The sequence below is a fragment of the Mugil cephalus genome, chromosome 10 (genome assembly GCF_022458985.1).
Source record: "Mugil cephalus isolate CIBA_MC_2020 chromosome 10, CIBA_Mcephalus_1.1, whole genome shotgun sequence".
NCBI classification, from domain to species: Eukaryota; Metazoa; Chordata; class Actinopteri; order Mugiliformes; family Mugilidae; genus Mugil; species Mugil cephalus.
In genome coordinates, this window is record NC_061779.1 from 15,176,256 (window position 1) to 15,246,363 (window position 70,108).

General features: G+C 43.7%; 5 protein-coding genes across 7 annotated transcripts in view; 1 reads left to right on the plus strand and 4 right to left on the minus strand.

Annotated features, from left to right (window-relative positions):
• The window catches only part of LOC125015139 (beta-1,3-galactosyl-O-glycosyl-glycoprotein beta-1,6-N-acetylglucosaminyltransferase 3-like), a 1,802-nt gene extending 21 nt beyond the window's left edge, over positions 1–1,781 (minus strand). The window contains exon 1 of the mRNA XM_047596808.1: positions 1–1,781. This exon is cut by the window's left edge and continues 21 nt beyond it. Coding sequence (XP_047452764.1) covers positions 435–1,721 — 1,287 coding nt within the window. The 5' untranslated portion in view covers positions 1,722–1,781 and the 3' untranslated portion in view covers positions 1–434.
• A 1,764-nt stretch (positions 1,782–3,545) lies between these two features.
• Positions 3,546–5,950, minus strand: LOC125015143 (beta-1,3-galactosyl-O-glycosyl-glycoprotein beta-1,6-N-acetylglucosaminyltransferase 3-like). The gene has a single exon (XM_047596814.1). The coding sequence runs from the start codon at positions 5,948–5,950 to the stop codon at positions 4,661–4,663; it is 1,290 nt and encodes a 429-aa protein (XP_047452770.1). The 3' UTR covers positions 3,546–4,660.
• Positions 5,951–9,082: 3,132 nt separating this feature from the next.
• LOC125015003 (proprotein convertase subtilisin/kexin type 5) lies at positions 9,083–22,627 on the minus strand. Of its 2 annotated transcripts, none has more exons than XM_047596608.1 (16): positions 22,404–22,627; positions 20,824–21,027; positions 20,677–20,745; positions 20,473–20,512; positions 16,449–16,594; positions 15,293–15,487; positions 13,386–13,472; positions 13,106–13,304; positions 12,782–13,005; positions 12,412–12,654; positions 11,564–11,809; positions 10,954–11,149; positions 10,575–10,780; positions 10,279–10,379; positions 9,874–10,045; positions 9,083–9,803 (listed from the first exon to the last, which is right to left on the minus strand). In XM_047596608.1, the coding sequence occupies exons 1-16, from the start codon at positions 22,582–22,584 to the stop codon at positions 9,424–9,426; spliced, it is 2,889 nt and encodes a 962-aa protein (XP_047452564.1). In that variant the 5' UTR covers positions 22,585–22,627; the 3' UTR covers positions 9,083–9,423. The 2 variants fall into 2 exon arrangements, with proteins under 2 accessions (XP_047452564.1, XP_047452563.1); XM_047596607.1 differs by having other exon boundaries at positions 20,473–20,515.
• Positions 22,628–23,972: 1,345 nt separating this feature from the next.
• Positions 23,973–59,339, plus strand: otud7a (OTU deubiquitinase 7A). 2 transcript variants are annotated; one of them, XM_047596993.1, is made up of 13 exons: positions 23,973–24,141; positions 38,196–38,318; positions 40,968–41,121; positions 43,354–43,539; positions 43,652–43,870; positions 45,956–46,057; positions 46,500–46,627; positions 47,303–47,415; positions 48,731–48,858; positions 48,951–49,100; positions 54,088–54,202; positions 54,820–54,904; positions 55,244–59,339. In XM_047596993.1, exons 3-13 carry the CDS (start codon positions 41,037–41,039, stop codon positions 56,801–56,803), a joined length of 2,871 nt encoding a protein of 956 aa, XP_047452949.1. In that variant the 5' UTR covers positions 23,973–24,141; positions 38,196–38,318; positions 40,968–41,036; the 3' UTR covers positions 56,804–59,339. The 2 variants fall into 2 exon arrangements, with proteins under 2 accessions (XP_047452949.1, XP_047452950.1); XM_047596994.1 differs by lacking the exon at positions 23,973–24,141 and adding an exon at positions 25,607–25,694.
• A 4,547-nt stretch (positions 59,340–63,886) lies between these two features.
• klf13 (Kruppel-like factor 13) overlaps positions 63,887–70,108 on the minus strand; it is an 18,994-nt gene continuing 12,772 nt past the window's right edge. Inside the window, exon 2 of the mRNA XM_047595478.1 lies at positions 63,887–70,108. This exon is cut by the window's right edge and continues 316 nt beyond it. The gene's annotated coding sequence lies outside the window, so the exon portion shown is untranslated.

A 70,108-nucleotide genomic window follows, 5' to 3' on the forward strand; every position in this document is an offset into this window, starting at 1 on the left:
GACAAAGAAACAATCCAACAGCTTCAAAAAACAAACAAAAAAACAAACGAAACAAAAAAAAAAAAAAACTGAACATTACATTGCTTTATTTCTACTTAGAATCCTCTAGGTGGCAACATAAATACAGATTTCATTGAAATCATGAAAGCATGGACCTCTATAAATTACATGATATAATAATATAAAAGTGAAGTTTATAAGGAATTAGAGTCTATTGCAATATTTTTTTGATACTATTAAGAGCATCTGAAGATTTATGAAATGTTACTGCAGTGCAGGATGTATCAAAAACAGCATACAGAAAACAGAAAAAAATTAGACATTTCAGAGAAAGATTCTTCACATTTTGATAAATTAAAATGCTTCTCTAAATCTTCCCAAGTTTGCTGTGTTAACTGATGAATTGGACACTGGTATTTCAATTTTTATATGCTTCACAAAATAATTGAATGTTGATCTGTTACTGGGTCATGGCCTAAAGCTTTGAAACGCAGAACTGACTCTAGACACCTTATGGCAATGTCATCAATCTTAGGATCAAACTTATTTGCAAAGAGGTGGTGTTGTCTCAGGAGCCAGCGGAGGTCCCCAGCCCCATACACACATACAGCTCTCCTATATTCACCCGTGCAGGGGTAGTACGGAGCTCCTTTTTCCACATCTCCTGCTAAATAGATCCACTTCACCAAACGAGCAAGGGCTTGTATGTCAGACATGTCGTACTTGATGTTAGCAGGCGCTGATCCAGGAACAGTGGGCATCCTCTGCAGAGTGGCCCACAGGTGCTCATCAGGGCTGTATGTGTCCTTTTCCCACTCCAGAAATGTCTGCACCTCTCTGTCCTCTATTATGTGTTTCACAAAGGCTCTTGTCACCACAAAGTAGGCATTTCCTTGGAACATGGGGCTGCTGATGGGTGGAGGGCTCTTCCTCACGTCTGTCCAGATCACACTGTCAGTGACATTGTAATGATACTGCCAGCGTTGTTTCTTGTAGTCATTGGTGACTTCAGACTCCATGCTGTTTCGCCCATTGAGAGCCTTCAGTGCCTTTACCATCTCTCCATTTGTTTTAATGGGGAAGTCTGTGCCACAGGTGTTAAGTAGGTACTTCCAGTCCACCTCAGAGTTCAGCAGATCTTTCATGCAGTTCAGGTCCGCCTGTACTCGAGACCATGAGGCATAAACCACTCTTTCTAATTTGCTGGCTACAAACACATTGGGAAAGCATGAAACAATGGCTTTCACTGCCTCTCGAAAATCTGCGGAGGATTTAAGGTCCATATGTACGCAGTAGATGTTCTGAGGAGCGTAAACAGCTCGTAGAAGTCGCTCAAACATCTCAATGTTCTCATGGATCACCATTGAGTATGCGATGGGAAAAGTTTCCTCCTCTTCACTCAGAGGGACTGTAATGAAACCTCTCTTTTTGATGTATGCTGGACAGTTCTTTGTTGCATTAAGGTAGAAGTCCTCTGAAAAAATATTCTGCTTTTTCCTGAATGCCAGAAGTCTTTCTAATTCAGTCTTCTTTTTCTGTACATCTCCATTGATGATAGCTGAGCAGCCGGGCAGGTCAACAGAGAACTGCTGTGGTATGTTGAGATCCGACATTGGCAACGTACCAGTTTCCCAAAGAACAAAGGAAAGCAACATACCCATTAGGATGAGAGAGAGTGTCTTCAACAGCATGCTGCCCCTCTTGAGCCTTAGAAAAGACATTTCCTTGTCTACTGAAGACAACGTGGTTAAGTGAGGAGAGGCTACAGTGCTTCAGTTCTTAAAGAAACACAAACTGATTCGTCCCCTGGAGGTGTGCCATACTAAGGTGTGGGAAGAAAAAATCTGAAGATACTCCACGTAGTTTGTGAAGAGGATCTAGCCCATTTTACATCCTGGTAACACCAGTGGTTTGTTTGCCAATTTAATCTAGTCTGAAATTAAACATAAAATAGACCTAGTATACCAGTTATATAGGTGTACTATACAATTAACCAGAATGCGTTTTTATTTTACATTATGCTTCTCTTTAAAACAATCATTTGATATAAAAGACCAATCCACTTTTTCTAACAAATAACTCTTAAGTATCAGGTTAAAAGTGAGTACTCATGCGTATATATCATAGTTTATCTAAGAATGTGCATTACACACATACATGCACTTTATAGAAAAATATATAAAATATACAGCTGAACACAAAAAGAATCATACCAAAGCAAAATACAACCATACTCTCTTCTAAGAGACCTTTCAGTCTTGGTACAGTGTACAAATCAGAGTTATTGCAACCTCTGGTCTGGAGGAATCTAAGACCGTTTTCGGCCACATCCTGGTTTGCATCTGTTGCTTCTCACGGAAGAAGCACTGATGACGATAAAACGATCCACATCCATCTCATCTCCGCTGTCATATTTGAGCACCACACATGCAGTTTCTTCCTGACCTGGGCCATGACCAAAGCAAAGAAAGCAAGAAAGATTAAGATCCGCACGGATCCAGGCAGAGATCTCAGATAGGGTTCCTTGAATCTGGTGGAGCCACTCTCCCAGTTTGTCCCTCTTATAAATTATTCCAGGAACTTGATTACGCATTCTCTGCATGCCTTGCGGGCAACACAGTGGTGTGTGCATGTTTTCGCTGTGTCTGTGCGTGGTTTCTCTCCGGGTACTCCAGCTTCTTCCCACTGTCCGAAGACAGGCTTGTTAATTGGTCATTCTAAATTGGTCATAAGTGTTGATGGCCCTGTGTTAGCCCTGTGATAGACTGGCGAACTGTCTGGGATGTACCAATGACAACTGGGACAGGACCCAGAGAATTGAGAATATTGATAGTTTTTTGTTTGTTTCACAACTGAAAAACATTTTCTCCAGATAAAGCTAATTCATATACCACTACTCAACTATGTGTTTGAACATATAGATTTGGATCAGAATAGCCTCTCAGTCTATGAAGAAATACTGTACATGTACCTCTTCGGAAAATGGATAGTAGACTTTGTTCTTTAGTGTGAAGTCACACGTCATGTAGCTGTAATGCGACAAGTCTGGAAACGCGGATACAACACTGGAAGGTGAAACCGAATGTCTAATATTGACACAGTGGGACGATATCACCTATGGACAATAGGCTCCTATTGAGCTGCACAAACAACACTAAATGTTTGAGATATTTGTCATTACATATATTCCCGCAATTAGATCTTTCATCTGCACCCGCGCACATCTGACAACTGGCGCGCCATTGTTTGCAGATATCACCGAGCTGACAAGAAGCACTGTGGGCAGCACTCAACAAGCACCAAGAGGAAGTAGCCCGGCCCTTATTCTGCAAGCAGTTCATTTAGAAATTACATGACTACCCCACTTGTGGTAACTTAAAAGTAAAATAAAACAAAAAACAAACACCAAGCACAGACAACAAGCTGTAATATTTCTAAAAAAAAAAAAAAATGTCAATGACATAATTAAAAAAAAAGGCACATTGTAGCATAGAACAAAAGTATTGAAATTAATTTATTCAACTGCTGAAGACATGATGGAGAAGTTTGATAAGTTTTCTCTGTTGTCAATTGAACAAGAGTTGATAATATAACTAAATCCACACCAGAATCCTGTTTTGTGCTGTTTGTACCAGCTGCACACTCGCACACAACTTTAAAAAAAAAAAAAATATATATATATATCACACAGAAATATTGGCGTAGGAGCCATAACACTGATATACACCAATCAGCCATAACATTAAAACCACTGACAGGGGAAGTGAATAACATTGATCATCTTGTGGAAACTCAATGTTCTGCCGGAAAACGTTTGGACCTGGCATTCATGTGGATGTTACTTAGACATGTACCACCTACCTAGACCAGACCAGGCACCTCCCACCCCATAGCAGTGACACTCCTTGATGGTAGCAGTCATCTCCAATAGGATGCAACTGTGAGAGCAACAAAAGGTGTTGACCTGGCCTCCAAATTCCCTGAATCCCAAACCACTAATCCACAGAGGTCCCTCCCCTCAACCCATGGGACCCAAAGGCCCGAATTAACAACATTCTGTTGTCAGACACCACAAGACATCCTCAGAAGGTCCGTGCTGGCCCCGATGAAAGTAACTGCGTTGATGGCAACTCATGCAGGTGAGCTAGCCTTTATAGTACAGTTATATCTTTGGTGGCAAGTCACACCACACAATAAGTCGTTTGGATCCAGTCCCGTCTCACACTGGGTGCATTGGTTAGTGTCGGTGCAGATAAAAAAAATCTGGTTGCAATGTGGGCATAACTAAAAGAAGTCAGATCGCATCAGAACGCCATTTACAAAAGAGGGTGTGGTCACCACCACATTTATATCAATAAAGTAAATGCTGCATTCCATTGTCACTAAACCCAGATAGTACCCAGATGTAAAAAAGTGAAGATTATAAGGAATTAGAGTCTATTGCAATATTTTTCTGATACTATTAAGAGTATCTGAAGATTTATGAAATGTTACTGCAGTGCAGGATGTATCAAAAACAGCATACAGAAAACAGAAAAAAATTAGACATTTTAGAGGAAGATCCTTCACATTTTGATAAATTAAAATGCTTCTCTAAATCTTCCCAAGTTTGCTGTGTTAACTGATGAATTGGACACTGGTATTTCAATTTTTATATGCTTCACAAAACAATTGAATGTTGATCTGTTAAGACTGGGTCATGGCCTAAAGCTTTGAAATGCAGAACTGACTCTAGACACCTTATGGCAACGTCATCGATCTTAGGATCAAACTTATTTGCAAAGAGGTGGTGTTGTCTCAGGAGCCAGCGGAGGTCCCCAGCCCCATACACACATACAGCTCTCCTATATTCACCCGTGCAGGGGTAGTACGGAGCTCCTTTTTCCACATCTCCTGCTAAATAGCTCCACTTCACCACACGAGCAAGGGCTTGCATGTCAGACATGTCGTACTTGATGTTAGCAGGCGCTGATCCAGGAACAGTGGGCATCCTCTGCAGAGTGGCCCACAGGTGCTCATCAGGGCTGTATGTGTCCTTTTCCCACTCCAGAAATGTCTGCACCTCTCTGTCCTCTATTATGTGTTTCACAAAGGCTCTTGTCACCACAAAGTAGGCATTTCCTGAGAACATGGGACTGCTGATGGGTGGAGGGCTCTTCCTCACGCCTGTCTGGATCACACTGTCAGTAACATTGTGATGATACTGCCAGCGTTGTTTCTTGTAGTCATTGGTGACTTCAGACTCCATGCTGTTTCGCCCATTGAGAGCCTTCAGTGCCTTTACCATCTCTCCATTTGTTTTAATGGGGAAGTCTGTGCCACAGGTGTTAAGCAGGTACTTCCAGTCCACCTCAGAGTTCAGCAGATCTTTCATGCAGTTCAGGTCCGCCTGTACTCGAGACCATGAGGCATAAACCACTCTTTCTAATTTGCTGGCTACAAACACATTGGGAAAGCATGAAACAATGGCTTTCACTGCCTCTCGAAAATCTGCGGAGGATTTAAGGTCCATATGTACGCAGTAGACGTTCTGAGGAGTGTAAACAGCTCGTAGAAGTCGCTCAAACATCTCAATGTTCTCATGGATCACCATTGAGTATGCGATGGGAAAAGTTTCCTCCTCTTCACTCAGAGGCACTGTAATGAAACCTCTCTTTTTGATGTATGCTGGACAGTTCTTTGTTGCATTAAGGTAGAAGTCCTCTGAAAAAATATTCGGCTTTGTCCTGAATGCCAGAAGTCTTTCTAATTCAGTCTTCTTTTTCTGTACATCTCCATTGATGATAGCTGAGCAGCCGGGCAGGTCAACAGAGAACTGCTGTGGTATGTTGAGATCCGACATTGGCAACGTACCAGTTTCCCAAAGAACAAAGGAAAGCAACATACCCATTAGGATGAGAGAGAGCGTCTTCAGCAGCATGTTGCCCCTCTTGAGCCTTAGAAAAGACATTTCCTTGTCTACTGAAGACAACGTGGTCAAGTGAAGAGAGGCTACCGTGCTTCAGTTCTTAAAGAAACACAAACTGATTCGTCCCCTGGAGGTGTGCCATACTAAGGTGTGGGCAGAAAAATTCTGAAGAAACTCCCCGTAGTTTGTGAAGAGGATCTAGCCCATTTTACATCCTGGTAACACCAGTGGTTTGTTTGCCAATTCAATCTAGTCTGAAATTAAACATAAAATAAACCTAGTATACCAGTTATATAGGTGTACTATACAATTAACCAGAATGCGTTTTATTTTATATTATGCTTCTCTTTAAAACAAATCATTTGATATAAAAGACCAATCCACTTATTTAACAAATAACTCTTTAGTATCAGGTTAAAAGTGAGTACTCATGCATATATTTCATAGTTTATCTAAGAATGTGCATTATACACATACATGCACTTTATAGAAAAATATATAAAATATACAGCTGAACACAAAAAGAATCATACCAAAGCAAAATACAACCATACTCTCTTCTAAGAGACTTTTCAGTCTTGGTACAGTGTACAAATCAGAGTTACTGCAACCTCTGGTCTGGAGGAATCTAAGACCGTTTTCGGCCACATCCTGGTTTGCATCTGTTGCTTCTCACGGAAGAAGCTCTGATGACGATAAAACGATCCACATCCATCTCATCTCCGCTGTCATATTTGAGCACCACACATGCAGTTTCTTCCTGACCTGGGCCATGACCAAAGCAAAGAAAGCAAGAAATATTAAGATCCGCACGGATCCAGGCAGAGATCTCAGATAGGGTTCCTTGAATCTGGTGGAGCCACTCTCCCAGTTTGTCCCTCTTATAAATTATTCCAGGAACTTGATTACGCATTCTCTGCATGCCTTGCGGGCAACACAGTGGTGTGTGCATGTTTTCGCTGTGTCTGTGCGCAGTTTCTCTCCGGGTACTCCAGCTTCCTCCCACTGTCCAAAGACAGGCTTGTTAATTGGTCATTCTAAATTGGTCATAGGTGTTGATGGCCCTGTGTTAGCCCTGTGATAGACTGGCGAACTGTCTGGGATGTACCAATGACAACTGGGACAGGACCCAGAGAATTGAGAATATTGATAGTTTTTTGTTTGTTTCACAACTGAAAAGCATTTTCTCCAGATAAAGCTAATGCATATACCACTACTCAACTGTGTGTTTGAACACATAGATTTGGATCAGAATAGCCTCTCAGTCTATGAAGAAATACTGTACATGTACCTCTTCGGAAAATGGATAGTAGACTTTGTTCTTTAGTGTGAAGTCACACGTCATGTAGCTGTAATGCGACGAGTCTGGAAACGCGGATACAACACTGGAAGGTGAAACTGAATGTCTAATATTGACACAGTGGGACGATATCACATATGGACAATAGGCTCCTATTGAGCTGCACAAACAACACTAAATGTTTGAGATATTTGTCATTACATATATTCCCGCAATTAGATCTTTCATCTGCACCCACGCACATCTGACAACTGGCGCGCCATTGTTTGCAGATATCACCGAGCTGACAAGAAGCACTGTGGGCAGCACTCAACAAGCACCAAGAGGAAGTAGCCCGGCCCTTATTCTGCAAGCAGTTCATTTAGAAATTACATGACTACCCCACTTGTGGTAACTTAAAAGTAAAAAAAACAAAAAAACAAACACCAAGCACAGACAACAAGCTGTAATATTTCTAAAAAAAAAAAAAAAAAGTCATACTCGTGACATAATGTCAATGACATAATTAAAAGTTTGATAAGTTTTTTCCTGTTGTCAATTGAACAAGAGTTGATAATATAACTAAATCCACACCAGAATCCTGTTTTGTGCTGTTTGTACCAGCTGCACACTCACACACAACTTTAAAAAAAAAAAATATATATATATATATATATCACACAGAAATATTGGCGTAGGAGCCATAACACTGATATACACCAATCAGCCATAACATTAAAACCACTGACAGGGGAAGTGAATAACATTGATCATCTTGTGGAAACTCAATGTTCTGCCGGAAAACGTTTGGACCTGGCATTCATGTGGATGTTACTTAGACATGTACCACCTACCTAGACCAGACCAGGCACCTCCCACCCCATAGCAGTGACACTCCTTGATGGTAGCAGTCATCTCCAATAGGATGCAACTGTGAGAGCAACAAAAGGTGTTGACCTGGCCTCCAAATTCCCTGAATCCCAAACCACTAATCCACAGAGGTCCCTCCCCTCAACCCATGGGACCCAAAGGCCCGAATTAACAACATTCTGTTGTCAGACACCACAAGACACTCTCAGAAGGTCCGTGCTGGCCCTGATGAAAGTAACTGCGTTGATGGCAACTCATGCAGGTGAGCTAGTCTTTATAGTACGGTTATATCTGTGGTGGCAAGTCACACCACACAATAAGTCGTTTGGATCCAGTCCCGTCTCACACTGGGTGCATTGGTTAGTGTCGGTGCAGATAAAAAAAATCTGGTTGCAATGTGGCCGTAACTAAAAGAAGTCAGATCGCATCAGAACACCATTTACAAAAGAGGGTGTGGTCACCACCACATTTATATCAATAAAGTAAATACTGCATTCCATTGTAACTAAACCCAGCTAGTACCCAGATGTAAAAAAGTGAAGATTATAAGGAATTACAGTCTATTGCAATATTTTTCTGATACTATTAAGAGTATCTGAAGATTTATGAAATGTTACTGCAGTGCAGGATGTATCAAAAACAGCATACAGAAAACAGAAAAAAATTAGACATTTCAGAGGAAGATCCTTCACATTTTGATAAATTAAAATGCTTGTCTAAATAACCAATCTTCCCAAGTTTGCTGTGTTAACTGATAAACTGGACACTGGTATTTCAGTTTTCATGTGTCCTTTTCCTACTCCAGAAATGTCTGCACCTCTCTGTCCTCTATAACGTGTTTCACAAAGGCTCTTGTCACCACAAAGTAGGCATTTCCCGAGAACATGGGGCCGCTGATGGGTGGAGGGCTCTTCCTCACGTCTGTCCGGATCACAGTGTCAGTTTGTTTGCTAGGATTAAAATCCAGTGTGATCTGATATAGTCTGAAATTAAACAGCAAAATTAACCTAGCATACCAGTTGTACTTTACAGTCAATTAGAACACATTTTTATTTCAAATTACACATCCCTTTACAGAAAATCACATATATTTATATACAAGACCAATCCACTTCTTCACAAATCTTTAATTTCAAGTTTAAAAAAGAATTTACATACATTTACACAAATGTATGTATTTTATCACCTATCTAAAAATGTGCATTATACAGATACAGGCACTTCATAGAATAAAATATACAGCTGAACACAAAAATAAACATACCAAAGCAAAATACAACTAAATTCTCTTCTAAGAGACCTTTCAGTCTTGGTACGGCGCACACAATAGAAAACAGAATTACTGCAACCTCTGGTCTGGAGGAATCTAAGATTGACTCAGAAGAGTGTTCTCCTCCACGTCCTGGTTTGCATCTGTGTCCTGCTCATGGATGAAGCTGTAACGTCGGTAAACGGATCCCCCCCTGCTTGTGTACACCACGTCCACCTCATCTCCGCTATCTGGCTCGGGCACGCCGTGGGGCATGTTGACGCTGGCGCTGCCACTCAGCCTCTCGTAGCTCTGTTTCCAGCACAGTCTCTTCCTGGCGTGCGCCTTGAACAAGGCAAACACAGCCAGAGCCAACCCTGCCAGCATAAGGGCAATAGGCAAGGCAGCCGTGGTGTGCTTCAGTGCTTTAGAGGACATACTCATGTCATTTTCCTGACCCTCTCCTGCCTTGGGTTTGGGGGCCTCCACGCACAGTGCTAGAACAAACAAAAAGGCTGTTAGGAGACTGCTGCATCCACACGATGCATCCACACTATCACCATCTACCTGAGCGGCTGTCGCAAACACAGCAGTCAGTGTAATTTCCGCCAGCCTGGCAGCAGCGGGCACAACGGTTCTCCACGGCATGAAGAGCAGAATCACGGTGACAGGTCAGACACTGGTCAGGTCTCGGCCCAGTACAGTGCCTACATGAGCTGTGGCAAGGCTCACACGTTTCCTGCAATTGGACAGCTCCCCCAGTAATTATACTGAGCAAATATGAGACTAATGCGCTTGTAACAGAGACGTACTATTGTAAGGTGACGGCGTCATTTGGTAAATCTTGTGAAACACTTACACACCACATGCACATCACTGGCATAGCTATAATAGTATACCCTGGTTACATGAAAATGAAATTGTGACAAATAGCATACAAATAGTAGTGATAGCAAATGAATCATAGTGCACCTCTTCAGAAAAGTATCGCCCTTCCTCACAGCGTGGGTAGCAGACTTTGTCCTTCAGAGTGCTGCCCCAGTCACACGTCATGCAGCCCTGAGGCGAGGAGTCTACAAACACGCACACATTACATGCACAAGATATGCAGAAAAGTGACAAGTGAATGCCATATAAAACCCCTATTTGGAAAATGAACACTACAGATAGACAATGGGCTGCTGTTGAGCTTCACCACATGAATAGATAGCTAACAGGTTTGTCATTTTATCTATATATATTTCAGGGAACCGTTACTTCACTGGTACCTGTGCATGTTTGACAACTGGTGTGGCACTGTTTGCAGATGTCACCAAGCTGGTAGAAGCGTTGTGGGCAGCGCTCAACACACAGTTTGGTGCCCTGCAGCTCTAGAAGAGGAGGGGAACAGGCTCTGCAGGACTCGGGTCCTGGTCCTGTGCACAGCTCACAAGATCTGTCACATTTTTGACAGTGGGTTCCCTCTTTGTAATACCTGAAGAGAATTGTTAAATCTAAATACCAGTTGTCTTAGTTTCACATCTTACATTTATCTCGCTCATTATGTCAGACAAGTTTTAAGAATCATGAGTCTTGTAGTCATAATTTAACATTCACAGGGAAGATTGTCTTTGTGGTACACAAAACATATATGACAAAGCTTTGTACCCCGTGGGACAGTGGGTGACACACAGCTGAAGGTGACGCAGACGTCCTTGAGAACAAATAAGGCAATCTCTAGTTGACGCTCCAGTGCAGGTGGAACAGACGTCATCGCAGGGTAAACAGAATCCCAGCTCCTTTCCATCAGCTTCCTGCGTCGTACTGTACGTACCAGCTGGACAATCACTCACACAGGTGCTGTCTGAAAAATCCAAAATCATCATTTGAACTCTTCTAAACTCAGTTTAGTTGTTCCAATGATGACTCGCTCTCATAAGTTCGCTCTTCTTCCCTGTGCAAACCTACAGAATTAAAGTAAGTGCGTGTTTTTTCATGTTCATAGTTTTTTCAATTCTCATGTAAAATCTGCCTTAAATGCCATCATCATTCTATTTATCTATCTATATATTTTTAATCTAATTTAAGAAAATATATAGTGCTTTTAAAAAAAAGACAATTCTGGCCAATTTTCCATCCAACTAATTCAGCTTTATCAATTTGATCTAATTTGTCACTAGATAGGGAGGTACTGGTGCTTATTTGAGACTAGGGCATGTATCTCGATTCCCACTGTCCTAAATTGAAGTGAAAACAATAATATATATTAAATGCTCACTGTGAAGGTATTTGGGGACGGCGCAGGTCTCGCATGTGTCGCTGCCCGGACCCTCACAAGAGTAACAGTGCCGATGGCAACTCATGCAGGTGAACTGGTCATCGTGCAGGTAGGTCCCCGGGGGGCAGTCCGTGTCGCCTGTCACGCCGCACAACAATGTGTTCGGGTCCAACACAAGTCCTTTCTCACACTGAGTACACTGGTTGGCGGCCGGGCCGGTGCAGCTCATGCAGGTCTGGTGGCACTCTGCACACAGTCAAACAGGCTGCATCAAGGTCACATAGGTACATTTAAAAAAGAGAGTGTGATCGCCAGCACGTCTGACAGGTAAATGAATAGCACTTTAAGTACTAAGATACTGTATTCCTAACTCGCTAGGCATGTTCAAATTAATAAAATTCAAATCAAATTAATCAAATTAATAAAAGTCATGCTAATGTAGTTATATTTTTGTCTTTCAAAAGTTTCCTGTGTTTTAAGTGTGTTGTGGAAGAATCCAGTCATGTTTAGGCAGATTTTGCCTCAGAGATCTACCAATTATTCCTAAAGCTATATTTATAGTTGTCAGGGATTTCGTTAATCACAACATCACCTCTTTACAAACATAAGCATAAAGCCGGTTGGTAATTCCCAGGTACTGAGACAAACCATTCCAAATATGCCTCGGTTTTGCTATGCAAAGACGTTTTTGCTTTGCTCTGCTTTGTCTTATTTTTTGTTTTACATGCACCTGCTTAACAGTTAACGTCACCCAGGACAAGAAGAGATTTGGATTATCAGAAAACATTGTTGTCCGGCATATTTAATAACATTTAAACCCAGTCGAGTATATGAATCCAGAGGCTCACCTTGACACTCCACTGCTGCAACCTCATAGTAAGTACCAGTGGGGCAGTCCTTGGAGCATGCACCTTTATAGAGCTTGGGGCTGAATGCTGCGCAGGTCTCACAGTCATCTGCCAAGGGCCCCGAACAGCTGCCACAGGTAGGGTGACACTGACCACACCGTCCCTCCTCCATGTCCTCATAGTAGCCCGTGGGACAACTGGCCCGACACACACCATTCAGCATCAAGTAGAGGAAACTGCACTCTGGAGAGAGATAATGAAGTCGCACACTTTACGATTTCGAAGATGCGGCACGATGGCCTGTGCTTCAACTAACGCTTCATTAATGCTTTGGAGGATTTGGAACTTAGCGCCGCAAAACTCAACTCACTGAAACAGGTCCTGTCGTCCGTGCAAATGTCACAGTGGGGAGGACAGCGTCTGCAAGTACCATCATCTGCAGGGTATGTCCGCAGTGAACAGTTGAGTCTGCACGTACCGCCCTCCAAGTAATGACCGTCCGCACAGGACAGACACTGGGACTTGATCTCATCACATGTCAGACAGGAGCTATCACAGGCTTCACACGACCCCTCCGCTGTCTCAAAGAAACCTCTGAGAGAGAAGTCGGGGATAAAAGAAGATACAGTCAACAAGAACACATCACCACGGTGAAGTTTTTCATTTATCTTAGCGAGTTAAATTAGCTGCTTACTCTGGGCAATTCGACCAGCACCGCCCCTGGTGCAGGAACAGTTTATATGTGCCCTTGGAACAGTCGATGCAGTTATCGCTGGTGTCTACGCAGGCCTCACAGTTTGGCGAGCACTCCTCGCAGAGCTGAGTGGCAGAGTTTGCGTAGGAGCCGGATAGACAATGCTCTACACAAGAACTTTCCTGGTCCAGAAAATATCCTGTGACAAAACCAATGCACAAACACACTGCACAATATGATTCATCACATCCTTTAATGACCTAAATGCAAATATTTGTACCTTGAAAACAAGAAGAACAATCCAATGACTGTGGGCCAAAACAGGTCTTGCAGGACGCATCACAGGTGTGACATTCACCATACTTCCCTGAAACAGACAGCACAGCACACAGTCTGCTTTACCCATTTCCACCACTAGAGGGACGAAAAACAAGTTCTATCAAGAGGCAACAAATCATGAGGTGGCAGATGTCAGTAACTGGTGAACACTTATCATCGTATACAGTGGCACTTAAAACTGTTTGCGCTCCTAATAATTTCCTACATTTCTGCACAAATATGACTTCAGTTGATTTTCACACAAGCCCTGAGAGTTGATAAAGAGAACTAAATGAAAAAGAGAATTAAATGAAATAGATGTTATACCCAAGCATTAGTTTATTTATTAAAACAAGACAATATTACATATCTGTGAGTCCCAAACGTAAGTGTGCCTCTAGGAAGTTAATTTCAAGGCCAAAGTAGAGTCTATCTGTTTCCAACCACTGTAATTTCTTATTATTAATAGGATTATTATTTTTATAACTCTGTAAATAATGTGTATATAGCAGATTGTGTTTTTCCTGTTATATATTTAGTATGGAGGGGGTTGAGTGCCTGTACGTGTTGTACTTGTTGCTGCTGCAACGATGAAATTTCCCAGTTTGGGATCTATCTATCTATCTATCTATCTATCTATCTATCTATCTATCTATCTATCTATCTATCTATCTATCTATCTATCTATCTATCTATCTATCTATCTATCTATCTATATGAGGTGTGTCATTCAGAAATCAACTGTGAATTATATCTGCGAATCCTAAAAAAAAGTGTCAGCTCACATGTCCGTGAACTGAATCCTAAAAGAAACTGTCATTCTACAAAAGAATTGTTAATATAATATAAAATTAATCCAAGTCAAATCCTGACCTTGATCCAATATAAATGATGTGGAAGGACCTGGAGCAGTTCTGTACTAAGAAATGGACTAAATTTCCTCCAGGCCGCTGTAGACGACTGATCAGCTGTTACCGTAAATGTGTAGTTGCTGTGATTGCTGAACAAGGAAGAGAATGGTGCAAATACGTTTAAGCAGCACTGTATGTTAGATTTTTTAAGAATTAAGTTCTAAATTTGCAAAAAAAAAAAAAAAAAAAGAAAGAAAAAAGAAAGAAAGAAAAATAAGAAAATACTAAAGCTGTAGCACAGGACTGTGTCAAACCAAGCTGACAGACAGTTATTGGCCAGTGTTGGGTGTCTGTGATGGCACTATTCAAATTTCTTATAGCATTACTGCACCAATGCATGAGGGGAAAAGAAAACAGCGGTGATTAAAGCAAGCCAACGACAGGGACGCACACTCACAGAAGACACATCTTCATCTCATTTGGACATTCTCATACCAAAACAAGGATGTAAATATAGCAAAGGGAAATGAATGTAAATGTCCTGCTTGATAACCACGTAACCTTGGTAACAGTGGAGTACTGTATTCCAGCCCTGACGACAGAGACATCTAGTGGAAAGCAGTCAGGTGCTCGAAGCAGAGGAGCCTCCATTAAAAAGGCTCTTGAAGGAAAGATGACGCATAGCACGCAGCGCAGTGAATAGGAGAATGTCCTTCAGCTTAGAGGTCCTTCTGCAGGGTTCAAGCCCTGGTGTCAGTGGCAAGTGCCTTCCTAAAGTGTCCTTGAGCGAGACACTGAATGCCTTCAAATTCTTGCAACAGCGTACGTGACCTCTGCTGTCACCCCGAAGAATGAAAGGCAATTATTTCCATGCAGGAATTAAACAATTATCACGTTAACTCATTATAGTATACGACTCCACTGTGAACTGGTGTTCCAGTTGTCTTTTTCTCAGTTAACAACGTACATCAAACATAAACACCTTTCTTTTTTATTTCAAAGGATTAGTTCCACTTACCATCAAAGTACTCTCCTAATGGGCAGTTAACCTGAGGGCACTGTCCATGCAGAGGAAGATCTCCACCAAGACAAAGGTCACAGTCTGTTGAATGGGGACCGTGGCACGTCTGGCAGGAGCTGTGGCAGGGCTGGCAGCGCCACCCGCTGGAGTCACTGAAGGTTTGCTGTGGGCACTGTTTAATACACTCTCCTCCTGACTCAGCATTTAGGTGAGGGAAGGAAGCAAGATCATAAATAATCATAATTATTTTCCAATGATTTAATTTGCTTTAACAGTAATATTCACAGCTGAATGTACACAGTAGACATGCTACCTATTTTACTGTATTTTCTTCTGAATGCTTTTCTAAAAGCCAGGTTATTTTTGAAGGAAGTTTTACTGCTTGTTTTACGCTAAAATGTTCTTTTAATTTGTAAAACCCACTGTAAAGTAGCTCCAAGGGATCATACGTTCATTTAGTCCACAGCAGTGTTTAATTTGCTCATTGTGAAGGATTTAGTGGCATCTAGCTGTGAAGCAGCAGAGTGCAACCAAATGATTACCACTCACCTCACCCCTCCTTTCCCAACCGTGTGGGATGACCCAACGTGGCTGACATTACAATATAAGTGCTCTCCAGAGCCAGTATTTTGTATTTTGGTTTGTCTCTTCTGATATAGATACATAGCAGCTCCTTTAAACCCTTCTCCTCCGTCTGCACTTCCAGGATCACTCCCAATCCCAAATCCAGGCACAGAACCGTGACCTGGATCTTTTAATTTTGACAGTGTGGCAAGATGCTAAACTTTATATAATATGTTTATCTCCTGGTCTTGTTTTCAGTTTCATAGCTTCTTGTCTATATAACTTTACAGAACAAAATCACAATCACAAAGTCCTTTTTTGCATAAACCACACATTTCCATATCTTATGGACTTGCTGACACGAGCATGATTTGCAATCCAAATGAAGACCCCGAGTGCCATCCCTTGTCCCGAGCAAGAATGACTGATTACTTTCTCTCACACACACACATACACACACTGATTTAAGCGTATATTGAACACACTTTTTGGTTTGGTATGGGACAAAATGATCCTCTCTGTTTGGTACGCTAGCAGATAACAAAAAGATATACATAAATGATTGTTTGTCTTTTTTTGCTACTGGTACCGTTGATGAAGTAACCAGGCTGGCAGGCAAGGCAGTGTGTGTTGCTCCTGCAGTCTTCACATGGTGATGGGCAGAGGAGGCAGACGCCCCTGCCCCAGTCCTCATAGGTGCTCTGGGGGCAATGTCTTCGACACTGGTGTCTGAAACTGCAGGCAGAGGTTCATTCAAAAGTCAAATCTACAACAATCAAACCAGGGGCCTTCAACTAAAATATTTTGGATTCATGTTGATGTGCATTCAAAGAAATTTTAAGTCGTGGAGGGAAATTAACCCTCTGGAGTCCAGAGTATAATTGGCCGTTTTTGTCTTCTTTTGGTTTTACCTTTATATTTCACCTTAAAAGCGATTTACATTGTCTTGTTTGGTATCATTCTTTTCTGCACAACCTCACTTGTGTCATTTTACAATTATTTTTTCATTTTGACAAACTGTATTAACACATTGGACCTAAAACCACACTAAAACCATTAAATCCGGTTAGGAAAAAGTTTGATTTTTCACTGTGAAAACCACAAACATGTTAAACTAAGCATTTGAATAACTTAGAATGTAAATCGAAAGTGTAAATTTCAAAAGCTTATGTACAAATTTAGCAAAAAACAAAGGCATTTATAACTATTTCCTTTAAAATAAAGGTAATACGTCAAGCATTTTTGTACAACTATTTACAACCATTTAAAAAACTATCAGGTGTAACAATAAGTAATAATACCTAAAAGTCCCAAATCTCTGGCTCCTCTCTCCATAGATTGAATATAGCCTCACTCCCACAACGTTTCCCTCTTCCTGAACGCCCATTGACACATCATTTCCTGATTGGTCAATGAGATGAATTTTTCCACCAATAAGAAAGGGGGTGACGGATGACGGCAATATTAAGAAAAATTATTTCTAATAAGTCTAGGTTTACTTGGCCTATCAACACAATTTAAACTGGTATATAGATGTTGAAGTTAGCACTTTCTAACAAAGTTGAAACGGACATTCAGTGATGCTGTATCTTGCTGCTACATCATCTTAAATTGGTCATGTGATTTGGACGCTCCGGCGCGTCAGTCGACTCCAGAGGGTTAAAAATATATATATATATATAAAAAAAAGTCTAAAAGACCAAAGATTTCAGGATCCCCATGCAGTATCTCCGTGGACTCCCTGTTGAAGACCTATGAATTAAACCATAACTAGGCTTAGTTTAAGGGTGTGCGCAAGTGACTCATTGACTTAAACTGTCAAAGAACAGGAGGAAATCATTATTTCCCAAAGCAAACATGCAGAACAAAACGGAACATATACGCATATATACAAAAATAGCCGATGACAACTGTTGTTGATTGAATAGTCTGAAACCAGGGAAACATACAAAACACACCACATGTAAGAGGCAATCCCAACATGCACTGTGTCAGTCCACAGTCCACAGCACACCTGCAGCTGTATTGTTGACTTCAATAATACACCAGGAAGGGTGCATTCAGTCAAACAACAGAGAAGCAGGGCAAACACAGAGGGCAATACAACATACAGTGGGCCTGCCTTTCTTCAAGCTTGTTGTGGTTCAATTTTTTTTTTTTTTTTCCCCAAGGCGGAAAGTTAATTGGTGTATTATTTGTAGCCCAGAGGTAGGGTGATTTCTGTCATTAACCTATCCTATCAGTCCTCGGGGGCCTAGCTAAGCAATTAAATGTGAGGCGACTGACCTAAAAAGTCACCTAAAATAGTAGAGATTTGAGTTGCAAAGCTGTCACATGTAAAACATTAAGTCAAGAATGAAACCCTGTTCAGTTATTTTGCTCATGGTTAAGTTGTATATACACATTTGACTGTATCCTATATGCACATTGTACAGTCACACTGCAAGGCACAATGTGTGTGTGTACATACTGTACACGTTGTATTTATTTTCATATTTATATATTTTTCACACCTCGATGTGTTTTATTAACATAATGTGACTATAAATTTGACTTGAATTACGAAGACTTTCCACTAAAACATAAATAGGTTTTTTTCCCATTTTGGATTAACAGTGAAGGAAACAGGACCCCATCCAGGTTAATCTGATCAAACGTCTCTAATTGCAGGAGATAATTGAGTGGTTAAGAAAGTCATGCACGCTTCAGATGCTCCTAATGAATCCCAAACTCCACCACCAGCTGTTTAGAACTGAAGAAACATCTTGACGAAATCTCAAATACACAAAGCAAAGTGGCTAAACAGGAGAAAACCACTATCTTAAATACGAAAACCTCTGCTGCCTGTTTTTACACCTTCCTATGGAACAAAACCTGACCACTGACAGCCCAGGCTGCGCTTCCTACTGCGTTGCCGTGGGTTCTGTGCAAAGATGCGATGGCTGTTTGACGAGGAACAGCTGGAGGCGCCACACAGCATCCATCAACTCGCACACAATAGCAGGTGGTGCTGACCAGGCTCTGGGTCTTGCCAGGAAACGGTGGTCTGCTCAAGAATCTGTACGATGTTGAGGAATCCCTTTATGCAAATATTAGCCCATCCATTCCAGGAGAGCAACTTTTGTTTAGAACTTTAACGTTAACTAACTTTAAAAAAAGTTAAGAATATACTGTAGGTACTCTCCAATTAATGGTTTGAACCATACCGAGAATGAATGAGTGCATACTTTTGGTTTTGCTGCCCTTCCTTTGCTTGGAAAGAAAATGCCAGAGAGGCATTGGATTCTCTCCCCTACACACGAGTAACATAAGCCCCACCTATTCATACAAAAGCTGTCCACGCTCAACAGTTAACTTCAAGCAAAACCTCACATTGAAGGAACTGAGGTTCTTTAACTGTTCTCTGCTTATGCGTGGTAGATGTTTTAAAAGCTATAACTACAGCTACGTTGTTTTAAATCTCTAAAACCATTATTGTTAACGTAAAAGTTCAACAAGCAGGTGCCCAGGAAAGACTTTCTGAACCCGTGCGGCTGTGGGTGCAGTGAGTTAGCGTTTTTTTTTTCCCTTTTACACATCTCTGCTGTGATTCACTTGAGTAGTCAGTCAAGATGGTGCAGCCTATCTGGTCACCACATCTATGCGGTCCACTTATGCGTCTTCTATTTTCCACCCCACCTCACACATAACACAAAAACACACTCTGTCAAGTCTCTCTTGAGCCCAAACCCAGGCTCAGGTAACAATGTATGAGTCCAAATGGAAGGTAACCCGACTCACACAATACCCGGAGGCCTGAACTCAGGGGAGGAGTGCACAATTGGAGGTCTGTTCAAGCTCTATAACCTGTTACACACTGGGTCCAATTGATAAGCTAGTGTAAACAGAAATCCAGGTGAAATGTCTTGTACAGTGCAGAAGGAAATTCTGCTAAACAATTTGCGGAATGGTGTGGCACTTTACCCTCATACAGCCTAGAGATTTACCCAACTCTTTATCGAGCAAGGCAATGCCAGTGAAAACATAAACAATTACCAGGTCGTTTCGAGGTTAATTATTTGTTTGGACCATATTTAATGGCAATGATTTAAAACAGCAGAGAAGGATTTATGAATAACTTAACGCGCAATGTGAAATTACAGTATACTTTTTTTTTCAAAGACATTAAGACAGAATTAAATAGAGCTGAAACTATTTGTCAATTAAAAAACAAATCTGCTAAAAGGTTAATGATTAAGGTTAATTAATCGTGGTCCAACAACAAAGGCATAAAAAAAATCCTCTTATTCCACAGTTTCATACGTGACTGTTTGCGACTTGTCTTCACCTTCTGCGGATGTAAACGGAAAATCTTTGAATCTCACAAGTTAATTTGAACAAACTAAAAACAATGTCAACTCAAGTTCTGGGGATGCTCATTGGGCATATGCACTATTTTTGGACGTTGCGTTAAAGTAGAGAATAATGAACAGATTAAATGCTAATGAAAATAATAATACGTTTCAGCCACTGTCATAAATGTTAAGGATCTGAATGAACACCCATTTGATTTTAGAAGAGAATAGGAGGGAAGCAAGAAAAGGAAAATACGATAACAAAAAAGCAAGACTCACAGAAAGTAACCTTCAACGCAGCTGTTGCATATCTCAGGGTCTTCTGATTACAAAGGAGAGAAAGGTGATTCATTAGAATTCATAGGGAGAAGCCAACTGTATATCACTGTTATCATCGGGGTATTAATATACACTACTGAGCCTCATTACCACATGACAATAATATGGAGCTGAGGCACTGACACACAGGCCGTGTTTGTTTACCTGTGGAGCAAGTTTTGCAGCCCATTTCACAGTCAATGCACTCTCCTGTATCAGGATCCTCCACCTGCCCTGAAACACAGAGAGCCAAAATAATGTCAGACTTGCTCTAAAGTTACAGCCTACTCAAAATCTCTGCTTTACTTTTACCTATGTCGCACAGCGCCGGTTGGCACACCCCATTCTGGAGTTTGTAGTGTTCCCGACATTTGGCACATATGTCGCCATCTGTGCAGAGTTCACAATTGGCTATGCAGGGCAGGCAGGCATAGTGACCCCTGTCAGGATAGAGTCCCCGGGGGCAATGTGTCCGACATCGACCTTGGTGGAGGAAACGCTCCTGTCCGTCTTCATCTGAGGAGGAGGAGCGGGGCATGGAGGACTTGTTAACATAAAGCTTACTCTATTTTCTCCTCTGACAAAGAAGCCATTAGCCAGCCTCTGAAAGTGAAAATTCATGAGCGTGCGAAGAAGGAAAGATGAAAGGACACCCACAGGGAAACTTGTGATTTCATTACATGTGCATATTTAATAAAAGCAGGAAACAGTGGCAACAACTGGAAGCCAGAAACATCATCACGAACCGACGGCTCAAACTCAGCATATACTGGCTGCAAATAACAGATCCCAGTGTGAGGTTACTTCCTGTCTGGTGATGCCTCAACTAATGTGAGCAAGGGCAATCAGAGGCAGATGAAAGATCAGAGCTGTAGGCAGAGACACAGTCATGTGTTGGCCCTAATGATTAATACTCTGCCACCTGCCACTATGGCCCGGCTGAGCTGTGGCACCTGCGGCATCCTCGGGAGCAGCCGAGGTGTCTCATCTGCACAACGCACAACGCCAAGCAGAGGATACGAGACGGGGAGGAGATAGGCTGCAAGCTGCTGCTGCCTTTTTTTTTTTTTTTTACCATTTCTCTTCCAAGAGACTCAATCACAGTACGCAAATGTGGGCCGAAAAAATGTACAGGACATATATGAGTCAATACGAACACATGCGTGATTGCGGTGATGTCAAAATATATTCAAATGAAAGAGTTTTGGAAGGAAATAGAAAGCGAGAGGGAAAGAAACTTGCAGGTTTTGCATGTTAAGCCCAGTGAGCTGCAATACTTCTAGCCCAAGGGGATATTTTTTCTCTCCCTCTGATTAACAAAGACCCCATTCTGACATGATCAGATTACACTGTGAAAACTGGAGAGAAAAATGATCACACCTTCATTTCTTCCCTATTCCAAAGGCGGCCAGTGACAGGAAAAGAAAAAAAAAATCAACAAGTGCTGCAGCCAGTCTCTCACTGTTTAACAAGAGTAAATGGTAAACCAGAGCTGAATGCTTCTCCTCGGATACAAAAGCCTCCCCCTTTTTTAAACCAACCATTAAATAGGGCTGCTTTGAATGAGGAAAAAAAACTCCCACTTTGTCGGAGTAATGAGTCTGTGACATGGCTTTGTTACAATCTGGCGTTTGCTGGGCCAAAAAGACAACAAAAAAGAATAATCACGTGGCCTAAAGCGAGCAATTTAGTATGTTAAATGTACATGTTTTAGACCATGCACGCACACATACATATATAGTCATAAACCTTGTTTTTGTTATCCGCGTAGTCTAGATTTTAAACTTGGACTATTGGAAAATAAAGCATTTAAAACGCTCTTTCTTTCCATTCTTTTTTTTAAAAAAGTCCCCTAATGGTATATTAAAAAGTGTTAAGGCAATCCTACTCACAAACTCCACAGGTAGTGCACTGAAACAGCTCATGTCCGTCGCACTCCGAGCAGGTGGGATGACACAGGACGCACTGGCTCTTCAGCATGAACTGTCCGTTCGGACAGGGCGGCGAGGGTTTGCATCCAATTAGTCCGACACAGAGGACGAGGAGGGCGAGGGACGAGGTGGAGGGTCTCATGGCAGTGTGCGGCGGACTTCCAGTCAAAGTGAGGAAAAGCAGCAAAACAGTCAGTCGAGGAGGAGGAGGAGGAGGCAGAGGAGGCGGAGGAGAAGGAGGAGGGGGGAACTGCCTCCGACGACGCAGTGTCCGTGCGGCAGGTACGCTGGCAGATCGATCCGAGGCTCTGACTGTGACACCAGCCCAGAAAGAACTTGCTGGACCTGTTCGTTCAAGTGAAACACGGGACAATGGGACTGCGGTGAGGATTTAATAAATGGTCCTAATACAATGGGAGAACACCCGGTGTCTTTGTCACGATAGATAGATAGATAGATAGATAGATAGATAGATAGATAGATAGATAGATAGATAGATAGATAGATAGATAGATAGATTCGTATTCATTACTATATAATTAAATAGTACACTATCAATTAAGTGTCATGTTGTTACTATAGTTAAAATTATGTAATTCTTGTAATTCATTTGTTATTGGTAACAGCTTCAATGAAATCAAAATTTTCTTTCTTTACTTCGTTCTTTCTTTCTTCTCCTACATGGATGTATGCATACTTTCAGATGGTTACTTCACAATCCTTTAAAATGTATAATATAATATAATATAATATAATATAATATAATATAATATAATATAATATAATATAATATAATAGAAATAGAAACAAATAACACGACACTACACCTTAATCTAGTGTTAAAATGGAATTCATTCACTATTCGTTATTTGTCAGCTTCAACACACCAAACAGTTAGTCACTAATGTATTATAGAATCGCATTCATTAGTATAAATGTGAAACTGCACCTTTATTTACCTGCTGTTATAATGGTATGCTAGATTTGTAGTTTTTCACATACCTCACTCCTGGTAGTGTTGGTGGTATACAGGATATTATGTATCCACTGTGTCTTGTCCAAGGCTTTGAAAAAGAAATAAAACAAGCACACAGATATATCATATACAGTGTGGCTGCACATAAAGTGTATTGCAGGCCTGCTATGGCAATGGTTACTCAATAGCTTAATGATTTTTGTTTGTTTTACTAATAAGAAATCCCAATTTTTATTTCATAAATATTGCTGTTTCCATTCTGTTCTAAATCAGTGTAAACTTCCTTATAACAGTAGGGGTGGGTTGGGTGCATGTTTTTCTTTGTGATCCGTTCAATGCCGGGCTTGTTTTTAAGGAAGTGAACCTGTGGACTGCTCAGATTTTGGTCGAGAAACCAACTTGTTTTTGCGCAGCGCCCCCTCGCGGCCTCCTGCCGGATGCGCTTCCTGGGGCGCGTGCAGATAGCGAGATAGAGAGAGGGAGAGAGAGGGAGAGAGAGAGAGAGAGAGAGAGAGAGGGCCCGTGGGCTGCTGACGTCACGCGTCGGCCGAAGGGGGCGTGGCTTGTTTCTGCTGCAGCGGAGAAACTCATGACATGAGGATGAGCGAGAGAGAGAGAGAGAGAGAGAGAGGGGGGGAGAGACAGGCTGGCAGGAATAAACGGTCCGTCACAGGTCTGGTCCTGGAAACGTTATGATGGGGAGCAATGACTGAGAGCAGCACGGTAAGAGACGGACCTGGTCTCGTCTTATTTCTTCATTCGTTTATTCCTTGATTTATCTCACGAGACAGCGCGACGGTGCTGGCTCATTTGATAGGAAACACAAAAGGCTGCCACTGCAGACAGGTGCACCTGGCTCTGTGCGAGTACGTGCCTCGATGCGTTCAACTCCAGGATCCGTGCGATTGCCTCTTAATTTAGGTCGAAGGCAAATGCACCGAGGCCACAAATCTCATCGGCGGCTCGGGACGAGACGGCAGCCGGAGTCTTGGACTAAAACGCTGTTGCTTAGTCACAGACCTTTGTGATGCATGGACATACAGTAGCAATGCAATGTAGCCTACATCTCAGACAGACTGCCCGTGTTTGCTTATATATCCCGACAAAATAGCACGTTTCGCAGCTTCTCGGGGGTTGTGAAGGATTTTCTTTTTTGACACACATGAAATATTGATCATCACAGTGTGTTTTGGGCCAAATGGCTTCACGTGTGCACGCTGATGAAATATATAACAGCTAGATGCTTCATATGGTAAACTGCAGTGCTCTCACTTTTAGATGTTCATCCTAAAACATAGGAAGCTGCCTGATTCCTTTTCTAACGCCTATCTGTTTGTTGTTGGCCTGCTTCACAATATCCACTCACCATGCCTGCCTGTAAACACTGTGAGGCCAGTGATTCATTGCTATGGTATTTATAAACGTCCCCTGACCAAGATCCACATAATACAACCTTTAATCCATTGTTCATACCAGCTGATATTTGAGCTCGCACGTTAAACTCTCTGTAAGACGTGAATTCACACCAAGCTCAACTTTACAAGTCATTCAGCCGCCTGTTAGCTGTGTCTAAACGCAGGTTTGGGGAGACGGGCAGCTGACAGTAGGGGCGAGTGTGATTTGGAGATAGCTGGAGTAGCCGGGGCAGAGTTACAAAGCAGGGCCCCGCGGCTCCCGGGCCGAGCCAGGCCAAGCCGGACCGTGCCAGCCCCGTAGAGGTCCTCGGTGCAGCAGGGCACTGGGGGGGGGGGGGGGGGGGCTTGGCATCTGATCAGTTACCACAGCGAATTCTGTTCCTGTCAGTGGCATTTAGCTACAGAAAAGCAGAGCAGAGACGACGGTTGCTGTTGAACCCAGTCGGGCTTTCATGCCACCGAGGCAGAGCTGCTTTATCAAACTGCTCTTCCGCTGATGGAAAATGACAGTCCCCAGGCGAAAAACATCTGTGCCAGTTGCCCGCTACCTGCTTCAAGAAGCAAAAACACATATGCGAGCACGAAACACAAATTTGTTTACGCTCACACAATTTCGCGCCGTTTTCCACGTAAATCCAAGTCATCAAACTAATGTATAATCTCGTAGGCCCTAACGAGCATCTGTGAATGGGGCTTAAATCTTCTGTTTTTGTTTCCTGAAGAATTCCATGTCTCCATGTCTGATTTCCCCCAAAGGTGAGTCCCTTGGAGGGGTCGAAATGAGTCAAGTGCCCGTGGTAATCATGGCCCAATCACTGCCCTGGCTTTGAAGTGGGGCCTGTTCTTCAGACATCTCTACAGGTGGGGAAGCAATGTTAAGTGTTCTGTCTGCAGGCACAGGGAGGTCAGCTAGAGGCCGTGGAGGCAGGAAAGGGAGCTCCTCTCGGTTAGAGTCACTGCTCTGTAGCCACGGGTCTTGGCGTTAGATAGGTGCGTTCGCCTCAGTCACTGTTTTTGTGACATTGTCATTGTTGTGTTAGTGGATACATAACAAGTCCTTAAACCCGGTCGTAATAAATGCCTCAACCGTAGGAGCTGCTGCAGGTTTGTTTACCTACAAGACCAGAGCTTGTGCCTGCGTTCGACGTCCGAACCACTGACTAGGCACAGATAGTGTGTAGCCGTGTAATCTAAATGGATCCAGTGAGGCTTTAGGTTTCCCGACAGGATACGTGGAAGCTTTCAACATTAGCCGCCTCATCTTCGTAATTAGCGGAGGAAGAAATCCTCCCTTTCAGCCACGGCGGGGACACGCAGTTCTGCCCGCGATAAGGAAGTGGCAGCCGTTCTGGGTGACTGTGATAGGTTCAGACATCTGTCAGTCAAGCAAGCGCCCCCGCGAACACAGTCGCGTTTCACTCTGAGTGTTGCCTTAATGAGCAGTTTGTCAGCCGAGTTAGACGAAAGGCAGCGACGTTTGAGTCACATATATTTTGAGAGAGTTTCGGGGCTCTCCCCTCGCTTTCGAATGTGGACGATTTTACTCAAGCTCAGACCAAATCTGATTCAATGCACTTTCACTTTTGGTTCTTGGGTTTAAACTATAAACTGACCTCTCAAAGCTTTTTTTTTTTTTTTTTTAAATCTGCCACTCTAGTTTGAAGTGAGTAGATACTCTTCGTTACATTCAACCAAACATTCAAGGGTGAATCTATTCAGATTATACGTAGTGTTTTACACGTCAAACCTAGGTTTGATGTTGATCATTGTATCGAAGAGAGTGTGTGTGGTTGTGGTTGTTGTGGTTTGTACCATCAAAGTTTTCCTCGTTCCCACAGTTTTGCCGTACATCATTTTTGTGAATCTTGATTTTGTATTTCTTCCACCCAGAAGTGTTCGGGGTTGATCTTGAGAGCAAGAGACCGCTGGATTACAGATCTGCTTTGGTTCGTACCACACGTTACGCAGAAAGCAACAGGAGTTGGGTGTCATGTCATGTTTTGCCAAGGAGCCACCCTCTCTGACACACCATGAATGCGCGTGTGCACATGTGTGCTCGTGCCTCTTTGCACCACCTGTCTGGTGCTGAGTCTGGGAGCAGGGTGGCTCCGGGAGACGTCTGCTGCTGTTAACATTCCCCTCCACAAGGTCTAGTGGGCACAGCCATCCCCTGACTGGCCTCAAATCAGCAAGGGAACAGTTTCTAAATCAAACAGAACGCTGTTGCACAGGATACCCTTGGTGACTCGATTTAGATTCATGCAGGCCCACAGCGTAGGTCATTTTCATTCATTCAGAGAAATAGGTCAGGCCTCTTTTTCTCGGCGAAACGCAGCTGCATTTGTTGGAAACCCGTCCATTTTGTCACACCTTGTTTCCGTTGATGGAGATATTAAGATGCAGTAATGCGGCTTGGACGTGACCCCAAGCGGAGAGCGTCGGTTGTGCTGTTTTTTTTTTTTGTTTTTTTTTTTCACCGCACTTTTTTACGTCCTTCATTTTCTTAAGTAGAGAAAACAAGTGCTGCGCTGTCTCTCGCTGTCAGCGCCACATCTTTCATCTCTGCTCCAGCACGTATCGTTAGATCTTTAACAAAATCCATTCATGGAACGTCGCAGGGCAAATTTGACCTCGGATCCTGCTATTTTAATACTTCTCCCGTCATTCGTTGTCTCTGCCTGCTGCTTTTGTTGCCTTTTTCGCGTATGTTTTCTGCTGGATTCTTTGATCGAAGTCAGGTTTAAATTTAAATCAGTCCGGTTTGTTCAATTCAGAATGTTGCAGTTACGGCATACACTAGTTTTAATCACATTATATGTACCTCAAGTTTCTTGTGCAGACAGAAGAGTTGCTAGGCACCTCTGTTTGTGTACGCGTGTGTGTGTGTGCGTGCGTGTGTGAGAATGGAAGGGAAGTTGTCGGGTGTTTTGCACGTTAGTGTAAAGAAACAGTTTGCTATTTACCAGATTAGTGAATCACCTCATGACACAGGTTTTGGTGGAAAGTCTGCAAACTATTTATAGCAAACCCGACTCGGAAACATTGCGCCGTACTACAGCGCTAATGCGATATAAAATGCAAATTCTGGTTTAAGCTTGCCACATCTTTCCTTTGCATTGCAGCCCCACCCACTGAAAGTTTTTTTTCTTGTTCTTTTTTTCTTCTGTGGGGGGGCCTCAGTGGAGAACATGCATCACACCAAATTACTCATTTTAGTTTTTTTTTGCTTATTTCTAAGGGTTGGTAATGTAAAATAATGACATGCAGTAGCTTTAAAGTATCTGAACTCCTTTCTTGTTTTCAAATAATTGTTGATTGTCGTCAAGTATCCACCACGGGAGGTTTTGGGTCAGACAAAATTGTCTGTTACCGTTATCTGCTTTTGGGTGTCTATCTGATGGCGCTGCAAGATGTGCAAGAAGAGCTCTGCTTGAGTTCAGGGTCATTTATAACCTGCTTTCAACAGGTTTACAAATGTCAGCCCGAAAGAGTGAGCTCTGCAGCTCTGTACTGAGTGTACTATTATTGTATCACGTATCATTGTTTGGATGCCAGTCAGAATTTTGAGGATATTTTAATGTTATGTGCAGTGTGAGTGTTTTATCTAAATGAACGACTGTCTAGCAAAACCAAATGCAGTGCAATGCAATCGATTAAATGCATTAAATACATACATACAATCATGAGGAAAAACAATAGCAAACACTGAAATTGCACAAATGATGTGATTAAGTGCTGAGATGGAAAAACTTCCGTTGTGCTTCACATTTTGTGTCAGGCAATATTAATTCAATATTAAGTCGTGCCTTAAGTTACTTCTTAAGTTACGTCCTGGAGGGCTGTCAGGTCGGTTTGTCGATGTGTTGTTTTTGGCGTAGTTACAGGCGACGGTGATGATTTCATTTCCAACAATAAATAACAATAGAACAATAAACTAAATATTTGTGATCTGTATTTACTGCTACATTTCACCATGTTTTTGCCACTCAGGGGGGCGTGGCCCCGGGCGGCCGTGACGTCAGTGCATACACTCTACACTAAATCAGGAAAAAGGTTATGCGATAAGGTCCTTTCCTCCCAAAATCAATCCTAAGGTGGTGAGGCACTATATAGCGTGCTGGTTTTGTGAGATGTAGTCAAAACATGTATTCACAGGTTTTATAATGGCGTTTCTCGGAGTGTAAGCTGAATTTAAAATTATATTACCTAACTTTAATATCATAAACCGTGGATTTGTTTCAAAGAATGCAACGTGACATTGAGCACTGCCATATACTGTTTTCTATCTAAAATAATAGAATCAAGTTAACATGAGAACATGGAGCAGAGAACAGACGCGTAGCTTAGCTAGATGTTGCTGGATGTGATATGTGGATTCAGAAAAGGCATTCCCATAAATTATTTTTGTGGTGTTTTTTGGTGTACTTTTTAATGTTTTTTTGGCCATCCCTTTATCTGTACAGTAACAGGATACCTGCAGTTATCGCTGATCTGTAGGAGATAGCACGCGGATCATATTTACAGACTTCAGCTATGTACAGTACGTGTACTGTAGGTCTGGAGGAAATTGTGAAAGCAAGCACAATCCTCTGTGATTATAACACAGGGGACAGTCTCCCTCAGCATAAACTCAAATAGGAAACACCATCTGGCTTGAGCTCGATGGTCTGGTTTTCTCACGTGGAGTCGTTGGATACATTCATCATTGTCAGACAGCATGCAGTTCTTTATGCCTCTACTGTGCGTTTCTCAGCTTCTTGGTTGAAACCAACTCTTTAATATATCTATACGAACTGGATATTCCATTTCCCTGTTCTCGTCTTCTTCAAACCAACAAAAAGTCAGGAGCCTTCTGTTGAGGAAGGGCTTCGCTCCGTAGCCGCAGCTGTCTGCTTGTGGCATTCAGTCGAACAGGCACCAGTCAGGAGAGGAGGTATTGGACCTTGCAGTAGAAGGGCTGAAGCTGAAGGCACTGACATTTTAAGGGTTTGCAATCTCGTTCTGTGCCCCTCAGCAACCAGCTCTTTGTTTGGGCTGCACGCCGCAGACACAGCTGAGCCGAGACTGGGTTTGAGTATAAGGTCAGACGGAAGATTTTTTATTTTTTTTGCTTGTAGTGTAAATAATGAATACGATTTTATGGCTATGACTATATGCCGTGTGCTGTGTTGTTTTTTGGTCTGTAGATAATCAAAATAATGGTGGAAGCTGTACAGTTGTGATGGTGAATTTAAAATCTGATTTGTGGAGTTCATCTTGATTAAAAAATTTAAAAAAAATAAATAACTCACTGATTTCATTGGTAGCAGTTGTCAAACTATAAAGGCAAAGTAAAGAACCTTGCTTCTATGGATAGAAGAGCTGGGGGTTTTGTTATAAATGCAATAAATGAATGAGAGTTGCAACAAACTCTGCATTATTTCTGTGATTATTCAATGAATCTGTGACTATTTTCTGACTAGTTATTAGTCCTTTCATACTATTCAACAAAAGTTCAAATGAATTATTATTTAATATATTCTGTCATTCATTAGCACGGACAGTGTGGGGTATGATTTCGCTCCATCGTCTCGGATGATTGTACACCGATCAGGCATAACATTATGACCACCTTCATAATATTGTGTAGTTCTCCCTTGTTCCTCCAAAACAGAATGGACATGGGCCTTCTGAGAGTGTCCTGTGGTGTCTGTTTTTTGTTTTTGTTTTTGTTTGTTTTCTGATGGGCTGAGGTGAGGGGCGTCTGTGGATCATCCCAGGAGAGGTTATAACTTTTAGCAAAAGTTGAAAGTGTCCCTCAGGTATCCCCTGCACGCAGCCTGGTGCTCATGCAGTCCACTTCAGCTTTAACATAAATTTACCTCAAATATTGATGTGATGATGCATTTTTAGTGCCGATTGACAACAACTCACCAGCCCATGAATATGCTGTGCTAGCAGTGTGCAGCGCAGCAATGAGATGCAAAGTGACATTTCATGCTCCCAACAGCGTCTTTCATGCAGCATGTGAAAGGCAGCTGCACAGAAGTTGTTTTTTTTTTTTTTTTTTTTTAGGGTACAGTTGAGAAAAAGAAAGGTAAAATCAGTGAGTGTTAGCGCATGGCTTTAATCCAGACGAAGGATGGCGTTTGACTGGCGTGAAGCAGAGGCCACCCTTCATTCTTGGCTTTCTCTCTCTGTCACTCTCTGCATCCCCTTGTCTCTGCAAGAGTATATGTGAGTATTTGATTATCCAGTGCGTCGGGGTGATCCGAGGTCACAGCAAACAATCGTGGTCTGCGGGTCCTGGTGGCAGGTCCCAGTGGTGGATGGAACATAATGGAGGGATGAGGAGTGGGAGTCCGAGAGAATGGTTTAAACCCGATGTCCCGATTCAAGGCCATGTATCCTTGAATGTGACGTCCCGTGCAGTGATTGAAACACTCCGCATGTATTCCACACACTGCCACCATTATTGTCTGGGTGACAGCATATATGCATGTGCACACGACCGTCGACGCAAACACAAGCTTGCGGCCGAGGCTGGAGGGGGGAACGAAGATTGAGGCGGACCGACTGATATGAAGCCTGAATAGCAAGTGGTGCTTCCCGTCTGCATCGGAAATCACTGATTGAATCTTGCTCTCTCGAGCGAGGGCTTTGAAAAAGTGAAAGAGCTCAGTTTGTAGTTTGGTGAGACATCATAATATTCCATTACATGAATTTCCCATGGCGTTTAAGCGTGGCGTGTTTTGACGCGGGCAAATAGACCGTGCTGATTATTCACTACTGATGCAACATGGAAATTATATATTTTCCGGTAACTGCTCATGTGCATCTCCAGCAGTACAATTAACCCACGTTTTTTTTTTTTCTTCCATTGCTGTAGTTTTCCACTTTACGCCTTTATTCATTGAATCTCATCTGTAATGGCCGTGCAGCAGGTTTGAAGCTTTTAGTGTTTCCATCTTGTTGTGTATTCGTATGTGAGAGCTGTATCCATTGTTGCGGGGTTAATAGTCAGCCATATTACTTTTGTCTCTGACCATAACTGACAGGGTGATTTGACATTTTGCTGTTCACAGGCATGTAAATAAGTACTTGGTAAGAACGAATGCCATCTTTTATTAGTTGCCGTCCGTGTTTTGGCAGGCCTTTGTGGAAGCACTTGGTCTGTTAGCTTAGAGATGAGTAAACACACTGAGGGCACGCTGAGTAGCGAACACGCCGCAGTTATTACACGCATACAGTGATATATGCATCATTGTATTCTCACACACCCATGCACTCCAGAGTTTGTAGGGGGTGGAGGGGAGGGGCATAGGATGTTTATCTACCAGCGTCGAGCGCAGCAGTTTCAGCCTGTTCCTTCTTGGCCCCGCTAACTGCAGCTCAGCTCACACGCTGGCGATGAAGCCACAGTTGGCTCGACCAGGCCGCGGGTCCGGGCCAAAATATAAGATCCCCGCTTGCCTTGAAGAATCCGAAATATTCTGTCCAGCCGAGGAGGGATCAGGCTCCTCGGGGTGGGGGTGGGAGAGGGGGTGGGAGGGGGCTGAGTAACTTATTTTGTGTTTCACCAACAAGCCCACATCTTATGTCCAGCTCTTGCAGGACAGGTCCCTCGCCACTATTTTGGAAACTAGGCTCAGGTTTTAGGTTTCAGATGTTGTGTTGACGCTAGTACTTCACGGTAAACTGGGAAACTGTCTACAAACAGGTTGCACTGAGTCAGTGTGTGAGTTCACCTCTCTTTGTCATCAGAAAAAAAAAAAAAAGTTTCTTATTATTTTCAGTCACATTGTGGGTGGAGAGTTTTCATCAGTCGGCACATGAGTGATTATCATTGTGACTTAGGTGTTGGATATATTCAAGTTCAACAAGGTGTTTATAAGATCATACAGACAAAGCAGACCAACTAGTCTCGTCTCCTCTCTCCTCTCCTCTCCTCTCCTCTCCTCTCCTCTCCTCTCCTCTCCTCTCCTCTCCTCTCCTCTCCTCTCCTCTCCTCTCCTCTCCTCGTGTTGGTTTAGACACCAGATGTTCTGCCACTGGCAAGCTAAGCAGCGGCTTGTCATGTGTGACATCCAGATATTATAAAAAGGTCTCATCTACCACCATCACAGTTTTGTCAAACCAAGGTGGTTTCATTGTAGCGGGCGAGGGTACAAGGATTTCCTTTGTTGCTGTTCTCTTTTTTTCTCTGTAGTAATGTACAGCCTTGACATGATTATTTAAGTGACTAGCATCTGTTGTGATCAGCCACAAGGTTTCTCCAGCTTTGCAGCAGTAGCTGTAGGTTTTTGCGGCGTTACACATTCAGTTCAACAGTACGAAGCTAGGGAGCTGAGTCGTTGTTTGTGAGAGTCCGAGTTTCAATGCGGTGTTGCCCACTTACTTGTGGTGGTTGTCAGCGCGGCCCGTGATGTGCATGCAGAAACGTATACAACTTAGAGGTGTGTTTTCATGATATCTTCCCTCACTAATTCACAGATGTTCCTTAAACACCTCACGTGCCGACTTTGGGGACGATGACACGGACACGTTTGGATGTTACTTATAGTATCTGTTTTTAAATGTTTCTGGGTATATTATTGGAGATTACACAAAACTCACCAAAATGTGAGAACCAATCAGCTACCATTGATTAAATATATTTTATTTTTCTGCTTTTTTTCTCGGTGTAACTGGCCCAAAGTTATTCTGACCAAGTTGCAGTTTTAGCGTGTCTTGAATTTTGTGAATTTACATGTTGTGTTGAGAAAGTTTGGCAGGCTGACGGAGGGCCTTGTTTCTGTCCGCTTAGAGCCAGATTTCAACTAAGCACACAACAAGATCACCATTAAAAAAAAAAGATAGAAAATCTGTGTAAGACACAAGTATGTCTGTACTGTACCAGACAACATCATAAATTAGTACTCGGCAGCATTTTTTTTTTTTTTTAGGAGTGTGAATAAGAGCGTTACGTGAATAAGAGGAAATCGAAAGTCAAAAGAGAAGCAGAGAAGCCTGGTTTATGGCCATAACATATAACCCATCAGCATAAATTTCTGAAAGCCAGCGGCCCACAAAGCATGGATTTTTCCTTAACAGCACTCATGTTTTATGTTGCAGCACACACCCTGCTCGGTGCACTCATGTGCGCACTGACATCTACATACACTCCCATTTGTGGAATAAAAAAAAAAAAAAAGAAAGAAGTCCAAAGAGAAAGTGGCTTTCAAAGACTTATTAGGAGCATAACTGCAAAGATATTGACCTTGGTGAGCATTGGATTTCCTGCCTGACCATTTACCAGTTATGGAGGAGATGCAGAGTAGAGTGTAAGTGTTTGTACAGTATGTTCACCTCCCACCTGCTGTGTATCAGCCTTCCATGTGGGCGATCGCTGCTCACTATGGAGACAATTATCTCTGCTATAACTCATCGTGTTACTGTAAAATGGCCACGCATGTGCATCATGGAATAAGAGCCTGCGGCATTATTGCACGTAGTGGTGGAACTTGTCGAGAATATAATCTGCTTTCAGCCTAAATGACGTTGGATTGCTTTTCCAGCGGTGGTCGCACTATGAATGAGTCACAAACAGGAGCCTGGACTTGTTTTTATTTTAATTTTTTTTTTTTTTTTCACTCTGCATTAGTGTTGAATGTAAAGGAAGTCGTGGGTGGGGACTTGCTATATAGTATTAGCAATCATTGTGGGGGTAGTTATTCATTGCTCTTTAATTTAAACAAAAAAACAAAAAAAAAGGAGTATTTCATTTGTGAGAAGGGGTTTAGCTCTAAAAGCCAAAACACACTCAGGTACGTTCGTTTTAAATGCCTCTTAACACTTTGACGCTTGAATTATAAACATTGCTGCTCTCAGCATGATAGATCCTGCAGCTCCACGGGTGGTTCATTGTAAATAGTCTGCTCTGATTGGTGTTTAAATTGATATATATGGAAAAACCATACTAAAACGACATTTCATTTGCATCATATATCTCATGTTTGATACTGAATGGTATAATAAATTGACGCGCAGTATAGACATGGCGTCTGTTGTGTATTGTGATGCTGGAGGAGCGTTCAGTGGGCCGCCCCGCAGCGTTTGAGCAGCCAGATGATTAAAAAACAAATCCCACGTTTCGAATTTTTACTGTCTACAAACTTGCCTCATGAATATGGAGGGACTGCGGGTAGAACGTTCACGGGTCACTGGACCTTAGGAGGTAAACAATGCAGTGCGTCTGAGTGCTTTTGTGAATACAATAAGAATACTTTGCTAGACTCGGTTCTGCGACCTGTTACGTCCTCTGCTCAGCGCTGTAATTGGAAGTTTGTGAGAGAACTTAGCTGCTGCGATACCGCACACGTTTGAACCCTGGTCTGAAAGTACAGATGTTGAGACCGCAAGATCAAAGCAACAGCCTGCAGAGAACATTGCCTGTTCATCTCTGACCCAAATATCTCATACTAGTATATAACCTCGTTAACTACCAATTGTTGCTATGTGTACTCGCAAGACAATGACAGTACTTAAAGTGACAAAAGAAAAACTTTGTGCGATGCCAGCACTTAAGATTAATAATATTGTTTTTTACATGTAAGACTGGATATGAAATGAAACTACAGCTTTAGAATTTTTTTTTTTATTGTCGTACACCTGCAGTGCACATTAAAATGAGACGCAGTAATGAGAAAATAAGAAATAAAATCAATGTATATTGCACTTAAGGTTACAAATATTCTGCAAGCTTTGTTGCACATTGTATTTTTATGTCCATTTTATTTTATTTTATTTTGAGAGCCTGTTAGATGACACTATTACAGAGTCAGGTTATTCTGCTCCAGATGCTGTGAAATCTCTAACCTCCAGCCTCTGGAGTCTTGGTGACGACGATGAAGATGATGATGATGATGTGGGCTCTGGACAGACAACTTTTCTGTTTTTTTTTTCTTTTTTGTTCTGTGTAACGTCTTGGCTGGGAAAAAATGAGGTGTCGATGATCATTTCTGCTGTCCTCACCACTCTCTGCATCTTGTCTGAGGCTCTGCAGCTACCAAACCGCACAGAGTGGCAGCTGGTTAATATGCTCTCTATGGTGCTTCTGTAGAAAGTGGTGAGGATTGATGAGATGTGCTCTTCTCATCCGGCTCAGAAAGCTATTAAATTAATGGAGTAAATGGTACAAGTTCTGAAATGGTGAGGAGCCAAAGTATAAAGAAGCATGAAATAACAACGGGTTGGACAGTAGCAAGCCTTAAGTAGGACTGTTCTTTCCTACACTAATTAGGTAAATGTTCCTCGACCATTCCGCCACTGAAAGAATTGGGTACAGTGAGCAGCTGTAGCTCCCTTCGGTGGCAAAACGACTGGGCCAATTTATTATTATTAATTTAAGTTCCTTATTTGTCAAGGGTGCTCTTGAGCAAGAAAAAGCATCAAGACAGTCACCACTCTAGAGCACCAAATTGTCATGTCAATACTCAGAGTGAAATGTTAGCCAGCATGAGCCTTTCAGAATAACTCTTTGCCAAACCATGTTTATATTTTAGAACATCTGTTTGATTACCTTTTAATAGAAATTATCTTTTTCTTAAGCACAATATTGCTTCTGCTTCTGCTTTATTGGACTATTGAACCACTTCCTGCCATGCTAATTATAAGGTTCTTTTAATTATGGTGCGTGATCTAGCATTTGCCTTAGCAGCCACAGATGAAATGACGATGGTTGTTAAACAGGGCTGAGTGACAGTTCGGGGGTTAACTCTATGAAACACAGAGTTGAGAGTCCACTGGATTCAGGTTTAACATGCAAATCATTTTAAGCTTGGATTTCTGAGGTAGGACATGTTGTTCTGGCCACAGCTGCTGCGAGAGTTTGACCAAATAAATAGGATACACATGCCACGTATGAACTTTTCTTCTGTTCGTGTCAATTATGCATGCCGCTGTAGGATATTCCAGTACCACTTAGGAAAGCTTTGACACCAACTGCTCGGCAGCTGACCGTGCTCCTTTGAAAGGGAAAGAGAAAGGCTGGTGTGATCCGTTGGAGGATATCCTCTGCTGCACTGGCTGTCATGTTTCCACGTGTGTTTGTCACACCTCTGCCTGCCGCGTCACGCCGTGTCATCGTAGAAGGTGACACTTTCCATAATAATATTTATGTAAACCAGGGAAGAATTACAAAAGGAAAATGAAGAAGAAGTATTGGAGATGCTGCATTACTTTTAGGTCAGCAGGTCTTGTTTTTACCTTGTTAACACCTTTTGTATAGAGGGTCACATCTGGTAAGGACGTCTCCTGGGTACTACCCTTTGGAGGTTTACCAGGCGAAGCCAGCTGGGACTCCAGGTAGGGCCAGAGTTCACTGGAGGAGATATACCTCATTTGGCCAGGGAACACCTCGGGATCCCTTAGAAAGGAACTGAAAACACTGTTAGGGAGGGGACTTCAGGAATACCCTGCTTAGTCTGTTTCCACGGTGATCCGACTTTAGTGGAAAAAAAATATATGGACACATGGATGTAGTCCTCAACTAAAGCAGCACAGGTAGATTTAGTTCAGGCAAATCAGCTTGTTACAATTAAGCTTGTGCCTCCAGCAGAACATTGCTTATTAAATAAATAGTGTCAGAGATGTTTCTGTAGGTCAAACCGTGGCCACACTGAAGGTTTTTATAGGGACATGGCCTGGTGCTCTGAAACACTTTGTTGAAACGGGAGTTTCATTTGTATCCAAAGCAGGATCTGGCAGTCATCAAATGTTCATGACGCATTTAAACATTGCTAAACGTGTATGTATGACTCTGAATCTGCCCTACTGATGAAAGAGAGGTGGAACTCTACTTCAAAAAGATTCATACTGAAGAAAGATAAGGAGCCCAAACAGACTTTAGAGCTTTGAAGCGAAGACTACCGAGGAGGTCTAAACCCCGCTCAACATTTAGTTCTTGAAGACCAATAAAGCCAAGTATTCACGAGAAGTCAACATAGGTTTCCAGGGTTTACTAGTACTTGTATAGTCCATGCTGGTTGAGTGCTGCTGTTAATAAAAAAAACAAACTGTTGATGTCATCGTTTAAAACTGTTGGGTTACGTATTTACTTTGACATATGAGAACATCAGTGTGAATATCTAAAGATAACTATTATTTTTAGTATGTCAGGTTTGGGTTATTTTTTTTATAAAAACATTGTATTTAGATTGAAAGAAACAAACAGGAAGAATTTCTCATGGATTTTTATTCAGTAATTATTCAGTAATTGTCAGTCGTTGCTTGAGGGTTCACCTGCAGACACACATGCGTGTTAGTTGCGTGTTACACTGCACCTTCAACGTAGCCAAATCAGAACCAAAGCCATAAATATCTGTATTTGTTTGTGTCTTTCAGGGTTCTCTGCGTCCCCAGTGTGTCTTCCTTTCCTCTTAAGCCATGGACTAGAGCTGCATCTGGTCCTGACAGTCCCGTGGTCATCAGATGGCTTCTCAACAACCCTCAGCAAAAATAGAGAATGTACGTTTCACCACAAACTGAACGGAGTTGAACCACGATCCTCTACATTATCATATTCTGTCATCGAGTCTTACTGGTTTAGCGAAAGCCTAAAAATAACAATATGAGGTTTCATTTAAATAGTACAGAAATACTCCACTACTTGTGTTTATGTAAAATACTTATGCATATAATAATTGTATAAGATACACATATATAAAAGTGTATAAGTGTTATCTTATGAAATCATTGCTCCTGACTGATTGGATTTGAACCACATTACATCATATACAATTCCTTTAGTTGTTGAAATATTCAGTGTTTCATATTTTATAGGTCATCATACATTGTACAGACTGTAACCGGTACATATAGCTGTTAAATAATGTACTGGGGTGAAAAATACCAGGAGAAAACTCTCCTTATATTATTGTATACAGATGGATATTGTAGTTGTAACTGAAAACTTGAAATAGCAAACTTTTTTTTTTTTAATTTGGAGCTGGAAGCTGCACATTCATATGGGGGTTGTAAAGTTGTGATAGATGTGACAGAAAAATGCATAATCATACCAGTTCCTTCCAAGTAGGCCTTTTTTGGTCTGTTGTGTTCTGCAGTTCCTGTGACATATATGCTTATAGATTCTGTGTGTGACAAATATGCTAATTATTATGATTAACAAGAAACTGGAGAGTCCTCAGTTCCTCTGGCCCACATTGTTTTACGTTAGATAAAAAACATGCATCGGGGTGTTTCTGAGTCATAATTACCTCCCACAGGGAAAGTGATCAGAGTAGGACTGCTCTTAAGGGAAAAGACGAGGTCGTAGCTTATAATATTCAGCTATTTCTGTGTCTCGCTCCACGCCACTAGACTCAAGGCTATTTGCTCTGCAAAGCTATATTGTGATTTTCACTTGATGGGCTGCCTATTATTCTGCTCTGTCCACCCCTAGAGTATAATTATGCACACAGGTGTTGTCCCTTCGGTCCCTCAAAAGTGTCAAAAATATCACAGATTGCGTTGAGGCCTTTTGATTATCGTGAGTGTCCTATTGATAGAAATAATCTGCAAAGACAATGTCCAGGTCCAAATAAAGACACATACGAGATCGGGGGCAACATTATCTGAGCGTGTCCTGTGTGTCCGAAAAGTTTCCCAGCAGAGCTGTCAGTGGTTTAAATATTGTGGCTGATCAGTCTATTGCCTCACACTGACCTTAACTGATTAGATATCAGCCATAACCCATGATCTCTGTTGTAACTGCCACAGCTGACCACCCTGCATTTCCCTTGCTTAGACTCCCTCTGTACAGTAGTGCAACACAATGCAAATGCTTGACAATAACTAGGTCAGCTAAACTACAGCTTAAGTGCAGCTTTGGCTCATTAATAATTCATATGATAAAGACTAAAGTTGCTGCGTCTTGAGCGAAGATATTTTCCTCTGTGGTGCCAGCAGTTCGGGAAGCGCTCTGCTGTGTTTTTTTCCCCCGTGTCACAACCCTTTAATTTGCGTGTGATGGTAGCGCTGACCGGGAGGACCTTTCGAATCGGAGCTTGCTCTGCCGCGATCAGTAAGAGGTGTCGTGATGCCCAGTTCGTCCCGAGTCAGAGTAATCCGGTAATTCTCCTCCGCCTCAGATGCAGGAAACAGAAGCGTTTTGTTTTTGCATTGGCTCTGTTTCCGGAGCAGACGAGTGTCTGTCGGTTCATAACACCGAGACCGAATTTGATGGGCGGTCGTGTCATGTGGCACACTCGCAGCGTTAGAGCCTCTCTCCTGCTTATTGCTCAGAGGCATGGGCAGAGTTTTTGGACGTGCCCAGCACGCTCTCACTCCTCTTTTGGTCGAAAGCCACGGGTCTGAGCAGCCTTCAAACCTCTGGCCGGCACACAGAGGGCTGGCTGTCAGAGTCTCAAACCTGTAGGTGTTTGTTACTTTACCGACAATGCTCTGAGCTCAGTTCCTCTGTCACCCACACAGTCTGAAATGGAATGACAGCTATGCATGGACTCATTCATTCCAAGGTCCGAGGGAGTAAACTCGTGTGCGTCTTTGTCGTGTTGTTTATGACCTAGCAAGGCGCTGCTTGTTGATCATTAGAGCCCTGGTGCTATATCGCCGTGATTAAACCTGCTCTTCTGTTGCGATCACACTAAATAACATCCCACTGAGTCGCCCTGCTCCTAAAACGGTCACCAGGCATGCTTCCTTGTTGTCCAGTGTTGGATGCAGTTTAGATAGGGGACGATACCCAGAGACCCCTGGTTGACACTCAGTGGCAGGAAGGATTTTAGTGTCGTTACGGCGGCGGGCAATGCGTCAAAAGCTTTGGAGATAGACAGGTGTGTCCTGGATATTACCGCTGGCTGTGGTGTGGATATTAAATCTGTTATGCTGAATATCATGTTATAACTGTTAGCAAAGGGTTGGGAGGAGTACTGGGAGTGGAGAGCTGTTCACAGAACTATAAACTATCAGCTCTGTGAAGCATTACACATCAGTAGAAGCAGCTGAGGATACTGGCAAGGACTAAAGTAAGAGAAGGGGGCAGTCCAGTCACCGTTTCCTCACAGGGGTTAGTCAGTTTTTAAAGGTGTGGCTGAACACTACGCTGTGAAAACGCTAAGCCTTGATTCGTTTCTCGTTGCTTCTTTCCACCCCTAGATGAGAACGTGAAGGCTGGCGTCCACCAAGGCCACCGCTGCACCTTGGGCAGCACACACACATGATCACATGACTCTGGACATGGACGCGGTCCTGTCAGACTTTGTTCGGTCCACGGGGGCGGAACCGGGTCTGGCAAGGGACCTGCTGGAAGGTAAGAGATCGATGCAATTAAACGACACTCGGCAATTTCCGTTTCGCTCCGCTGCTCCCATTCGTGCTGTGGTTGCTTTCAAGTGCGCAAAGGAGAGGAGGGAACAGAGGAGGAGAGGAAATTAGAGGGAAGGAAAATAAAGGAAACAAAGGACGGGAGGAGAGGAGAGGGGTCTGCAACAGAGAGCCGGCCAGCTGATTTAGAGGCCAGTGCGACGGTTTTACGAGTGCACTCCCCAGAGAGAGCTTTGTGCCCATTCACTGGAACTCATTGAGGGGCAGAGTGCTACTGGCACTTGTATTGCTTAGGTACAGAGCAAATTTTAGTGGAGCAAATGTGCACACGGCGACAGGAAGCTGGTTGAGAGTCGGCTTGGCTTTAGTATTTATGGATGTTATGAATTTTTTTTTTTTTTTTGCAGAGGAATTTCTACAATTTCAGCCAGACACAGGAAGCATGAAATGCTGACTTATAAATGCAAATGCAGTTGTGTGTACAGGAATTAAAGCGTGCGTCAGAGTGATGAGACTTCCATTAGGGGATGAAATTCTGGTGTTTGCAGTATGTGTGTGTCCTGGATGTGTTTTTTTTTTCTTTTTGGTTCGTGCAGCCAGTGTCTAGTCTGATAAAAGAATTTAAGTGTTGGCCGTCTGTCTCTCCCTCCCGTTGCCTTTTTTTTGTGCGTGTCTGCTTTGGGACACACAAAAGCCACAACGGAATACGTGCCACATTAACGCACACCAAACAAGACAGTGCACTCAGACAAGACTGGCGTGCGCCCGGATGTCCTGCCTGTGATGTTAGCTTAGCTTTCCAGGCCTGCTTCAGACAGCTGCTCTGTGACCCCATAGTGTGAGTCAGGATGGTGTGAAGAGGCTGAGAGAAATGACAGCGCCACGTGTGGTGCTTCCCTCTAGGGGCCGGTTTGGGTACTGAAGCTAATCACTGCACTCATTACATTTTCTTGAGGCCTGGGTTTTCTAATTTTAACTGGACGTTTTAATAACATCACTTTGCTAATTTTGCTCAATTTAAGGAACAGATCTATTTCAACTTCCTCTGTACAGAAGCCTCTGAATTGAGAGTTAAATACCCTGCAGTGTCTCTAATGAGTGTTGGTGATAATGTCCTTTATGTTCTTGCAGTAGATGGAAATTACGAATGCTCTTTTCCCTGACTTCCGGCTACAGAATGAAGCAGCTGGAACAATGCTTTCCATATCAAAGTAACAGCAGAGTATTGCAGAAGCTTTTATAGACGGGGCATTAGGTGGTGAGTGCCCGTGTAGCTCCATCCTAAGTTGTGTTCCTGTGTTTGTGCAGCTGAAGCTCCTGAGATCCATACACCGGAATCGGTTTTGCATCGATTGACGTGCGAGAGAGTGATTAGCGGTGCAGGGTTTCATGCTCGGACTGTCGACAGTCATCGTGTCCGGAAGCCGGGGCAGGAGAGGACAACTTCCTCCAGGTCTCTAACACGGGGAGGCCGTTAATGGACCCTGTCTCACAAACAGGGCTCAGATTACATGCGTGGATGTTCGTAGTCGCAGGCTTTCATGTGAGTTTTGTGAGATGTAATAAGACTGGCGCTTCACACGCGTGTTGTAAGCCTACAGGGGATTTTTGGTGGAGAGAGAGAGAGAGACAGCACCCAGAGGAGACGATGTGTCTTTGAATGTGTTACCAGCATGTATGTGTCACTATGTTAAAGGATTTGTCTCCTCGCTGTTTGAATTTTTAGTTTAATTCTGTTCATGTGATGCACAGAATGTTTTCTTCAGCATTGCTTTGCTCTATATAGGTTATACACCATTATAGCCTGAGCTCATTAATTTAACATTTTAAAGATCTATATATTCATCCAGATGTATTTAAAATATTATAAAACAGTGATCCAGAAAGCTCTGGGAAAATGATCCTGCCAAATTACAAAGGTTTTGGATCGTTTTGATGAATTTATTGGAGTGAATCTAGAGTGGAGTGTATCCCATTTTCTTTTTTTTTCCCACTTCCTGCTATGGTGTCATATTTACCGAGCGATAATCCTGTTTACTGTAAACTGTTCTCTCTTGTTGCATAGGAACACACAGAACATTTTGATGCATGTAAATCACTCTCAGTGTGGACATTTGTCTACGGTGATCGGAAATGATAAAAAAAATGAATGCCTTCTTTTATTCCTGTTAAATGTGTACGGTGTGCAATAAGCCTGATCTCTGTTCGTGCCCCGCAGGTAAAAACTGGGACCTCAGTGCTGCTCTAAATGATTATGAGGAGCTCAGGCAGGTCCACACTGCCAACCTGCCGCAGGTCTTTAACGAGGGCCGCTACTACAAGCAGCCAGAGGCACGTGACACGCCCACCCATGTCAGCAAGATCGACAGGCCGTGTGCACAGAAGCAGGAGGACAACGCACAAGGTAGCGGGGGCCGTGCCAGCACGACCGTCGGCAGACGTCCTCAGAAGTTTTCTCTTCTTCCATTTGCTTCCGACTCACACGTCTGATTATTTCTTCTCCCTCTTGCTTTTAGAGAAACGTCTGTCTCGGGGGATCTCCCATGCCAGCTCTGCTATTGTCTCCCTGGCGCGGCTGCAGGTGGCCAATGAGTGTACCAGCGAGCAGTTCCCTCTTGAGATGCCCATTTACACATTCCAGCTGCCAGACCTCAGCGTCTACAGCGAGGACTTCAGGAGCTTCATAGAGAGAGATCTGATAGAGCAGTCCACCATGATGGCTCTGGAGCAGGCTGGTGAGTACTACAGGATATAATGATACAGTAAATGACTGTACCTCTACTACTGTTATGAGATACAGCGGTAACAGAATCCTATGGATTTCCCCCATATTTCCGGTACGATTACAGTAAACTGCTGAAGCCTCACAAAGAAGCGGCAAAGCCAGTAATGCAGACAGATGTAGAGGCTGAGATTAAAACAAACTCGGAGCAGATCAGAGCGCCAGCATCATCTGGAAGGAAGACGACAACAACTAATTCAAAGCGTCCAGGATCCCGCAGGATTCGCATCCCAGCTGACGCTTTGAACTAAAGTAGAGAGGAACTAGTTAGTGAAGTTTCCGTCAGACTTTCCCACGGCGAAAATGCAGATGCCGTAATGCCTCGCTCAAATATTTTGGTTCAAGATGTGTCGCCAGCCAGCCGAGAGGAATACTGAGTCAATTAGCCATTAACACATAAATGAGACAGAAGATGTCCTCGGAGACCGATAGACCCAGCCACATGACAGATAGGTCTGATCTCTAGTGATCACTGAGCGATTTACACTTCTAATTATCTTGGCGCTGCCACAAATTAAAATCCAACTAAATGCATCACAAACGGCTCAGATACTCACATAAAATGTTTATTTGTACCATTAAAAGGAAAGAAACTACAACAACCTGTTGCGAAGCCTCACTTTACGGGCGGTTGGGTCTCATCCATAATAATCCATGCGCACTGCATATGGATCTCCCTTTGATGCAACATCATAAAAAGGAAGTAATAGCAGTCCAACGTTTCAGACAATTAACTCGGATATCTAATTCGCAAAAAAAAAAAAATAATAAAACTGCACATTTAGGTAAAACATCTGCATTTTCATGCCATCCACTGTGAGGGCTAAATCATTCAGAGGCTCTTCTGTGTTTACTGTCGTTAAATAAATGATGCAGTCAGATCACCCCGGGCTCAGAGCAGTGAGGCTGCCTGCAGTAAAGCAGTGTGCAATACCCAGGGCAGGGAAGCAGTTCTCTCTCCCTGCAGAGATGCAGGGAAGGCAGTGATGGAGAGGAAATTGAAGATACTGTAAAAGTTAGGCTGAGGAGGATGAGGAGGAGGATATTCAAGGTGGTTTTTGAGGAGACTGCTCTGTATTTCAGGGAGGGTGCAAACACATCATGGTCCCGTTAATTGTGCTAAATGTTCTTAGCTGTTCTTGTCCCCTGCTCCAGTGCTTTGACGTCCGCTTGACTGACATAGACCACTCCTTATTTTGAACAAGGCCACAACATTGTGACCACTGACAGGAGAAGTAAATAGCATCTTGTGACAGTTCAGTGTCCTGCTGGGAAATGTTCAGACCTGACACTCATGGGGATCTTACTTAGACATGTACCACCCACCTAGACCAGACCAGACCAGGCTCCCCCCACCCCATAGTAATGACATGGCACAGCCACACACACAGTTTAGGAACAACTCAAAAAACACGAAGAAAAAGCACAAGGTGCTGATCTGGCCTCCAACTTTACTTGATCCCAAACTGATAAAGTATCTGTAGTAAGAGGAATATACTCTGGTCTTAATATATTATTATGCCTGATTGGTGTAGACAGACATGAACTTAAGTCGTATTAACTTCACTAGTTATGCTAGTTCACTTTTAACTGGGCAGGCGATGAACAGTTTAGACGCACCTCTACAGGCACCAGAGCATCCTAAATATTTGCAGGGATGTTCCCCAGGGACAAATAAAGTTTTCTGAATCTGGATCCAGTTATATCTAAATTAGACTTGCTATGAAAACTCTCACCTTCCATAAATTAACACCTATTACCTGCCTTTTTTGCCGTCCATATCTTTCTCATAAATCGCATCTCCCAAGCTTCTTTTCTTCCTTGTGCGCTAAACCATATCTTTTGTGTAATATCTCCTCCTCTCTGTGAACACGTTCGACTAGCCTAGTATTGTGTTGAGACTGTAATGCTCGCCGAGCCATTGTGTGATTGCACAAATAAATCTGAACTCGCTGGATTGGAAATTGATTTTGCCTGAGTATGTTTGCTTGGTTTCTGTCTCGCTCCTGTTCTGATGCACTCGCTGAATTGTGCGCAGGTCGTCTGAACTGGTGGTCCACCATGTGCACCAGCTGTAAGAAGCTGCTTCCTCTGGCCACCACGGGGGACGGGAACTGCCTTCTGCACGCGGCCTCTCTGGGTGAGCTGTTTGCGAGCACTACAACCCTGACGGCGGCGTTCGATTTACGCATCGAGCTCGGAGTGGGACAACTGTTTGAGCTGGCATCAGAAATCGGTGTCAGTGCTGCGTCACGACTGCCGAGTTAAAGAGCTAAGCAGGGGAGGGAGGGAAGGGAGGGTAACCGATCTGGACTCTGCAGGAGACTGTCTGCTGCGGGGTTTTAGGAGACGACGGCACATTCAGGTGTACGCTGGAGGAGATGGGTGACTTCTCAGTGTGATGGCTGCCAGAGCCGCGGAGGGTTTGAGGCAGCAGAGTTAATATAATCTGCACTGACACTCTGACGACTTCGATGAGCGATGAAAGGCACACAATGTCCTGTTTTAGCAAGCTGCCCAATGGCCGTGTTGTTATATATCCTCAGTCTCACTCTGAAGGCTTCTGTGTGTCTGTTTATCAGGGATGTGGGGCTTCCACGACAGAGACCTGATGCTGAGGAAATCCCTGTACACCATGATGAAGAGCGGGGCGGAGAGAGACGCTCTGAAGAGGAGGTGGAGGTGGCAGCAGACCCAACAGAACAAGGAGGTCTGGAGAGTGTCCGTGTTCCCTCAGTGCGCCTCCTGAATGCACCATGCGTCCTTTTTCACAAAAAAAAAAAACCCATAAGCGCGAGCGAACAGATGAGCCACTCGTAACCTCGGTTAATAAGCGCTGATTTTAGCTCACTTGCTGGGTATTTGGATTTTTGCTGCGAGGAAAATTGTCTTTCAGCGTTTCCAAGTGTGCATTAGCAGCAGCGCCGTTAATGCCGTCAAATCCCCTGCACTTCCTCTCCCTTTTCTTGATGTTCCTGGATTAAAGTATTTTCAAATCTATTAGAAAAATGGTGTCACCAAAGATAGCTCAGACTAAGAAGTAGTCCAGACGCTCATGTTTCAAAAACGCCCAAAGCGTCCTGGTGGCCCAGTGATCCAAGACACATCCCTCCTAACACTCTGTCCTGGTTTGAGTCTGGGCAGGGACCATTGTTTGCTGTCAGTGACCTTTCTCTAATTAACCACATTTCCCGACAGTCTCTTTTATCATCCATTAACAGTGTGTGTGCGAGTGTGTGTGTGCATGTAAATGCAAAAAGCTCCAGGAGATAATCTTGCCCAGGATGCAAATAGCAAAAATGAATAATAAGAGGGATTTTGTAGTTGAGCAATGCATGTACTTAACAGAGTTTAAATTTCGTGGTGTGTGTGCGTGTTTGTGCAGTCTGGCCTGGTGTACACTGAAGAGGAGTGGGAGAGAGAGTGGAACGAGCTGCTGAAGTTGGCCTCCAGTGAGCCTCGCACTCACCTCAGCAAAAACGGGAACACCAGCGGAGGGTGAGGACCTTGACTCGCATACGTCCCCAGACAGCCTGCGACCATAAGCACCGCAAACGGCCACGATCACAACACACACTGCATTCCTTTGATAAGAAGTTAGCGATAGTTGCTGTGTAGTCGCTGTATGAGAGGAACACAATGAAACGGAGCAGACGTGCTGTTTCCATCCCACGTCAAACACATTGCAGCTCTCCTGCTGGTTCTTCACAGCGCCGTGTGTTGAAACACGGCACGGGGCCTGCAGTTAAAACAAAAGCGACCTTCTCACTGAGATCAGTTAATCGGGGGAAACTCATAGCTCCTACTCAGACCGTTTCTCTTTCAAACTGCTTCCCTGAGTTAAACCCACTGGAGGTTGGAGCTCACGTGTGAGAGTGTGCCCTCTACTGGCTGCCGTCGGTATTAATCCTTTCTGCTGTAACGACCTCCCCTGAGCTGTGGGTTACTTTCAGCTGCAGCAAGTTGCATAAATAAGCGTAAGAGCGGGTTTATGTCAGGCAACACAAACAGATTGGAAACTAACTCTGGTTTCCTCCTCCTACGCAGAGAAACTGTGTGGTTTGTCTCTGTTTCCATAATCACAGAAATAAACATACACACACACACACACACGCCATATACATGTAAGCAGGTGTTGCGGTGGAGTAAAAACAATTACGATGAACAGAAAGACTCTTAAATTGTCTGCTTAGATCTGTCTTGATAGTGTGAAAACCTCAATACGCACTCAAACTGTGAGAACAAGTCTGCATTATTCCCAGCTAGTCCGGTGCAAAGACCTACATCACTGGTAATGTCTCTATAAAGAGAATGATTTACTCATTTAGTCTGGCGGTTCTAACCTCTCATTGAGTTTGACTGTAATACAGTAATCAGGTTAGGGATGTTTGATGGTCCTAGTGTGAGATGAGCCCCTAAATAGGATGAGTGGGATTCACATATTAAGAGGCTCTTTATTAGAGTGAATTTGGCAGCGTGGCTGTTTGTGCGGCTGACAACTTAATTGTTGCACATCCTCTGGTTCCCCCGGTGGTTGCATGCTGGAGAGCCTCTGCCTCTGCTTTTTCTCTCTGTCTCTCCCGTCCCCTCTCTCCCACTCTCTTTTATTAAAGCTCATGTAGCTGGACATGGCTGCCCTGTCTATTAAAGGCAGCCCATGGGGGGAAAATGAATCCAGGATGATACGATTAGATTACACATGCACATGATCGGCACGGACATTTCCTACTTTGGCCGCAGATGTTTTCTGGCATTAACATTTCAGGAAATTGCTGTTGTATTTCCCACTGTGATGTGCCTTTTCTTTCTTCAGGGTGGACAACTCTGAGGATCCTGTCTATGAGAGTCTTGAGGAGTTCCATGTGTTTGTGCTGGCCCACGTGTTACGCAGGCCAATTGTAGTGGTGGCTGACACTATGCTACGAGACTCAGGAGGAGAAGGTAGTCCAACTGCTTCTTCACTCCATCTTTTGCAGTAGGGAAAAAAAACACAATACATTGACTCTAAACATGATGTTCTGACTGATTTCCAGCTTTCGCTCCCATCCCGTTCGGAGGCCTCTATCTGCCCCTGGAGGTGCCGCCGAGCCGCTGTCACTGCTCCCCTCTGGTTCTGGCCTACGATCAGGCTCACTTCTCCGCGCTGGTGTCCATGGAGCAGAGGGACCAGCAGCGGGAGCAGGGTAAGCGGCGCATGTCCAGCGAAACCATAAAACCACTCGGCATATTCGGGACGGAATGTTCGATGCGAACCCTTTCCTTGACCTCCCGTTCTCAAAAAAATCTACACTCTCAGCTGCCATATTATGCAATAGTTTGGCAGGCCTTCGCTTTAAACTTACAGTGTAGATTGCGGGACTGGAGGCGAGTGGTCTGCCTTTCCTGCTAGAGGTGAATAATGGATGAGAGAGCAGTCTAATTACCTGTGATCCATTATTAAAATAGGCCAGTTGGCAGCAGGAACCAGGGTGTGGCCATCGCGGAGGAAAGTGGACAGCGGCGCTGCTTCTCCTGACCCATGAAGGTTGACCAAATCACTCGAGCCTTTGACGCGGTATCGCATGTTTGCCAACGCTGTTGTGACTATAATTCGACACATTAGCCGTGCCTGTTTACGTGTTTGCCTCCTTCGCTGGAATCTGTTGCTCTGCATACCATGTTGATTGTGTGACACTGTGGCGAGGGAGTGTAGATTTTTCCATTGTGTTGTGTTTGCCTCCTTTTCCCCCATTCAGATGCCAGCGTTCCCACTCCGGATGCATTGCTTATTCTCGAGGTCAGAGTATTCCTCACATGGAGTTCCTTTAATTGACAAATAGAGTGGATCTCCTTGACAACCAGTCTTAGTAGTCACGGCACTCTTCTGTATCTGGCTCCGTGGGTGGAACTCACTTGTCATTTGCGTGGGCAGCCAGCCAACTCCGTCTCTGTCTCTTTTTCTCACTCGCAAGCCCGTATTCACTCGTGCAAACCGTTTCTTTCTTCCTCCCCTCTCATCTTCCTCCACTTCTCTCTGTCTCCCCTGCTTTTCTGAATATGCAAGGGCCTATTCTCGGCCCATAAACACCAACCTAGTTATTAAGTCTGGGCCAGGACCACTGCATACTTGCAGACAGACATGATTACTAACCTGCCGTCCCTGCCCTGAAGCCATTCCCTTTAATGCCCCTGCAGCACATCAAAGCTAGCGTACCCCACAGCCCATAAGCGTTCAGTCCTGCTGCTCGCATTTGGCCGTTCCATTGTGGCGGAGGGGGGTTCTCTTCTCGTCCACCAGATGGTGCATATGTCCAAAGAACTCGGTGGAGCTTGATCACAACACCACTGCATGGCTGTGTTTCTCAATCGGGTACACCGTGTCCTGCGATAGTGATAGGATCAGAAAGTGTTTTGTCTGCAGTCTCTCTCCAGGATGTTATGAAAACACTTGTACGCTTAACTCTGCGCTTTCTTCAGTTCACGTGATTTCTCGTATTACGCGGCAGTGATACAAGTCTGCTCTGATTAGGACTGCCTGCATAGCAAATGCATGATGCTTCTGCGTGTTGTTGTAACTGGGCGCCTGCATTGTCGCGTCAATTGTGGATTTCAAGGGGCCGATCTGTGTTTCCATGCTGGCTTACATCTTCTGAGCAGATGCCAGACAGACGGGCAAGAGGGTCAGACTGACGAACCTAATCTTCCACTGCCAATTAGGGCAGAGAAGCCCCAGTCAGCCCCTAAACCCTGACCACCTCACCACATATGGGCAGGGTCCCCGGGCTGTTGGGGCCCCTGGCAAACCAAGCCTCTCTCCTGACAGTCAGGCCACTGTGTGGACCTCTCAGGTGGATGCCGGCGGGTTAGAATAGTGGCTCTTTTCTTCAGCCCTCTGTGTGGAAGATTATAGTAGTTTCCCCTCCTAGTAACGTGACTCTAAATCACACTGACACATCACGCTACTGCTCCTTTTATGGCTCGCTTGCATAGCTTCTGGGACTGCGTTGACGGGGGATGGTGAAAAAAACAACACAGGAGGGGCGACTGAAACCAGAGGTTGATGCTAATGAGGAAAAATTAGTTTTTATTTTTATTCATGTATTTACTTATTAAACCTAAAGACCAGTGAGCGGGTTTCCTCCAGGAAAGTTGTCAGGTGAACCTACAGTTCTGTTCACATCAGTAAGTTTCCTATCAGGCTCACTGCTCCTCACCTGCTGTGTGATAATGACTACCTCTTCTGTAGATGCTTCTTACTGCCTTTCATCAGCTTGTTTGTGCTCCTGCGGTGAATCGACGTATGAGAGGAACTGACCCCCTGGAAAAAAAAAAAAACCTGGTGCTATTTCAGGCTCTGGCCCTGATACCAAAACACTTCCAGGTTTTCTTTGGCATCTCGTCATGAAACTTCTAACACCCATCTGAATGAAGTAAATGGTCGTCTTTTACACAAAGACCACCTACGCGACGGCGTGGGGTGCAGCTCTGAACGTGCCTGCGTATTAAACGCGCCCGGTGTGTTAACTCGCCGGCCAAGGCAGTGCGATTAAACCGGCATTAAAAATCAATTCGTTGTGCTTTACATGTTACTTCACATGAGACGTTCGTGAAATCGCCACCATCATGATTCTGCTGTTAACGACCGAGGCAGAAAGGTCCCGGGCTTGTTTACATGCACGACTGCTGTTTACTCTGGTGAATTGGGCCCCTTAAGTCTGCAGCTGTGCAGACTGACCAAAGACAAGAATTCAAAGTTGCGCATTTTCCAGACAGTACAAATTGTTCTTGAATCACAAAACAGAGGAAACATTGGTTCGGCGTTAGCGCTGTGAATCAATCCTTGTGATGGGGGGGGGGGGGGGGGGGGGGGGGGTTGGGGGCTTTGTCTCCCTAAGGTTGTGAAAAGAAGGAAGAAGAAAACCCACTTGTGATGAAAGGCATAAAGAAACACTTGAGGTTCTCATTTTATAAACCAAAAAGAGACAAAGCAAAGATGTCTATATCCAATCAGGACACATGGATAAGTGCTTAGAGAGGTTATGAACTTCATTTCCAACAGCCATTTCCTCATAGGTTACACCCAAGTTTCCTCCCCTTCCCCCTATCTGTAACCCCCCCCCTAAAATCAAGTTGCAAACTGAGTGAAGCCTGGCAGCTAGCAGCTTTGTTGCTGAATACACAGCTTGCATACCACGGAGGGCGATGATGTCACTCCGTGCATAAGCTACGGGAATCGGTCATTCAAGGACAACAAAACAAGGCTGCCAACAGGGATAGTAAATACATTACAGCACACTTTAGTCCCCCAGAGCTCAATTGGCAGTGTTAAACCTCTGAATTCTGGACCGGGCCCAAGTGGGAACAACAGCACACACAGCACTTTGGAATGGCGAGAAAGGAGGACAGCTGCATCGTGGGAGCCAGGACGGCAACTCTCAGACCTCCGCTGCCTGCTGCATGACCTGAGTGGGAACTGAGTGGGAGCTGGTTCACTGTCCTCTGCCTGTCTCTGCGTGTGCTCGTGATTATGACTGAATTTTTCTGGGCAAGACTGTTCTTGGAAAGACCCCTCTTTAAGAAAACCACTTTTCCTCTCAGTCTGCAGCGCTGCCATGCCAGTGCTCTCATTACCGCTTGCCTCTGTGGCTGCAGGCTTTAAGTCATGCGCTTTTTCAGGCAGATGAAAATGGATTTGTAATTTGCAAGTACGGGCAGAGCAAACCTTTGACACATCAGGACAGATGTCGGTCAAACGTGTCCTATTACTGCTGTATGCATTCAGCTGCTGGAATTATCTTTGCCCAGTGACTATCATATGCGCATACAGAGTAATGTCAGTGTGTTAAATGCGACGCGGGCGTGGCCGGACTAATTCTGTGTCAAGTGTCATCACCGTGCAGCATGTAGCACCAGGTTTTCTGACACGTGTATTTGTCGTGTACTTTGCGCCCAAGCAGAGAAATGCAAAAATAGACAAAAGGCGGACGGAGTGAGGATTTGACCCGCGGTGTCATCAGGGACACAGTTGCTGCTGGTATCCGTGTCTCCACAAAGCCTGCAGAGCAGAGCAGCCTATTGGCAGCGGAAGAATTGATGAGGCCGGGAGGAGACTGTGTCTTCCATCTGGGTCTGACAGTGAAGGGCTGGAATGTCCTCCGCCTGAACAGCCTGCCTCTCTCTGCAGTCATGTGGACAACAGCCCACACACTAGGTAGCCTGAGGAGAGCTGTCATGTGGGCCACTGAGGCCTAGCTAGTCCTCCTTGTACTGTTGTTTTAGAGCGCGCCCACGCACTGTACACATACTGTAAGCACATTTCCCACGAGGGGAAGCCAGGGTAGGTGTCTGTTTTATGTTCCGTGTCCAGTGATTAGTGTTGAAAACCTCTTCCTGCTCATAAGTATCTGATCGCATCAAATGAGGATGAATGAAATTATTTCAGCACTTCTGCTCTCGTCCCGTCGCTACTGTTGCGGTTACGTCCGATTACCCTCTATTACCAAAACCTAATCATAAAGCGCAAGCCCTGGTCAGCTGCACAACTACTCGGTTTCCTGTAAATCTAAGCAGCTGTCTTCTTGGTTCTGACTTCCTTTTCCTGCAAAATAGTGAACTGGTATAGTTCCAGTTTCTCACATTGTAGGTCAGATTTTTTTTTCCCATTTCATTTCATTTTTGATAATGATAGCTCCGCATTAGCAAATTTTTAAATGTCCACTTTTGTTTTCGGCACTTCAGCGCTGTCAGAGGTTGAGACTGAAAGCTCATTCTTGATTTCGTAAATGACACTTGACAATAAACCTTCTCCACTAGAACTATATAAAAAAAACAGATATTTTTTTCTTATTCTTAAATACTTTCACTAGACTTCACGCTCTGTCATAAGACAAACGATCAAGTCTGACTGAAGCTCCTTCTCTGTGAGACGCTCTGTGTAAAGTTCACTGCACAGGTCACTCGTCTGCCTAAAAAATTAATGACAGATACAATACACCTCCAGGATCCTTTACCCCGCGCTGACAGGCATCTGGGATAATTAACGTGGCATTATTCAAGTGTGCCATTATGGCGGTGCTGTAGCTCTGACACCACGATGGCCCCACGAGAGAGAGAGAAATGGTAGCGTGCAAGTTTGTCTTTTAGCGGTAAATCTGGACCAAACTAATGTTCTGATAATCTCATCTCTTCCAGCTGTTATCCCTCTTACCGACTCGGAGCACAAGCTGCTGGCGCTCCATTTTGCCGTGGACCCTGGCAGGGACTGGGAGTGGGGGAGGGACGACAATGATAATACCAAGCTAGCCAAGTAAGTCCTGTATAGTATATCACCCGATGCTTATCAACAAAGCACACAGAGGTGCTGGCTGGGAAAGCAGACCCCGCGAAGGACGAGAGGGTAAAAACCGCAGGCCAAGGCAGTTTCTGTCTGTCCGCCCACAAGGCCCTATGTGGGGGATTTAACTGTGATTATGGGCTCCGAGCTCAGGTCACTTCAAAGAGGGAGCAAAGAGGGAACAAATTGTGAGCCACGTCAGTCATTCGCAGGGTTTCCCGGGAAAGGCCTCGCTAAAGCAGCAACGGCCTCTCTGAGTTTAGCGAAGAGTTTATGTAAGGGTTTCTGTTTCACATTCCTGCCAGTCAGGGGGTTAGCTTATCCATATGAACAATGCTGATATACATAGAAAGAGATGCCCAGAAACGCTTCCTAATACCACCTCATTATATTACCCTTAATTCATTGCAGACTTTATTTACATACAGGTTTCTGCGTGTAAGTGGTGAAATGCAGCAGTTCCTAAAGAGTTTTTAAATGTTAAAGAAGACGCATAGTATGTGACAAAAAAATTAACATAAACTTCTGTCAAATGTTAGCCGTGTCGTGTCTCCACTTGTTGTTAATCATGCATACATGTTTTTCCACAGTCTCATCTTGTCTCTGGAGGCCAAACTCAACCTGCTGCACAACTACATGAATGTAACATGGATCCGAATTCCATCTGAAACAAGGGTAACTTTCCTTTTCCACATGTGTGTCTTGTTTGTCATGGTTAATTAAGCACGGGATAGACTTCCCAATTCCAGATGTTCCCGAAACCCCAGAGTCCTATCAGTCAAATTTATTCACTGTCAGAAAGCAATAATCTGAGGCATTCATGTGTGTTTGGGTTATGAATCACGACAGACTATTAAAGTCTTTTTGAACATTGTTTTTTGAGAATTTGTGTGGAATATATACTAAATCTCCGCTGTTAAACCAGAAATGAATTTAAAATTACAAGTAGAATCAAAGTGTTATCGTGCTACATTCTGCGTTTTCTTCAGTCTGATGTGTGTCTGTCTTGCGCAGGCTCCCCTGGCTCAGCCAGAGTCTCCCACAGCCTCTGCAGGTGAGGATGTCCAGTCTCTAGCTGAGTCCATGGACTCTGACCGCGAGTCTGTCGGCAGCAACTCTAACGTCAACACCGGCAAGCCCAGCAAGGAGAAGGACAAAGACAAGCAGCGCAAAGACAAAGATAAAAGCCGGGCTGATTCTGTAGCCAACAAACTAGGTAGCTTCAGCAAAACACTGGGAATCAAGCTGAAGAAGAACATGGGTGGTCTGGGTGGGCTTGTGCACGGCAAAATGAACAAATCTAACTCGGGTTCGGGGCGTAGTGGGGATAACGGAGGGGAAAAGACAAAGAAGAAGGAGTCTAAGGCAACCAAAGGAAGCAAGGACGAGTCGGGACAGTCGGCCAGTTCCACCTCGTCTGAGAAGGCCACCAGCCCCTCCCCTACAGACAGACCCTCAAGTTCCTCCCCCACCGAGAGACAGGACAGTGCAGGGAAAGGCTCGGGGGAAAAGACCCTGGAGAACTGGAAATACAGCACCGATGTCAAGCTTAGCCTCAACATCCTACGGGCTGCCATGCAGGGGGAACGCAAGTTCATTTTCGCCGGACTCCTCCTCACTAGCCATCGACACCAGTTCCACGAGGAGATGATCAGCTACTACTTGACAAACGCCCAGGAGCGCTTCAGCCAGGAGCAGGAGCAGAAGAGGAAGGAGGCTGAGAAGAAGCCCCCCACAGCTAATGAGGTGGCGGCGAAGAAGCCCGAGCACGAGAGTGTCTTCCAGAGGGAGAGATCGGACAGCTCGCCCCCGGAGAGCTGCTCTCCCGTCCTGCCCCACCACACTCACACCTACAACAACTCGCAGCCTCCTCTGAGTCTCAAGATGCAGGGCAGGAACAGTCCCACTCCCGCTGCCCCTCTTGTGCCGGTCCCTGCCCCTCCCCACACCCCGCCAACAGCCTCGCATCACGTCTCTCACCCAGCCCCAGCCCCTGCGCCTTACTCCTCCCCCAGTATTGGTGCTAAGAGACCTGGGCCCGTTCCTGTGTCCGCCCACTACAGCCATACGCCGCCCATCCAGAGGCACAGTGTGATTCACTTACAAGATGTCAACATGCAATCCTCCATCTTCCAAGATGACCCCTATAAGCCCGTGGTAGGCACTCTAAAGACATGCGCCACCTATCCCCAGCAGAACCGCACGCTCTCGTCCCAGAGCTACAGCCCCGCTCGCCTGTCTGGGGTCCGCACTGTTAACACCATGGAAACCCTGTCCTACAACATGCCTGGCGAACACAAGTCCCACACCTACACCAACGGATTCAATGCGGGAGACATTCAGGACTGCCTTGAGTTTGCTGATGAGGACAACTCGTCTCACACCTGGCTCAACCAGGACAAAACCAAAGGGCGGAGCTCTGGAAGCCCTTTGTACTGCTTTCAGCAGCGCCGCTGCAAGAGGGAGAACTGCTCCTTCTACGGCAGGCCAGAGACAGACAACTACTGCTCCTACTGCTACAGAGAGGAGCTGAAGCGCAGGGAGAGGGAGAGCAAAGTGCAGAGGCCTGTATAGCCATCACCGCTACTTCAGCCACTTGTCAACAAGGCCGCAGGAGACTTGAGGGAACAACACCATCTGCACTCTGCATTTAGAAACACGTGACGGCAAACATTTTCCTATTTTGTTGAAGAAATGCTCGTGTATTCCTGTCGCCCTTCCCTTGTTAGTAAAGATTATTACTTTATGATGGGGGAAGCAGAACGTGAAACAGTGAGCAGCTTTGGCCAGATATTGTTATTTTGTTTTTACTTCTGTCTCATTGAATTTAGTCTTTTACTTGTTTTAGAGTAAAAGTCATCTCTCTGTGATGTAACTCTCTGTACGTGAAGGAAAGTTCTTTATTTTTCAAAAGTACAAAAGACGTGCATCTCATCAGGAAGGACCATTTTAGCTCTTTTAATCAGTTTGAATGCAATACCTCTGCTTGGTTCTTCAAAAAGCTCTGTGGGAAATTTGTAGTTGTTTTGCAATCAGAAGAAATCGAACGGGGGATTAACATTAGACTTTAAAGCAATAAATTGGTGATTTTTTGCTACACCCTCTCCCAATTTTGTCTATGCACCAATAATAGAGTTACTGTAGGTTAACTGTGTCTTGTAAATTGTAAACGATTGTCACAGTGTGCTTTTGTAAACAAATTTGAACTACAGGAATTAAAAATGTGTACGCATTCTAGATTGTAACGTGGTATTAGGATGAAATGTAAAAGCTCATTTGTCGCGTGTACCTTTGTTCTTACCACGGTGCAAAGGTTTGCTGTGTCACAATTGGACCCAAAAATATGGCGTGAGATATAATTTTCACTTTCTTATTTCTTTTTTTTGTTTGTTTTTTTGCCCGTAGTCAACCTCCTAAAGTCCACAAACACTGCCAAACTGGCTTCTTAGAAGGAAAAAAAAATGGAAAAAAATAAAAAAAATTACAGGAAAAAAGAAATTCCGATTCAAATTTTCAAAATGTTTTTTGTGCCAAACACCGAACAATGTGCATAGGACAAATTGCTTCTCAAATATGCAGTGTTTATGGTGTGTTTCTCTGAGTTGCCTGTCAACTACTCTACTCGGTAAATGTCTTAGATGAGAAGAACTGTGAGTAGTCAGAGCAGGCCAGTGTGTATTTGTCTGAAGTGTTATTATGTGTCTCTTCCCCCTCCCCTCCTACACACACACACACACACATACACACACACACTCAGAACACGACGTGCAATCATGCTACTAGCACTATGTGGTGACCTGCAGTATAGATGTGTCACCGGTCCAGTGTGAGATTGTTCTTCTTCCATATCTAGAGGCCGTTAAAAGAAGCACCTGCTGCTACGAGCACCTCAAGCCTTTGTGATCATCAGTGCTTTAACCAATCAGTGGGTTTTTTTTTTTTTCTTTTGTAAAACCCCAGGCCTCCAAGTGCTTTTTCTGCTCATCCGACATGACTACTGTAAAGATGCAGTGTTTGTGTTGCTGTTTGTTCTGGTGATGCTTGGATAATGTACCATGCTGTCCTTAACTAAGTGTGTCCTGGCCAAGGATGTCCACTGCTCCCTCAGTTTGCTTCTGTCTCTCTCCTGTACACACTGCAGTGTTGCTCCTCTTTGTTTCTATGTGACTAGTTCATGGACTCTCACCATGTTAGGATTGTAAGATATGATTTTGTATTCCTTTAAGAGTTTTACACTACTTTAAATTATTAATTTGCACATTAGGTACAGATGTAAATATGAAAAAAAAAATAGTTTATTGTTACAAATATGATGTGTCTGTGTTATTTTTGCAATCCAGAGACTATAAATGACATTTTTAGGGACACTTTTATCTGGTTGACGTGCACTACATCACACGTTTTGCCGTGTTTGCATAATCACTATAATAGCGAGTCCATAAAGTGGAAGTTAACTATTTCTTTTAGTGGTTTGAACTGATCGAGAGCTGATCTGGTTTTGGTGTTTTACACAACAAACCAAGTTGCAATTTATCCGCCACTGGTAATCAGTGCTTGAAACTGACCTACATTCTCAAATGAATAGCGCGGCACATTTATTTCTATACCACTGGGAGGTTTCATGAGATGGATAAGAGGGTTTTTTTGATAGTTTTATCTCCATATGTAGCTGGGAGTAGTTTAGTCGACTCTGATATGAGAAATAATGAATCATTTAATCTGGGTTATCTTGAATTAGTCAAGTATTTCACTGCTAGCTCAAATAGAGAACTTAAAAGTATGTGCATGGTTGAACAGATATTAAGGCGCATTCGAGGAACTAAAGGTCCGGATACTTTGACCTTTGCTGCACTAATTATTGTCTGTTTTTAGTAAGTTCTCAAGTTTGTGTAAGTGTGACATTCAATCATCAGACAAGTATTTTCAAAGACTGACGCAGGAGAGTAATATTACATATATATCCAGATTTTTAGATTCTTAATTGCAGAAAATGGGTCGGACAATAATATCGGGATCCTACATTTCCCACAATGCAACTACATCCCTACAAAAGGTTTGTTTTGTTTTGTGTTTTTTTCCCTGGAAAAAGCTAATAAATCTTGTTTTTTTTTGTTTTTTTTTTGAATGAGAAACTGACACCAAAATCTGCCTGTGGGGTTACAGAGTTGAGATTCTCGAGTGTACTGCCAAGTAGGGCGGCATTCCAGGCTGAGAGCTGTAACTCTGCCTCATTCCCCCGGAGACACTCCTACTTTGGCAGGAGTGTTGACATCGTGCAGAGAAACGGGCCTGCAACAAAAAAAAAAAAAAAACTGCAACATAAAGATCTGCAAGTGTGCTCTCCTGCCTGCGACTGTGAAGTCAGGTGAAGGCCTCCTGCTCGTGAACGTAAGTCATATATCAAAGCGTCTGAAAGTGCCCAAAAATGACAATGAGGATATTCCAAGAGATTTATTTGTCACCACAGCAATGTAGGGATGAAGTTAATTACAGTTTAATTTAATCTTTAAATGCAGGGAACTGAAGCTGCTCGTGAGAACGACTCATTAAGGAGGTTTCAAGTGAGGCTGTCGCACACACAGCCAAGTTTTTATCCAGTCAATCACAAAAGGGAAAAACCTGCAACCATTGATGCTAATGCAGCCATTATGGTTAACCACGGTAAACATTTTAGCTGCTTCACATGAGCATATTGACATGCTAACGCTGGCACCGAACTCTGCAAGTATGACCTCACAACTCGACTGTAAGACCTAGAGGAGGAGACGGCGGCCTGTCACAGTGAAAAGAGGTGTAAATAAATCATTACCTGAAGCTGTGTGAAAGCTGCAAAATACGCAGGAATAACATTATGACCAGCTTCCTAATATTGGTGGGAGGGTCCTCTGTGGACCATCCCACAGATACTTGATCAGTTTGGGTTCTAGGGAATTTGACGGTCAATGTCGTGGCTGATCGGCGCACACTAAGAACAGTACGCTTGAGAAATACTTCCGTTTTCAACAGAAAAATTTGTGAGTGCGAGGTGACCTTTGCTTTCTAAAGTGTGAACAGCCCGTACGGGAGCAGCAGGCCCGGAGTTGGTGGAGTGAGTGAGAGTGAGGAGAAGGAGGAGGCTGCTCTGTAGGCAGCGTAGCAGCAGCCTGTAACGTGTGGGTTGAACTGCATACTTCCGAGCGCACAGTCTCGTGACCAATCTGCCCGGAGACGACGGCGTGGGTTAGACTCACTCGTCTGACTTCTGCCCCACGGAGCTAGCAGGCTCTAGCTGCTGAAAGCATGGAGTGACTTGTTAAGTTCTGAAGGTCAATTACATGTCCGCATGATAGTCGCACAATGGCAGATGAGGGCCCCTTTCTTCGCTGCAATGTATCCCGGCCTCTTGTATTACGCGCCCTCCACACAACAAGTCGTGGATAAGACAGAGCGAGTGCATTGTCTTCTTTCTCGGGTCCCCTTTTCTCAGAATGTCCTTTGAATTTGCATGAGGGACCTCCCTTTGCTTTTCAGAGCAACAAAGAGCTCTATCAGGCATACAGCTGTGGTTTGGCAGGCCTCTTTTCCACTCAGAGAGCAAAAGACGACCTCCACTTTGTCTAATTCACATCATTGTGTCTTGTTTCGTACTAAATGACTCTTTTTGCGCACCCTTATTCACACAATTAGAGAATGGCGTGCAGTTTTTCATAAACACTGACTTATAGCATTCATCGCATTATGACGGAGAAGTAAAAATGTGTGTAATATCCACAGGTACATAAACTGATCACAGCCACAACCAGACTGGAAACCACTCTATGCCTGACAGCATTTACAGTTCCATTTCGAGCACGGTTGCTGCCTTTGATGCCTCTGCTGCAGTGAGCGTCATGCCAAACCCCCACCCCCCCTTCCACCACCACCACCACCGCCCACCCGCCTCCCATAGCTAAGCCTTGTTCTCAGCCAGTGCCAGCCTCCAATATCTGAGCTCATCCCACCAGCTCCGCAAGATCTAGCGCCAGCCCCGCCATGCACTGCGCTGGAGAGTGGGAGGCATCACATGGCCCTCCAGGCTGCCTTCTGGGGGCTGGCACAGTGGACGACGCGCACGCTCACACGAGCCTCCGTGCGCTCAGGACCGCCGCTCCTGCCGCCAGGCCACATCTTTTCATGTGGAGTGAACGCACTGATTTTCAGATTGAGCGTTGCCCACACACCTCAGCGGAGGACCCTTCCCAGCCCCACAGAGCCTCCCACGCGCTAAACTTCGAGTGTGTCTAAAATAAGGCCGTGTGCACCAATCAGCGGCAGGCGGCACTACCCGCGCCCCCTCTCATCCCTGTCATCCTTGTCTCACACGTGAGCAGTGAGAACAACTCGAGGTTAAAGTTCTCGCCGTGCAGGTTTATGCTGCGCACACAACCTGTTGATAATCCAGAGAAAAGGTGTGACTGAAGAGATAAATCAGTCAAACTGAAACCAGCTCCTCCGCCCCCGCATCCTGTCTGCAGGGTTATACCAGCGGTGATGTGCTCCCCCTGCACATATAACTGCATGTACTTTGCCCTGCTTCTGCGGCAATATAACTAAAGAGGAAAAAATGTGTCATCCCGAGAACGAGCACGTGACTGAAAGAGACGCAGCCCTGTGAGAGTATGTGCCTCTCCGACGCGGTCGTCAAAATTTCAGATCTTTCTTCTCTCGCAAAGCAAGATATGTGTGAATGAACTCGCGTGACCAGAAGTTCCACAATCAGACGCGTGTTTCTCTTGACGGTAGTCGCCTGCCAAGTTTCGGTGCAGTGGCAATCAAATAATGTGGTAAATATAAACACATCAAATCTGATGATCCACAAAATAATGGAAAACAAGCTCCGGGAACACGCCGGCTGTGATGGCCCACCATTATGCGGCCGTGCCAGGGGTGGCAGCTTGTCTGTTCATGTGTAGTGTGGTGTGCTGTGTAGCTCCAGCCTCCCTGGAGACAGGAGGTGTGCAGATTGAGCAGGGAGAACACCGGGCTCCTCATCGAGAATTTTTAATGCCCGTATTCAGTCTCTTCCTTCCTGTTTCTCTCCACACTTCGTGATTCACTGTGAGCAGGAAAGGTCGCGCCTGTGATCTCGTCCGGCGTCGGTGGACAAGGTTTGGATTTCTCAGGAGTTGCGAGATGGAGGCTGTAGTTTGTGGTGAATCACCCATTCTTCAGAAGTTGCGAGTGGTCTGCGTGTGTGCGGGAACCTTCACACAGTTTATCAGCCTGTTTGGCTCGGAGGAAGGAAGGAGTCCCCAGCATTTTGTTGCCCCACCCACTGTTGATACCCCAGCAGTTACTGTAAATATTTGCATGGGGTGAAATGAGGGAACAAGGTGTACTTCCTGTTGCAAGAAAAATACTGAATCACATGGCAGGCTTTTGAGAAAAAGGCTTGTAGCAGAGGGGAATCGCTCCGCCTCCCTCAGCCGCAATATTAAAAGCAAGTGTTTACAATACGTGCAATTACAAATGAGGAAGTTCCTTGGCGGGGAAATGTGACTTGTTTTAAAGAGAAACTGTGACGTATTTCTCACAGACAAAACACACTCTTATTAAATTATAAATAACACGTTTAGCATTTATAAATAATAAGATCCAACCAGGAACTCTGTCTCCACTTAACATTACCATTGGCTAATAGCAGATAATGCTGCTGATGATTCCTCCACTTAGATGCATGCCACCTGTCTCCAGGCAGCTTCCAGCTACCAGCACACTGCACTACATGAACTGGCAAGCAGCCACCCATGGCACGGTCACATAACGATGGGTCATCACAGCATTTTCCCAGAGCTTGTTTTTCTTAGCATCATTAGATTTGATGTGCTTATGTATATCATTTTTTTATTTTTTATTATTGTCTCGAGTGTTGAAGGTTGGCAGGGGACAACTGTCGAGGGAAATTAGGCATCCCAAACATACTTCAAGTTCCACTGGGAGATTGAGAGTCCTACTCAGTGTCTTAGCTATTTCTAGAAATGCCCTCATCTAAGATTTTGTTAGTAATAATTTTCCTGGAAGTTCCCACAAAGTAGAAAGTTGCTCCGTTTGCGACGGATTGTGATGAACAGACATGTAGCAAAGTGGCTCTGCCTGGTTGCAGGTCTATACAATGTGTGCAGGAGGTTTTTCTTTTTTTCTGTATTGGTTGAAACACGCCCCCAAACAAATCCAAATGCCGTGTAAACAGACTCATATTCTGATAAGGACTAAGTCTGGCAGGCAGGCTAGACTAAGTCCCTCAGTTGGAGTGTCCCAAAGTGTTCAGATTAACTCCGGGACCTTTTTTCTAGTTCTTGTTTCTGCATTTTTGGGCTAAAAGACACGAGATCTGCTTAATAGCACCTCTAAGAGTTCACCCATTAGCATGCTAAATACGCTTGGCAGTATATAAGTATACAAAGGGCACATTGTGGCTTTTGTGTGCTGATACTTGTATCAACCCTTTGGTTTTAACAAACAAAAGACATTATGGTACTTGTACTAGCTTTTCGGGAAATAAAAGCTGCTGAGATAAGACTTTTGTTTCTCTTCTCTACTAGCGCTAATGCTATCTCATGTTCCAGCATTGATTATCGACGTGTTGACTGCCTTCAATGGCGGCTGTAGTTCAGTGTATGAAAGTACGCCAAGAACAAATTGTGGCTGCTTATTTTATGAATTTATTTCCAAATGTAAACTTCACTATTTCATGCATACAAGTTATGACAACATACATTATCCAACAATCTGTTATTTTTCATATTTGCATAGGACATGGTCACAATATATCGTCTAACATGTAAAAAATAATGCCATAAAAAGGTACAGCAGAGCAGCTAAGACCAGCACATTGACTGTGTGTAGAATCCGAGGAACTGTACAACTGTAATACTCAAATGTAGTGATTTTGGTTTGCTGAAGGAGGAAACGAAAACAAAATGACACCTGAAGGTTAGACTGAGGTCATAGGAGTATGTACTGGCCGTAGCTGAGTCGAGAGTTATTTACAGAATAGATTATAAGTGGTGCTTAGAGGGGAAGCAGCACCATGGAGTCACTACAACAGGCAACTGATGGTGAGGGGGCAGAGGAGCAACACACAGAGGTATCAAGAGAGCGACATTACACCGAGGAGGTACGCTGAGGACAAACATGTACAGGAAGCAGAACCAAAAAGGCTGCTAAGAGGCTCTCTCTCTTTCTTAGGTCACTGACAGCATTGTATTGTTTACTGCATGACCTGGAACACATTAATCTTCCGAGGGCAAAAATATCCAATGCAAGATTAAAAGACAAAGCAAAAGAAACGTTTCTACGGTGAGAAGCAAATATCACGCCATGTCCGCTCAGGCAAGAGGACACGGAGGGATACCACGCTCGCACTTTCCTCTCCTCTCTTTGTCTTTTGCTGCTGTTAAATGGGTGTCGTCCATTCAAGTTTTGTTTTGTGTCGTTTTGAAAGTAAAAAAATAATAAGCTCGCTCACTTGAAATGTAGAAAAAAGGTCCATATCAAGCACAACATCCATCGATCAACGCTTACAGCATGTAAGACTGAACCCACCGGGGTTCAAAATTACCGCAACATTCATCTTTTTTTCCCTTCAAAGCCTTTGGTTACAACAATCAAGACTCTATACTTTTATGGCTGCCTCTTAAAAACGACCCCTTTCCTTAAAAAGCCTCGGGCCTTTCGTGACGAGGGAAGACATGCTCTGTACATCCTTAACTTTTTTTTTTGTTTTGTTTTTTACACATCGTAGGCGCTCATTCAGACGGGGTCACACAAAGAGCGTAAAGAACCGGGGACAATGAGAAACGTACCTTGTGCACAACTCACAACGTGTAAAAGCTCACAGTCGAGACAGACTCATATTCATAACCTACAGAAACGCACTGGGTCGATTTAAGCAGCACATTTATAGCAAATGCAAATTTCAGTCCTTTGGAATGATTGGGCGTCTATTATCATTAAGACTGTTTATGTCAAAAAAATATATATATATATACCTGCAATAAGCCATTATACACTGCTTGAGTACTGAACAGCAAAATAAAAATTAAATAAGAACCAAACGAAAACAAAGCTACACAATCGTAAAGCAGAAAAGAAACGTTTAACTTAAGAGCGCTTGCATATCGAGTATGCAGAGTTGCTTCATTAAATCCTATACAGAACATAAGATAACAAGACATGTCACACTTTATAAAACTGTACACATTTGTTTAATGTCTGATAGTAGCTGGGGCTTTCTATTTTTTAAAACCCTTAACATCTGTATCCTCTTTATGAAGTTACCAGTTTGGCACACAATTGCATCGGTCATGCTTGAGATCAGCGATGAAGACTTCTATTGAGACTTTCTGACCAGTGAGATATTAATGAGTTTAAAATTAAATTAAAGTGTTAGGTGTTCACATACTAGGCAACAATGAATTCACTTTCATATATAGAGATTTTTTTTATACAATTAGAGGAAAATATTAACTGGTACACTGTTAGTATCTTGCATTTCCATTTTTTTTTTTTCGTCTGACAGGAAACGTGTAATCTTACTTGGATTACAGTTTGAAAGTTTGAAAAGTTCCCTCACGTATACACTTTGAGACCAAGTTAATGTAGGAAATGCGTGTTAATGTCTCAGAACAACCTAAAACAATTCAAAATAAAGGTTTTCTATTTCCTGGAAAGATTAGGATTCAAATCTACATGGAAATATGGGATGATTATTATAAAACGTAGCCCAGTGTTTAAGTTTTTTTTTTTTACAGAAAAAAAAAGTCTCTCTTTCCTTTACATCTTCATTCAAGTACGGACAAATAAAACCGCCCAAATGTTTGTGCTGCTCATCAAGCGAACGTAAGCTACATGATGGATGCTTTGAAAAGATATGAAGGTACGACAAAAGTACAATATTTCAAGAGGTATGATTTTTGAAAAATATACAACCTTAGACATTTCATATGAGACAAAATCAAAGCAATAATTAAAAAAAAAAGTATGACTACATTGCTAACTCACAATGCTGTGGTCTCTATTCTTATGGAAAAGTTTTAAAATGAATCTAAATAACAAAGAAACTCAACGTGAAGTTGACATACATAGAGGTCAGGAAGTTTCCTTACTTATCATCGCCCTAAACAACCCCCCAAAACTTTCATTTTCTCACTTTTTGGATGACAGGCTAACTGGAAAAACCTGCATCCTGACATCAACAGAGTATTAAGTGTTCCTGATTAAAGGTGTGAAAGCCCGTTAATGGAGCTAAAATGCTGCTTTTAATAAAAAGAAATGAAAAAAAAAGCGGCGCTCAAAGAAAACAACCTTTGTAATGAGATAAGTTCAGAAGAGTTGCTGAAATGACCTGAAGACAATGAAACGTCTAGAAGAAGAAAAAGAAAATGAACAAGAGTAGACTATACACCTTTTGTCAGAGAGGTTCGCGATTTTTTTTGACAACAAAAGCAAGTACAGTAAAAATGGACATGTACAAAAGTGTGTTCAATGGCCTTTTGTGTTGGATTATTCAAGTACATTTGGTACAGTGAGAATAAAAGTTTTTGAGACACTCTGCCTGCCTGTGGGCGCCTACAGTTTGTCACTGGTGCAGTCTGGATGGATGGATGGACGGACTGGGCTGTTTGCACAACCACAGTCGCTTTGTTTTCAGGTTGTAGGAGCTTCCTGTTGCCTTCTGTAAGTGCAGTTTTTTGTTGTTGTTTTTTTTTTTTTTAAAGGGGCATTACATTAAAACCAGCTCCAGAGTGCTCAACTGTAGGTTGCTATGAAGACGTAACAGGCAGGACTTGGGCCTGTACAGAGGCATTCCTGTGTTTCCAGTGTTGGAGGACACTGACCAGCAGTGAACACTTAGCACCCAGGAACACCGCGCGGGGGTGGGGGGGGAGGATACAAAATAAAATCCACAAAATGTCCCATATCTGCTTGGCAGATGACGACCCTGAGGAAAATGTGCAGATTATGGATTAGGAACTGATTCATGAAACCTGCTTGAGGGTGAGCTACTCAGATTTTTTTTTACTTTTTTCCTTTTTCCTTTTTTCGTCAAAACTTTGACGGTAACAAAAAAAGTCATGGGTAGAAAATAAAAGCTGTTCAACAGCATTTTGAAGAATTATTATTTTTTTACTTAGAAATGGTGAATGTAAAACTCAGTTCTTCAGTAACCGAGAGCTGCTGATCAGTGGCATTCAAAGTGTCATCTTGCACAATTACTGAAACTATTTTTTTTCTTTTTCGTTTTTTTTTTTTTTTTTAACATGTGGTCTTCTGAGGAAACTACTGCATTCGAGCGAAATAAGGGATGGTTTCTTTCTGGAGAATGTGACAGAGCTGATTCATCACAACTTTAAAGAGAGATGGTGGCTGCGGAGAACGGGGGGCACAAGGCCTGCCATTCATGGACTTACACCTGCCGGGCCGCCTCAAAAACGATTTACGCCTTTCAGGGCGAAGTTAACATGCACATAGTGTCAAGCGCGGGACTGCAGGGCAAGAGTGGATGAGGCTAACGCTTGCGATTTGCGATGACATGGCCGAGCTGGGACGTGGGTGACACTGTATTCCAGCTGTGGCGCTGAAAGCATTGAAAGAAAATGTAGGCATAATAACACAGACCAGCAGGGCTGCTGCAGTTTTGATAGCGGTGCCCGTTTCCATGGAAGGTTTACTGTGCCTTTTGCCCGACTTATTGAGGCATGTCTGTCTAGAAACACAAGTCAGCTTTCTCACGGGACATCTGAGCTTCATAGGCAGGACGACTGAGGCTGGTGAGCACTGCGCTTTGTTGATATGTTGATTTTGGCTGTGGATGTTTTTACAACGGTTTAAAAGACCCCCAAAAACCCACCCACCCACCCACCCGTCTTTTGCGAGAAAGAAGTTTGAAAGCAGCTGTTTGAGAGGTCAGGATCGTCGACGTGAATTTGGATTCGCTGGCGTTGCAAAATCTAGCTCTCCCCAGAGGATTTGTGCCTGTGCTTCGGATGGAGTTGGGTGTACGTCGCCCCCACGCTGCTAGAGCTGACCGCATACAACTGTTGTTCTTTGACTCTTATCCTACAGTTTAGATCAAGCCACTAATTATAGCCATTTTACTGCTCGCTGTTTCTACAGTTGGAAGGAGGAGGGAGCTGGGGAGGGAGGAGGAAATGGGGGCGTCTGCGACTGGGTGTCTCCTCCTTTGTGCTGCTCGGCTCATGATAAACCTCTCCTCTTTTATCGGGACCTGCCTTCTCTTGCCTGCTCATTGTAGATAGCTGCTTTGTTCACTCTGTGCTGTACAACCCCCAGCCCGACCCAGCTCTAGCACGCTGGCCTACATTTGACCCCCCCGCCTCCTCCTACACGCGCACACACACACACACACACACAAAGTTAGGCATCTTACGCAATTTTGCCAGACACGGAGTTTCGCCGCTCTCTGACAGGACAGGTAGAGCCAGATGAGGAAGAACTCCCTGGGGAATGGCATGTTCGCGCTACTCCTGCAGGCTGTGAATAGCTTCTTTTGGGTGCAGCTGTTTCCTCCAGGGAAGCCACAAAAGGCAGAGCCAAGAGGAGGGAAGTGAGCCGGCGTCTGGCTCTACCTGCGATACTGCCAACCACCAGCCCCAGGGCTCGGTGAAGGGCTGCTTACAGGGCCGAATAGAAAGCTTTCATTCACTCTTGTCTTTGGTCATTTTTCCTATGTGCTATGCGAGAGGTGGCTAAACCTTGGTTCAACTTACGTCCCTTTGTGTCCGTGTTGTGGGAAATACAAGCTGACGAGGCAGCATTTCTTTAAGCGTGAACAGCTGCTTTGAAACTTTACTGTCTCGGTTTAAAGTTTCTCCAGCTTTAGGTTTATAAAAAAAAAGCAAAAAAAAAAACCTGTTTGACCCAATATAATAATCCTGATCCTCCCACAGTGCAGATTCACACAGTTTAGACTGCACACAAAGATTTAATGCAGCACATATTTAACCCAGTGTAATGTCAATGAATGAATATTAACATTGCAGTAAATGAACAGATGAATGTTGTTTTCAGAGCTGGGAGTTTCGCTGATTGTTTTCTTAATATACACAGTAAATATATTAGTATGAATTCCCTGATCCTACGGGAGAACAGGACTTTTTTTTTTTGTACGGCTGTAGGGCTGGTTGTCCTAAAATGTGAAAGCGAACAAAAAAAAAAAACAACAAAAAATAAAACCAAAGAGTGCAAACTGTGTTGAGTGTAAGGCTGCTATATATGTACTGTATGTTTCTCTTCTCCTGTGTTCATTCTTTCAAGCTAACAAGGCCATCCCTGAGCAGGGCGTAAAATTCAACCCCTGTTGAATTTCAGAGTAAAGTGATGAGTATTTTGTGCAGTCAATGTGAGTACTAGTCAGTACTGTGGTATTACAGAAATAGCAACTGTCTTCAATCCTGAGGTGTGTGTGTGTGAGTACCCCTTCTCCTAACCCGTTCAAAGAAGTAAGAAACAAAAACAAAACCAAAAAAAAAAAAACACTTTGATAAGACTTGTCAGGGTGTGCCCGTCTGTTTTTTTTCTTCTCGTTTAGCTGACTTTGAACATACATCGAACAACTAGCCACGATCAGAAGATTAAAAAAAAAAAAAAATACAGACATGTGGTACAGAATGTAGATATTGCCATCTGGGAAAGGCATTACCTTCTTTTAGGATCACACGAGTAATTGCACTACAATAAGCAGTTATGTACAGTATGGTACACCACAGCAAGCGCAGGAATAGCAAAAGGGGGAGGGCGAGGGGAGGGTAGGGGTGGTGGGTTGCTGACGACTGTGCAACAAAAGTGTTATGATGAAAACACAGGCCTCGCAGTCTGGAGGCAGAAAAGTGCGACCGG

Bases quoted from the DNA above. Each gene is read 5' to 3' on its own strand.
- LOC125015143 (XM_047596814.1), bottom strand. From the start codon at position 5,950: ATGTCTTTTCTAAGGCTCAAGAGGGGCAACATGCTGCTGAAGACGCTC.
- LOC125015003 (XM_047596607.1), bottom strand. From the start codon at position 22,584: ATGAGACCCTCCACCTCGTCCCTCGCCCTCCTCGTCCTCTGTGTCGGA. The intron at 20,746-20,823 runs GTAAAAGTAAAG...TCTGTGTTTCAG, and splicing joins ACCGGCGCTGTGCGACATAG to GGCAGGTGGAGGATCCTGAT. The intron at 9,804-9,873 runs GTAGATGGTGAT...TGTTTGTTCTAG, and splicing joins TGTTTGCGACAGCCGCTCAG to CACTGTGCGTGGAGGCCCCC.
- otud7a (XM_047596993.1), top strand. From the start codon at position 41,037: ATGACTCTGGACATGGACGCGGTCCTGTCAGACTTTGTTCGGTCCACG. The intron at 46,058-46,499 runs GTGAGCTGTTTG...TCTGTTTATCAG, and splicing joins TCTGCACGCGGCCTCTCTGG to GGATGTGGGGCTTCCACGAC. The intron at 54,905-55,243 runs GTAACTTTCCTT...TGTCTTGCGCAG, and splicing joins GAATTCCATCTGAAACAAGG to GCTCCCCTGGCTCAGCCAGA.